At 41.7% G+C, this 72,089-nt stretch overlaps 1 protein-coding gene across 4 annotated transcripts; it reads left to right on the top strand.

Annotated features, from left to right (window-relative positions):
• The first annotated feature begins 12,281 nt into the window (after positions 1-12,281).
• hand2 (heart and neural crest derivatives expressed 2) lies at positions 12,282-50,782 on the top strand. Of its 4 annotated transcripts, XR_007956651.1 has the most exons (6): positions 12,282-13,364; positions 14,402-14,523; positions 14,634-14,711; positions 36,167-36,264; positions 44,833-44,976; positions 50,667-50,782. XR_007956651.1 is itself a non-coding variant. In XM_052020139.1 (2 exons), exons 1-2 carry the CDS (start codon positions 12,828-12,830, stop codon positions 14,498-14,500), a joined length of 636 nt encoding a protein of 211 aa, XP_051876099.1. In that variant the 5' UTR covers positions 12,282-12,827; the 3' UTR covers positions 14,501-15,117. The 4 variants fall into 4 exon arrangements, 1 of the variants encoding a protein (XP_051876099.1); XR_007956649.1 differs by having other exon boundaries at positions 14,402-14,711; XR_007956650.1 differs by lacking the exon at positions 50,667-50,782 and adding an exon at positions 47,714-47,844 and having other exon boundaries at positions 14,402-14,711.
• The last annotated feature ends 21,307 nt before the right edge of the window (positions 50,783-72,089 follow it).

The raw sequence follows: 72,089 nt of genomic DNA, 5'->3' as shown, positions 1-72,089 counted from the left end.
GAAGAAAAGTTGATCTGCTTTGTGAGGGGGTTCTTTACATTTTTTAACATGTATTTCTAATTTATGGAAGTAAAAGGAGTCAAACATTGTGATGTGCAGCTGATGGACTCAAGTTATACTGTCAGTTACGCCTCACAATCTGCATAGTCAAAACTCCACGCAGAGGATGTTCCAGTATATAAAGAGGCCTTTACGTTCAGTGTTTCAATCCAGGCATTTGAAAGAGCTCTATAATAATCCCATGCCACTGCTCTTTCATCAGTAACATTTCCATTTGAAGCATTCATTCAATTATCTTTTGAAAGATGCAATTAATTCTGCTTCTGCCACCCTTGTGTCTGTACAAAGCTTTGCTCCACAAATTTTTATGAGTGGGACCAGCTATTTTGTGCAAATCCATCAGTTTATCTTGCCCACTGCGTGGATTATTCTGTCAGTGCCTGGGTTTTACTTCAAGTGCGTCAGTTAAGTGTACCACAAAGTCAGGTCACTAACTGATGACCAGTTCTACTGTTACTTCCAAAATACACCTGAGCCTGCCTTTCAGTGATACAGACAGAGCAGTGTAATAGCACAACCAGAAAAGATTCTACTTCTGTTTTTTTTTCTAGTTGTTCGACATATTAATGCATAACTTTGCTTTATCAGGTTATATCAAAGTGTTTTGCCCTTTATGTACAAAGGAATTAAGTTTCTCTGTCAGGTAAATTTTAAAGAAGGTCAGTATTTACAAGAATATTCTGGCCAATCAGCATCAAGTTACACAGATTATCTGGTCTGACCTCTGTTGAAAGATCATTGACCTGAAACATTAACTCTGTTTCTCTCTCAACAGATGCTGCCTGACCTGCTGAGGATCTTGAGAATTTTCTGGGTTTTATTCAGATTTCCTGCATTTGCAGTTTTCTTTAGTTTTTGAACATGCAGTCGTTTATGTTTTTAGATTATCTGCCCTCATCTTGTGCTGCTGATTTGATAATTCCTCAGGGAGTTGAACCATGAGGAGGTTGAACAAAGAAGGCATGCCAGTAGCTCTATTTCATTTGAAGTTTGAGGAGATTTGGGATGTCACCAAAGACACTTGCAAATTTCTACAGATGTGCAGTGGAGCGCATTCTGACCCGTTGCACCATTGCCTGGTATGAAGGCTCCAGTGTGCTGGATAGCAAGAGACTGCAGAGAGTTGTAGACTCAGCCAGCTCTATCACGGGCACAACTCTCCCCACGATCGAGGACATCTTCAAGAGGCGGTGCTTCAAGAAGGACCGCATCATTAAGGACCCTCGCCACACGGGACATGCCCTTTTTTTCGTGTTACTACCATCAGGGAGGAGGTACAGGAGCCTGAAGACCCAAACTCAACGATTCAGGAACAGCTGCTTCCCCTCCGCCATCAGATTTCTGAACAGTCCATGAACCCATGAACACTACCTTGTTATTCCTCCTTTGCACTATTTATTTATTTTGTAATTTATAGTAGTTTTTATGTCTTGCACTGTACTGCTGCTGCAAAACAACAAATTTCATGACATATGTCAGTGATAATAAACCTGATTTTGATTTGGTTAGCATGAAAGTGGCTCCTCCTTCATCTTCTCCCAGTTAGCCCCAGTCACTCCTGTCTTCTCTGATCTTTCAGTCCATTCAGCCTCAGCATTTATCTTCCACTGCAAGCAAATAGTCTGAATTGCATTTATCCACCTTGTTCCCAGATTCCATTTTTCATAGAGCACAGAAGCAGGGTCTTGTTGACCATCAAGTACCCATCTATAAATCCCATTTCCCAGCACTTGGTCTGGAGCCTGCTATACCTTGATGATTCAAGTGCTCACCCAAACACTTCTTAAATGCCTCTGCCACCCCTCCAGGCAATGCATTGCAGATTCCAACCACCCTCTGGGTGAAAGAATTATTCCTCAGGTCCCCTCTAATCATCTTACCCCTTGCCCTAAATCTATGCCCTCCGGTTTCAGACACCTCTGCTGTGGCAAAAAAAATCCTGTCCCATCTATGCCCTCATAATTTTGTATACTTCCATCAGGACCCTGCTGAGCCTCCTCAGCTTCAAGGGCGACAAAGCAGCCCACTCAGCTTCTCATAACTGAAGCGTTGCAACTCAGACAGCATCCTGGTGAATTTCCTCTGCACCCTCTCCAGCGATATCACACCCTTGTCCCTTCCCTTCTTTTCCTTCATCTACCAGCATAATCTTAAATCAATTGCCTTCAACATTAGTTTATCATGTTTGTTAAAACATTCATAAAAAGTTCCCTATGAATATGTTGGTATCTTTACACATTATTACTTGCATGATACATTCTTTCAATCAGAGAAGTGTCCAGAGATTCTTTTATGTATAAAAGCGGCAACAACAACAAAGAGCTATTTATACAGCATCTTTACTGTAGAAAGGATTATGTAGTAAAATGTAATATATTGAGAGAATATAGAAGCCCTTTCGAATTGTGCGGCTATCAGCATTCATTACAGTATGTCGTCCCTTTAAGTTATTATCACCTAGAAGGTACTCTTCATGATGTCAATTGATCAGATCTTAGTGAATTTATCTGACATTTCTGTTCCCTATTTTAATTGATGCTTTAACCCATTTAACATTAATAATGCCTGAGTCACAAAAGTAGGCATAGAAATGTCATAACCACTACTTATCCAATAACAAATAGATATTTCTGGGCAAAGTTATAAATGAATGCACCTTATAAGGACATGCTCAATCATTGATGTTGGGTCAAAATCCTGGAACAACCTAGAGCACTGTGGAAGCTCTAAGCTCTGCACACTGCATCAACTCAAGGAGGCATACTACTACCGCCATTCATATTAACAGTGTCAGTATTTCAGGAGTACTCAACTGGCTGTAAAAGGATTTTGAGAAATCCTAATGATGTGAGTGGTGTTAAACTAATGCAAGCTTGTCTTTTCTTTACCCAAGGAAAACTAGGAATGGGAAATATATTCCACTGTTTCCAACACTGCTTCTGCATTTGACTGCCAAGACCATGGAGTCCAAATTAAGTAGCTCATTCTTAACTTCACTTTGAAATGGCCTGGAAAGACTTTCAGTTTGGGGAGGCAATTAGGGCAATTAGTGATGTTCAAGAACAAGGATCCTGGGGATATCCACTTTCTCCAGATGTTTTCTTAAAAACACTTCTTTGTCTTCTTTACAATATTGAGACAACATCAAAAGTACTTCATTGAGTATAAATCACTTTAATACATGTTGAGCTTATAAAGGTATATAAATGCGAGACTTTCATTCCATTACTCTTTAAATCTCCCACAATAATGACATCAAAGCAGAAAGGTTATAACTGATGGGATACATTGGACAGACTGTGGCTCTCTGATCCAGATAATCACTGCCTGAGGAAGTGGTTGAGGCAGGTACGTTAACAACATTCAAAAGGTACTTAGATAGGAAAGGTCTGGAGGGATATGGGCTGAGTGCAGGAACATGGGACTAGTTTAGATGGGAATCTTGGTCAGCATGGACCAGTTGGGCTGAAGGGCCTGTTTCCATGCTGTATGACTCTATAAGAGAAAGCCAAGGGGGAACCAAGTCAATGTCCTTAAAGACAGGTAATCATCCAGAAAATCTTCCCACATAAGAATAAGATAGTCACTAATAAATCTCAGTGGGAATTCAGGAGCAACCTCTTTGTTCAGGAAAGTGGTGCAAGTAGTTGTCACATAAAACAAACACCTCAAGAAGGAGGAAGATGAGAGAAGAGGCTAATACGGATTGGTGAATTGAAGTAAGCTTCAGTGAAGCCCGAACTGCACTGAATAACCTTTCTCTCTGCCCTGAATTCTTGGGTAATTCAGTTAAGTAATTGTCCTTGCAAACCGTACATCCCAACAGACTTTGATGTTCCCACTCCACTTCATTCACAGCAGAGCTACAGCCTGGAACTATCCCGGATCAGGAACTTTAAAGGGGGCCAACCAATCAATGATAAATGTAGGATAGAAGCAGGTAGGATTGCAGTATTGGATTGACAGAGTTACCCAAGGACCACAGTGCGGCCACTGCTACGTGGGACTTGGTCTGCGGGCCCTTCGCTATTGAGGCGCCGACTGAAACCATACAACTGTTGTCATGTTCACCAAGCTTAAGATCCATGAAGCACATCAGGGGATGTTTGCAATTACTTTCTCACCACTGATTTTTTTTAATTCTGCTGTCACCAAATAGTTCAAGCCTAGTGGATAATGAAAGAGGCAGGCACAGTAGTGTAGTGGTTAGCATAACACTTTACAGCGCCAGTGACCCAGGTTCAATTCCGGCCACTGTCTGTAAGGAGTTTGTATGTTCTCCCTGTGTCTGCGTGGGTTTCCTCTGGGTGCTCCGGCTTCCTCCCACATTCCAAAGACATATGGGTTAGGCAGTTGTGGGCATGCTATGTTGGCGCCAGAAGCGTAGTGACACTTGTGGGCTGCCCCCAGAACCCTCTATGCAAAAGATGCATTTCACTGTATGTTTCGATGGACATGTGACTAATAAAGAAATCTTAAAAGAACACAGGGGACCTGCAATGGGAGATTCTGGGCCCATCCAGGTAAAAAGAGGAGCTGAATAGTTCTCCTATGGACACTGTAGTCAGCTGCAAGAATTGTTGAATTAATTAACAACTTACTCCAAAAATTGTGCCTGTGGTTTGCATGAAATTATACCAATACTAACATTTAAAAACCAATGTTAAACGTATCCTACCAAAGCATCCATCATTAATTTAGGATGTTAGTTCTGCTCTATTTTCCAAAGGTGTTGCCTAAGCAAATGATTTTTTGTTTCCAGCATTTACTTTCGAATCCAACCGATATTTCAGAAACAAAGGACTTTAGATGCTGGAATTTAGATGAAAAACACTATGATACCGGAGGAACTCAGCAGGCCTGGACTGCCGAGTTCCTCACTATATTTACTTCAGTAACCAGTGCAGCAAGAGTTAGCAGTCCCTCTGACTCTGATGATATTAATAACGAACAATCATCACAATTCATACTGCGTCACTCCAGTCTCTGTCCAAGGTTTTATAAACAGTAAGATGAATAGATAACCTGCAAACCATGCAGCGTTTGATTTCTGCATTATCCGTGTGACATGGCATCCGCGTTTCGGAGTTTATTCATTGAATAGAATTGCACCCTACAATCACCCGACCACCATCGATTACAAACGACTGCTGAAGTTTTAATAACCATTACAAAATATACCACTGCAAAACTGCAAGAGATATTAGCAAACCAAAAAAAAAAGTATAGTTTACGATCGATGTACAAGAAATCCAAAACGGTTGCTGAAACGTTATATGGTTTTAACAGATTTAATTTTAAAATAGCTGCAGTCGGTTTTGTGTCAAATTCTTCCTGGAAGACATAAAATGAGTTTAGGGCGGAGCCTCCGCTAATATGGTTTGTGAAGGTTTCATTAGATCTGGACTAACTGCGGGAGAGAGGGAGAGAGATTAAACCCGGATTGCCGTGGGAACAAAGCTCTCCCTCTGAAAGCCAGCTTCAAACTTTTAAAATAAAATTCCAAAACACTTTAATGCCATTTTTTGATAGGCAACAGGACCAGACTTACTCTGACAAGTTCGCAGTTCTGTGCTCTTTAAATTTATATATAAGGTGCCTGTCTGTCCAACGCCTCCATGTGCGTGGCAGCAGTCATTAAAATTTCATTCTCCAACCTTTTATTGGAGGGATCTTAAAGTAGCAAGATTTTTTAAGCTTATTTCCCGAATTAAGTGTTCCCGTTTTCATACAAATGCGACTGCTAACCAGAAAACGATCAGCCTAAGTATTTTTTCTTTCTCTCTATTTCAATCCCTAAAGACAGCCATGAGCGTTTGCCAAAAAAGCTCTTTTGACGGGACAAGGGTGTTGATCAGTTAAAGCAATGAACAGAAGTTGCAAAATAATCGTTTCCATTTTGTGCCTGCAGTTTCTGATGGGTAACGATTGATGCGGCGATGTATTGCAGCAGCATTGCACTGCTCCCAAGTCGCCCTTACATTCACTCAGTGATCGCTGAATCTCAGCACTAATCTTAAAGCATAGACTTAGTCTTTAAAATGTTCCTCTTTGCTATTCAATGTGCAATAACAAATAAAATATATTTGTATTATTGTAGATTTTTGGTAACGGGCTATAAGCATTTTATACTTATTTGTGTGTTTGTAGCATTCCACATTTAACAAATTAAATATTTATATATACTTTAAATAAAGATAGAAACAGTTTTTTTTTCCAAAGATTATCAGATTCCTCGTTCCTCCAAAGATAAAAAAAAATTAAAGTTGTTTTTGTTTCAAAACTCTTTCAATTTCCTTCTTCAGCCACCTCATCTCGCGGTCCCCACCATATCTCTGTACATGATGTCCAGTTATCAAGTAGTTTTGGTATCGAACTATGTTGATGTATTTAAACCCGCCACAAAGTTAAGTGTGTTGGAATATTCTTTTAAAAATAGGGTTTTGTCAATATCACAGGACGGTAACTGACGAATCACGTCCACATGGAAACAAGGGTACCAAGAACTAAGTGAAATCTCAATCAGCCTATACTCACAGTCGGTTTCACTGAGATACTTATCTCCTTACAGATTATTTCTTCCGAATTAACCACGTTTCAGAAGCCCACATAAATATGTTTAGTTAAAAGAAATCGTCCTTGATTCCAGTGAGTCATTTCGGTTAGTACATTTCATTTCAAAACATCGCTAAAGTCATGTATGTTTCCGTGTCATATCTGAAGGCTAACTTGGTCATTTAGTGCATCTGATTGAAAAATGAGTATTGTTATCAAATCGATGGTTGAACTTTTATGTTGAAAAATAACAAGTTTTCATTTTTTTTCAACGAGCCAGCCATATCTTGGCTTTCTCTGTTTGTTTGTTTAAAATAAAGTTTGAAAGCACATCAGAGCGCGCTGGAAGAGTGTGTAACAAGAGAATGGCCGAGTGACCCTTGGAGCTGATTACACGTAATTACCTGGAGCCTCAGCCTGTCCGGAGACTCTGCGGGGGGGGGGGGGGGGGGGGCGGGAGTGCGGAGAGGTGAAGGGGGGTGAGACCAACCTCATTCAGGGTAACTGCATTAGCGGGAGGGGGGGGGGGGTGGGGGTGGGAAAGGAGGATAATAATTAATGGTATAAATATATTTTCAAATCAAAATAGTACCGAAACTACAATTGTGCGCCGAATGTAGCACTAGGTATACACATTCAGGAACAGATTGTTTACAGTTAAATTACAAACTATTATTTAAATTCCATGAAGCCAATCACCAGAGTTTTAAACCAGAATGCTTCAAGCATTTTCCGTTAGGATACAAGTTGTTTATCTCCAATGTGTATATTATTGCATGCAAAAGATCGCAGCAATGGTGCAGGCATCTGCTCCATTAACCAATTTCTCAGTTCTCAAGGAAAATTTTAAGTAATCGTGAACTAAATAGTATTTCACCAACATAATGATATGGAGGCTACTGCAATGAACGAAAGTACAACCGTATATTGTTCATTTCTCAGTTAGAATTGTTCATAGGATTATCCAGTAGAACTTGTACAATTTTGACACACACCGGGTCTACATCGCAGGCCTCCTTGTTGCTTACTTTATTGAACGCATTAGTTTTGATTCAACTGTGTACTCGCTGCAAGGTAGTATATGAACACAGTCAGGTAAAGCCAGTTGATGGGCTTTCGTGTATTTATACCGATAGCGTGCACACAGCATTATAGTTCGAGATAAATAAATCAGTTTAATGTGGTATTATTAATACTTTCTTGTATCCATTCACGAATTCAGATAACTCCAGTCGGATTATGTTGAGAGCTGTGTAAAAGCAATACACAATTGGTCAAGTTGTGCCATAAGTCAGTAAAATTCTATTGATATAAATATAGTTCCACTGAATACTCCTCGGCTCGCAATATTTGGCGAAAAGTCACAAATATAAATAAAAATATATCACGAGTCCATAGATACGCTCGTGCATTTATAACAGTAACAGTTCTGTTTTATTCTTAAACAGGCAAAGAGGAACACAGTCTGGAGTTCATTCAGAAGACAGCAAACGATAGCACAAATTGCAAAATGTTGCTTGTTTGTTCAAGGATAATGTATGTTATTAGCAAAATTGGGGTTTCTGAATATTTTTCACTGACATTTCACCAATTCACAGTTCAGTCTAACTCTATAAACGTGAGTTCCAAACTGCTCTGAATTGTTTTCACAGTTATTGAACCAACCTCGACAGTCTGGAACTGCATTGGAATTAAACCCCGCACGTCTTTCCTTCGTTTGAACCCCATCTTGATAGCCAACTCGTCAATAAAAACGAGTGTTTATATTTATCAGGGATAAATACGCTCTAGCATCTAGAGTTGCACGGAAAAGTTGCTTATCAAGTACTGAAGTTGAAACAGACACCAATATAAATATAAAGTCCCCACGCGTTATTAAGTCAAGTTTAAGTCTAATATGTCATTGATAAGTTAGGAAAAGAGAAGAGAAAAGAAGACGTTATGACTGCACAGTGATTAAGGTACCCTGTCTCCATTTTCCTCCTAATCTGCTGGCACTAAACTGCGCCACCCCACGAGAAAAGACGGCAGCGCAACCTCAATAATTCATTGCCTGACACACGCACATACCTGTTATCTCTTAAAGGGACCTTTACTTTTTGTGTGCGTTTGGGTGGGTTTAGAGGCGGGCCATCTCATCTCTGCTCGAGGTAAGTCAACATTCGTTCTCTGACCGTTCATGTACATTTTTGTTTAGAATCGATACAGCAATACAATGTGTCGTGTTTACTACAAGTACATTGTACCAAGAGCTTGATGGAGCAAGAAACAGAAGCGAGTTGAGTTTTCCTCCCTCCATCTGGGCTATTCTCACTTACTGAAGAGGTTTGGTACATTGGTCTCTGTCAGGCTGCGTTCCACACCTATATCTCTGTAAATGTGGGCGTGAAAGTGAAACATATGTCTGTATATATCCCCGAACAAAATCTGGTATTAGCTCAAGGGGGGTGGGGGGGGGGGATAATCGCAGCAGAAATTCCTTTCCCTCTAAGTTTCTGAACGGGACCACAATTCTGAAACTTAAATTTGGAAGTCACTGCATTCGTTTTATGACATTGACTCTTTGGGCCCACACTTTCGATTATCCAATCCTCTAAATAATAATCAAAAGGGATTTATTTATCCTTGCTAAGCACCTACAACTGCATACCTGTGTATAGAAATATGTACACGATTAGCAGGGTCAGTATAATATAAATAGATGAATAAATAGAAGGATAGATTTCAGACAGATACACTGATGAATAGATGGACGATGCATATACGGATATAACATCTAGCGGGAGAGGATATCTATAATATGTATGTGACTATGGTTACAATAGTTATACTGTATATAAAATTTGACCTTGAATAGCAACCATCCCAACTTGTTTATGGTGAATAGTTCTAAACTTTGATAGAAAATATACAGTATAAACCATGGGTGATACACACAGAAACCTCTCGTCTGAATCGCTTTTATGTATGTTATTGATTTAATCTGACCATGCCTGGAGAAAAGTAACTTGAACTGACTTTTTTTTAATTGCACATCCGCAGTTTTTATTTTAATTGATGAATTAAAGTCAGGTAAATATGACTCGTGTGTCGCCTTGTTTTGAGCAAGACTTCCACCTTTTCCTTGCACAAGTTTGTGGGATCGGGGTGGCTGCCGGAGAAAGGCGTGGGTTCACTGTCAGTTTCCACACATCCATAGACACCCCGATTTCTCTCTCAATGTGTAGTTTCTTTGAATTCGTTGTAGCCCGACTTTAGTTCTAATTATGTTCATATGCTGATACTGTTCGTGAACCATGCACATTGAAAAACAGTAAACACTTACATGGTGTTCCTTGGAAGGGCTCAGCAATACACGTGGACTCAGTTTATATCTTCGCTTGTATCCAACTGCAGAAGCTATATTCTATCAACAAGATTATTTCTTGTCTTTCATGCCTTAGAAACTACAGGTAATGTTGAATTTTCAGTCGCAGAAACAGCTCGCCTACTCATTCCCATTCATTTCTGGTGTATTTTTGATTACGGGTGAGAATTGCAACAAGGAGTGGCAGCATCTCTTTGTGCCTGCAAGAGCACAGCTCAGGGCGTGTGTTGTTTAGGCCATTAGCTAATGTTGCTGGTTGTGTTCTCTGCAATAGAATCAATGTTCTGTTGCACATTGTCGCGCCCGCCGATTAGCTGACCGTGTAAAACGCAACCAAAAAAAAATCCTGAATTCTGAGCAGCGCACTTAACAAAAAACTGAATTTACTCACGTTTATCTCAACTCCAAACATTCAATAATCAGGATTTTTTTGTGTACCTGAATGATACAATTGTTTCAAATCCCTTTACAATGTAATGCCCGCTTTAAATAGATCATATATGTTCTTTGCATTGCTGAAACTTACTTGTACAATTAGGCTCGTTCTTGCTCGGAATTTAGAAAAATATATATTTTCCCGTTTTCTATTTTGAATAGCAAAATGAAACAAATGCAAAATAACAAAAAAAATTGTCTTCATTGATTGAATCAGGGTTTTCATTAACATTGCGATATAAAGCAAATTGCAGCTTTAACAGCAGTGTTTGAGATTTTCTAATAGCATATATTCTGACAAACTAGTTTTCAAAGCTAGAAATCTAGAATTCAAAGCTAGAATTAAGGGCACTCAATTTGTTCACTCTTCAAGCGTATTTATGGATTGCACTAGCTTAGAAAAAACAGTCCATTCAGAAAGAGAAAACTGTTGAGTCGGTTGATGGTTATTGGGATAAGTATGGTTTTAGAAAGAATGATACCAGGAGATTAACTTTGACGGTGTAAATCTTCTATGCCCGGAGTAATATAATAAACTTTGTTACTTCAATTGACTGTTTCTCAGAGGTGAGACAAGCCATCAGTTAATGATTATTTCATGTCCATCTGTACTGCAATACTTTCATTTCAGATATAACCAATCTCACTGGTTGTTTTTCGTACCCAACCTGTTTGTTTTTAAATACAGCCATCCTGTTCCAAAGCGAAACCCCTATTGGGGCGTTTTATGTCCACGATGATACACAAATATGAAGTATAAAACAAAGATATAAAACAAAAAGCATCTCTCCCTGGTCCACTGAATCTTTTTCAGTATTTTTCTGCCTTGTTAGGTGTCTTAGGGACTTACCCGTTTGCAAACGTGGAAGAAAAATTAAAGACATCCTCTCTTAGGGTTTTACACACTCAATAGCAGTCGTTTTATATCCAAAATAAATCTACTTCAATTTAGTAATCTGATAATTCAAGATTCACGTGTTGGCCCAATTTAATTGGCTTTATTTCAAACTGTGAAAGAAAATGTTGATTACATAATCTTGTAACTATAGAGTTATACTTACTGATTTTATGCGTTACCTGTTCCTAATAAAATATTACATTTTAATACATATAAGGGGGAAATGTTCTCCTAATATTTATTGCTTACTTCCCTGGAGAAACTGAATATGATTTTGCCCTAACTTAATGTAAGTTTTGTGATAAGATAACTTGTCCTCTTTAAACACAGATCTTAAATCCGATCACTTACTGGTACCGTGCCGAATTTGATCAGACGTCGTAGCACTAAAACGATCAGCAAAAAAAAATCCATTTTGCAACACACGATATATCAAACTGTTAAGAGAGTGAAGGGAAAGACTGCAAGACTGTGGTTAGTTCCTTCAATCCCTGCTCGACCGACTGAGTTTTATTAAAGGGAAGGAGAGAACGACATCGAAAAATAAAGCTGTTTCGCCCAACGTCTCATCATAATCTATATTTTACGCATTAATATGCTTACAAGTTTTGTGTCAATCCTCATGCAATAGGTAGACTGTTGTCTCCAAACTCTTTAGTGGGGGGGAGGGGAGAGAAATTACAGTTATCTTTTAACGACCCTTCCAGAAACAATCTTTCAAGATGTGTGCGAAGAATACCTGTTTACGAGATTTTTTTTGCACATTGTTAATTTCATGATGCAAAAGAAATTGCAAGCCAATCCAAAAGTGAGCCTCGACAATTACAAAAGTAAACAGTCGGGAGAACTTTTAGTGCTGCTCTTGCAGACCCACCCCTCCTGCAATCTCATTGGCTCCTGTGAGCTCTGACGACATATATTAACCCAAGCTACCCTAAAGATGTAGCTTTACATGGAGATCAAATTCGGAAAATTCTGCTGCTGCCTTGCTTGGTCGGGACTGGATCAAAAATATTGGAGCACTGTTACTGATAAGTTTGTTTTTTTTTCCCCCACTGTGTGTTAGTGAGAGAGAGAGGAACAGAAACCAGTGCTGATCCCTTTCCCAACTCGTCTGAGGAAGATTATTGTATGCATGCATGCGTGTGTTGTGTATTTTTTTGATGCTGCTTGTAAGCACTGTGGAACCCAATACACTTTCTTCAAAGAAGCTTTTTTTTTGTTGCAAGTGACAGTTATTTAATGCAAAGAATCCAGTCCGCGGAGAGACTGCACAATGGAGGAAGTTGATTGTAAGTAAAGCACCGCGATATTTAAAACAAAACTAAAATATCCTTCATTAGAGCCTGTTTGTTCAACATCAAACAACGAAAAGGGGCGAATAAACAAAAACCGTGGTGATATTTGCAAAATATTGCACACCTTGATACTTTTAAACTGCCGTTTAATTTTCATTCAGAGTGGGAGAGGTAGGAAACTGAAGGGCAGTGAAGGGTGGCTTATAACCGAAAGATGAGTTTAGTTGGAGGGTTCCCTCATCACCCCGTGGTACACGATGGTTATCCTTTCGCCGCGGCGGCAGCTGCAGCGGCCGCTAGCCGCTGTCATGAAGAGAGCCCCTACTTCCACGGCTGGCTCATCAGTCACGCCGAGATGTCTCCCCCCGACTACACGATGGCGCCCAACTACAGCCCCGAGTACGCGAACGGCGGCGGGGGCCTCGATCACACGTCGTACGGGGGTGTTTCGTCGGCGGTGGCAGCGGCGGCGGCGGGGAGCCGGCCAACCAAGCGCAGGGGCACGGCCAACCGCAAAGAGAGACGCAGGACTCAGAGCATCAACAGCGCATTCGCCGAGCTCCGGGAGTGCATCCCCAACGTGCCCGCGGACACCAAGCTATCCAAGATCAAAACCTTGCGTCTAGCCACCAGTTACATCGCCTACCTCATGGATCTCCTGGCGAAAGATGATCAGAATGGGGAGACAGAGGCCTTCAAAGCGGAAATCAAAAAGGTGGATGTCAAGGAGGAAAAGAGGAAGCGAGAGTTGGTAAGAACAATTCTGATCGTTGTCTCTTTCTTTTCACTTTTGCATTTAAAAAGGGCTTTTTTTTCTAGCTTCGTGGCTGCATTGCAGGATTTTTTTTGGGAACTACTTTTGCCTATGTTTCATTTTTCAACCAGCAGAATCAACCCCCCCGACCTCTTTTCGTGAAACATTATTTTGTTAGTTTTACTCAAATAATTTCAGATAAAAAGGTCGGGGGTACAAGAGACTTGAGTCGTGCGGTTTGCTTGCACGTAGCGTCGAAGCGATAGAGCCGAGAGCTCTGCAGGAATTTGCTTTAAGAGAAGAAATAATTGCAAAGTACTGCTCCGAGTTCCATTTTGTTGGCCTGCAAAGCCTGGCTATTAGGTCGCTACCCTCTTTCCACACACACACACACACACACACCCCCAACCCCGCTTACAAAGGTGTAAAAGCACAAGATTCAGAGAGTGTGCAGCTTTTGAACATCAGCCCTCGAGTTCTGCACAACATCCGAATAAGTTTTAGGAAGTTTGTCCATTGACAGAATATTTGCAATTGGCACTCTCCTTGTACCTGAGAACTGTGAACAGTAACCTATCCAGTGCAAGTTTTCATTTAGCAGTCTTTTCGAATTACTAACAAACATAATAATTAAAGAGTAATGAACATTTTCCCTTCTGCTACTAACGAGGTTGCAGAAGGGAAAAAGCTTATTAACACTGGGAAAAAAAATCTGGTAAAACGACCGGGTCATAGGCTAAATGTGGTTGGTGTTTATTCAAAAAACACATATTATCTGAAAACCAGAAGTATATGGGGCTCAGTCATTGCACCAGACTCCATTTTCGAAAGTATGTTTCCTGGGAAGCAAATATAAAACATAATTGCTGAAAACGTCCAATTTCCACAACTCCAACCCCCATCCACCTCCCGTGATGAATATTTTGTGAGCGGCTAATAAGTGTGCGTTTCTTTTCTTTTAAAAAAAATACAACCGGGTCTAGAGTTGCATCATAAATAATCGTTTTGCGTTTTACTTTGCTGGGATTTGGCAGAATGAAGTTCTGAAGAATACAGTCAGCAACAGCGACAAGAAAACAAAAGGAAGGACTGGTTGGCCGCAGCACGTCTGGGCTTTGGAACTCAAACAGTGAAAGTTTGAACCTGACCTTAGAAGGTGGGGGTAGAAGAGACCCGAGTATTTGTCACGCAAACTTTCGCACGTCGACAGAAGCTATATATGTTCAGAATCAACTTTATTTATATGTGCAATTTACCCCACCCCAGAGCGAGAGAGAGAGAGAGAGAGAGAACGGAATGTTGGAAGAAAAAGCATTTCACAATTGGAAGAGAAAGGCCGAGTTGGTAAGGGGTTGTATTGTTTTATAGTAGATGTGAATGTTGTTCCTTCCCCCTTTTTTTAAACATGTTAAATGTTTATAGCACGCACACACATACACACACACACACACACACAAAATATTTCTCGGTAAAGAATTATGTATTGTGCAGTGTATCTTTCAAAGTACCTGGCAGGTCTTTTTTGGGGTATAAATATTCAAGGTTGTTTTTCTAATGTTGTATTGGAACGAAAAGTAGGTGTACCAAAGTGCAATTTGGTCATGTTAGTGTGCCGTATAATAGTATTATGTTGTTGTGTTGTGGTCTTGCAGTATTTCGTTCGGTTATTTTCCAATCATTGTTTGATATGTGCACTTCCGTCCAAAAAGTGGAGATTAATATTGGAGATGTAAACGTTGTAATTATTGTCAATAAAAAACCACTTTTTTAATAAAACCTATACACACACATATTGCATCATTTCAACCGTCCATTGACGCTATTAGATTAAATTCAGGCTGTGTTTAAGTACGATCTAATGACTAATTAAAGAAAGTGAACAGGGTAATAATAACTGTAATATTGGTCCCGGATGAAAACGCGGCTTGCCCTATTAATGAAGGAAATCAGGTCCAATATTTAAATGCTTATCTTCCACTAACCAGGATCGACTGGCTCTGGGTTGCGAAGTTTAAAGATGTAGCATTACAGAGGGAGAAGTTTTTTTTTCCCTCTGTACTTTAAATCGCAAATGGCAACCATCCAACACATTAATTATAACAGATTTGTAAAGATTTCCAAACATTCCCCGGCGCTGAGTAAGCGCTCTTGTCTCAGGAACGTGAACTGGTCCCCATAGGATTTTTAAATCCAGCAAAAAAAATTAATAATAATTTGTTTTGCTTTTAAATAATGAGCTCCCATAGGATTTTTAGTCGCCACAACAATTGCTTATTTTAAATAAATTTATGTTAATGAAGCTTTAGGTATATAATGGAGAGAAAATTGAGTAATTGGAAGCTGGTAAAATAAAAAAACAAGTGGTCGACCATCGGGTTGCTTAGTTAAGTACTAACCTTTCACGGAAGGCCCAACCAGACCATGACAGCTCGATAATAGTATTTTGACTTTAGTGTTTACGTAGGAGTGGGGGTGAGTGGAATACTTCAAAATGCAGAGTCAAAAAGACTTATGTTGTTGCATGGGCAATCTAAGGCTTGGAAAGATATTATACGTTTTCTAGTCTGTTAACATTACACTAAAACAAAGTTTGTTTTTTAAGTTTTGAGGGTCACCCATATCCTGATAGGCTGGAAATGCAACTGACGAAAGAACAATAGTAAGGAGCGGTGAAGAAAATCAGCGCTTATAAACCTGCAGAAACAGAGTTTTGCAGAGTTTCTGCAAAAGCACCGTTCAGATAGTGTGTTTGTGCGCGTGTGTGTCCTGTGTTAACGTTAGAGAACGTAGAAGTCTTGAGAAGCGGGTTTCAGGGCTAGGTCACTGGCATTTGCAGTTCCTAGGACAAAATAGAAAATGATCAATTGTGTGATGGACCATTTCAGAGATTTTTTTTGTGCTTAGTAAATTCTAGTATCCCAAGTTACTGTGTGTTGACCCGGAATGTCTCAGTACTTGCGCTGTGGGTGTGTAACAATCCCCCTCTATTTTTTATGACACGCACTGCCAGTTTGGATAGGTACATCTGCAATTGCCCATAAAAGATAAGAGAAGCTTTACACCCTCGTGCAAATAGGTTACAAAGGCAAAGGTTGCGGGGTTAACAAAACTGGTTGTGGATGAGCAAAAGTGATGTGCCCTAAAGGGTCATATTTTATGTTTGCAATGTTTACATAAAAGTGCATTTGTTGCTAATACGGTTGATGGTTGCAGTCTATCTCACACTTCCTAGGGACTTTGATGCACTTATCCATTCTCTGCTTGGCTAAATCATCCCTTTGTAGGCTCTCTGCTTTATCTAACAGTACTCGCCTAAAATGCCTGGCGATCTCGGTTGAAGACATATTTTCACCAGTAATAAATGTCCTATAATGTGGTGATCTAAAACTTGTTGGTTAGTTAACTTGATAGTTAAATATATTTTCACCAGTAATAAACATCCTATAATGTGGTGATCTAAAACGTGCTGGTTAGTTAACTTGATAGTTAAATATATTTTCACCAGTAATAAACATCCGATCATGTGGTGATCTAAAACTTGCTGGTTAGTTAGCTTAATAGTTAAATATATTTTCACCAGTAATAAACATCCTATCATGTGGTGATCTAAAACTTGTTGGTTAGTTAACATAAAAGTTAAATATAGCCAGCACCGGTTCGCTATCATTTTAATAAAACAAAGACGCTGTTCTTGCAACTTATTCGTCATAATCTCTTAGAACACATAAAACAACTTGCAAATACTGGCAGTATATTATTTTGAGCAGTGCACAACTGCGACACAACGCACTTGCATTTCTCCCCCATCCAAGAACATTTTAAAATGCAAGTGATTTAATTAATATCCCCCAATAATCACTGTACCCGTGACAAAATCCACTCCCTGCGTGTACCTCAACAACAAATGCTGCACACTTTCTTGGGTGTTGAGTGTTGCATCGAACAGTCTCAGAAAATATCAGGCTACGTTGCTTCAATTGTACAAAGTAGTGTAAATCATGATTTGCACTGTACTCGGTGTGTTTATTTGATTAATCCCTTTTTAAACAGCACGGTGTTCCTGGGTGCCACGGGGTTGACACATTATGATTAAGCCGCTGAACAAATAAACAGCAGTCATTTGCTGATGGCCCATAAAGCTACTATATTTTTATGAAAAAGATACAAACATATTACTTAATAGAAAGGGGGAAATGTGATTTTTAGATCGTTTCATTTATTGATTAATAATATGAATAATACCAACAGAAGATATGTGCGTAGCTATAAATGTAGAAATGATTCCCCGGTTCTTTGTTTAATGTGAATGCTGCCTTCTTTAAAACGGTCTTGTGCAGGGTTAAAGCATTTGTGCTCTAGACATGCCGGAGCCGAAGCACATGCCCGATTTGACGTTAAAAGCTAAATGGTGTAGTGCGATGGGTTGAGGTAAATTGATGGGCTATCGGGGATGTCAGTGACATGGCCTCGATACAACATGTGGGCTTGGTGTTATCGATAACACATTTATTCGAGTGGATGGCTCCCTGCGTCCCCCACTACACCGCTCCTCATCCCTTCAATCCCTCTCACACCGGCACACAATTTTCAAAGAATTAGTTGGGTGAACGACGAACGGGGGCTGTCAAAAGTCAGATGGATCTTTTGAGGCCCATCTCATCTCAGGCAGAAATCCTCTCACCCGCTTCGTCCTTTTCCACCATCACTTTAAACCACAAATGTCATGAATGAAAATACTTGCATTGCGGTCTAAAGCGTGCGGAACTTGCCTGTGTTGGATTAGACCGAAGGTCTAATTTTACAGCTTTATATAAAGTACTTCAATCCGATTTTAACTAACACTGTGAAGTATGTTATTGGGAACGCTATAATTGAATTTGTTGAAGGTGATAATTGAAGGTTATATTTTAAAATAAAGCACAAATTGCCCCCATTCTGTTTAATATTAATATCGCTCGCACCAACTCGTCAGATTATAGAGGTACAGCTGTTTTTCTCGCCATTGTTCAGAGCGGCGTTTCAAAACATCATCTCGCCCATTGTTCCCTTGCTGCTCTTTCAAAGGTGCTCTGAAATTCCGCCGGAATTAGCCCACATATGTCGTATGATCCCGGGACTTTGATTAGACTGACGTGGTGTTTGCAAATTCTTTGTGCGCTTGCCAGTATAATATTTAATCCGCCAGCCCACAAAATCGGCGCAATTACTGTGCCAAAAAGAATAGAGGTGAATAATCGTGCGCCTAAGAGTGTCTCGAGTTTTGCCACTGGCATTGTGCGACCAAAAGAAGTTGGGAAGGAATATTCACTGTGGCAAATGAATAGGCTTGTTATATGCAGAGAAGTTTAAGACAGTTTGATTAATTAGGGCTTTAAATCATAATTATCTCAACTAGTGGGGCCACGAACAACCATGTTCTCCATTTTTAAAATACTATCAAACAATTTTGGGGGGGGGGGGAGGCTCTTCTGTGGAAGCAAGTTTGCATTACCTACCTGTAAACAATAGTTGCTTCCCTCCAACGAGAACAGAAACAAGCCGGTTCACCTCTCTGTTACAATGTGCCCTTTGTAACATACACAGATGGATTTCTTTTTAATCTATCTGCCTATAGCATTCAAACAATGTTACTTATAGCACCCAAACGTATTAAAGAGATGTGGACAAATACCACCTTCCAAACGGCTGAAACTTCTTTAAAAAATCATATTTGACGTTTCTGTGAGGAATGTTTACAGAGATAGCCTGCGTGATTGATTATCTGATGATGTATTTGCAATTAGTCGCATGTGTCACATTTAATGGTGAATGTTACGCACGCATTTGATTAGGAATATTGCAATTCATATATTATACCGTTTGTTGGTTCATATTTGGCCTTAGATAATTGGCGGGCAACGTTGCAAAGGCAATTTGCCGCTTTCACAGGAAGATGCATTATCCTGAAGACAATTCAGCCTTCAATGGCCACCCATCTCCGTCTCTTGTCTCTTGTTTTTTTTGCGGGACATCCACAGACTTTCCCCCCTCGAAACGCATCTCCCTAAAGGCATACCAATTGATTAGCTTTAACATGATATTAGCAGGTTCCCAATGGCTCCAATAACCAGATAATTGCTGATAATTTGTTATCAGTGTCAAGATGGCGTCAAAGATAGACGCTAGGGCCATTCCCATCCGATTGAGGCGGCAGATAATCCTTGACCTTGGAATGACCTTTAGACTACATGCCAATGGAAAGACCAAAGAAATAAAATTGACCTTACAAGCAGGTGGTTAATTTTTTTTATCCTGTCTATGCAAAACGTTTAAAATAAAACATTTCACACTGTAATTTAACCCTTGATTTTGACTTGAAGGTCAAAACCGTACATTAACAAAAACTCGGTGTTTAACCCCCAAGTCGATTCGATCCGAAAGTTAACTTGTATCGAACCTGTTCGGAAATTTCTTGATCTCCAGTTCTTTTTTGTTGCTAAGTTGTTAGAAATCTGCATAGCAAATTATAAGATTCAAACAAATCTTGTACATACAAACATGTCTATTTAACTTAATAGAAAGCAAGGCCATTTTCGTGACGTTCTTCGTCGTATTTTATACGGTTGGCTTAAAGTGTGATCTTGCGACACCGCACAAGTCCTTATTTCTGGTATTACAAACATCTGGGAGTGATTACTGTGCGTGGCCCTTCCCCCGCGGCGCATTCTCTATCTTTCCAAAGTTGCCTATAGACATGTTGACGTCACATCAGACGGTCAGGAGCCATCCTGTTCTCGAATTGGGTGTAATCATCCCAACTCCTTCCAGTTGGAGGCATTGGGTTTCAAAATATGGAATGCGGATGTGTGTGTGTGTGTGTGTGTTGCAGAAATATACCAATGTGCCATACGGCAGCCTGTGCTAAAATTGTCCCTCCGCAGTAACTGGAAGTGCATTGCGTGCTTTGTCTACCTTAGCGATGTTTAAAGGCAACTGGATGGGATGCCGTTTATTTGCGAGAGTAGATGTGTGCATCAGCGAGAATGTAAATGTGTGTGTGTGTGTGTGTGTGTGTGTGTGTGTGTGTGTGTGTCTGTACATATCTGTGGTTTGCTTAAGTGTGGTATAAACGGGTCGGGCTGAGGTGAGATTTTAGCATGTGTAGATATAGGAATGCGTATGGAAAGAAAGAGATTGTCGGGCGTCAACAATCCCTTCAGATTTTTCTCTGAAACGATTCTTCTGTAGGCATCGAGAACTGCTTGAAAGCTAGGCTTGTTGTGGTGTCATTCATACGTTTCCGACTCTAGCTCAGCAGTGGGTCTGAGAAACAACGATGACTTTATGGAGCTGTTGAGGGTACGCGAGGAGGCCTTTGTGCACAATTTTGCTATTGATGTTGTTGATTCCGTGCGAATATAGATGGGCTCAGCTTTTACTCATATAATAACGGAGGCATTCAATGAGGTGTGGTGACTATTATATACTTAAAAGCAAAATAATAACCGACTCTAGCCGCATGTCAAAATCAAAAGTTTGCTTCTGGTTCTTCAAGGTGGAAAGTAATGGCACAGAGCAATATACAAATCTCAAAGAAAGCAAAATATGCCCCGTCCACCCCGGCCTACGTTCTCTTATGGATTAATCAGAAGCCTGTACTTAGAATAAAAACAGAACATGCTGTAAATATTCAGCAGGTCAGGCAGCAACTGTACCCGGGAAGTCCCTGTGTTCAGATCCCCAGTTTCATTGCTGGATTTAAACTTCTGACTTCTTGGTCTTACTTCCATTCTGAATTGGCTTCCTAAAATTATGGGCTACAGGGACTGGATAATTGTGACGAATGAGGAACTCTCCTTAAAATAGATTTTTGGACCCTCCAGCAATTTGCATTCCAATTATATAAAAAGGGAGGCAGCAATCAGGGTCTTAGAATAAATACGTTTTAAAACACCAATTTCATTGAGGCAGCTGCGTGGCCCCTCACAAATAAAACAATGTTGATCTGATTGTTAGTCTGACGATTTTTTAAAATGACCTTTTTAAGTTTTAAAAATGGCCAAGGTTTCTCGACATTGATTTCCTTAATTATCTAAATGTCCAGTTTATTGACCACGTATTATTCGGCCCCTTTGTAAAATATTAAAAGTTATGGTGATACATAGTGATCAGCCCAGTAATATAGAAGTCCAAACTAATCATACTTACTTCGACATTCGAGTTATTAATTATATCCTGAATAATCTATTTTAAACTCCCTGTAATTTGTTCAGGGTAGTTAGCGAAATGAAGTGTAACAGCGAGGAATAAATCCTAATTGTACATTATCCAAAATTACAGCTTTATTTATCTCGATTTCGTTCACTGCTACGCACGCTTGCCTTCAATGAGGTGGGAGTTGACGAAACAATTGCTCATAACCGGGCTGGAATATAAACAAGGTTGGCTGCGCTGGCTTTAAGTTTGCGAGGAGCAAATCTGGTGGTTAGATAATGATTTCCGTATATTAGGATATTCCCGGGCATGCATTGGTCGTGGACTGCGGAATATATAGAGTTGAGTATATGAGGGTATGAATGTAAGGACCCACTGATCTCGAGCTTAAATGAATTCCCATCATTAACATTAAATGTCTTTTCAACTGTCCACTTCAGACGCCAACATTCTAGACGTTTGATGGGAGTCTAGAATTATTTGGAGACAGATTCACAAAAAGAGACTGAAACACATAAATAAATGAGAAGACAAAACCATGGACACTTATTGAATTAACAATGGGAAATAATAATAGAAGTTAGGAGTCCAAAAACACATCGGTCTGTGCGTTGTATCATCCACATTGAGTCATGTGGACAAAAATATAGGCCAAACGTCAGATTTCTATAAAGGGTATATTTACTATATGTTAAGTAAAAGTGTGGTCAATAGCGAATGTGAATGAAAAGCCGGCAGTCTTAAATCCATATGGAAAATGCTGACGATTTGTTTCATGTTGGTTTCTGATAAGCCGGTGGATATTAATCGACGGGAGAGTTAGGTTGGACGGTGTCTCGCAATGCCGGAGATGCTATGTTGTGTTTTTGGAGAGTCTGTCTTTGACCTATAGCGCTGTCAATGTGACACATCCCAGATGGAGCAGAGACTTTACCGCTACTGTATGTGAGATTGGGTTTCCGCACTGTCCTGTGTGTCTCCACATCCCTTCTCCCGTACACTCCCATCGAAAACATATCGTCGTGACAAATCAGGGTGGCCTGAAATCATCAGAGGTGGAATTTTATATCCAAACATCCTTACCGCTCCTAGAGCCCCTCGTTTGTCCACTCGCAGCACTTAGTTTCCGGGGACCTGCAAAGTTGTGTGCATCTCATCAACTAAACGAATTCAGAATTTTGTTTTGTTTTGTAGTGAGGTTCTAACATTAATTTGGCCTAAAGATCTTTATTTGGTTTGAGGTAAGTCAGCCATTGTCAACAAATTGTACTTCTACACACACAGATACCTCGCACACACGTGTGTGTGTGTCTGCTTGCCTCAACTCGAGTGTTAATTTACATTTATTTCGGCACCATTCTGTCGCCTGACCAGCTCGTGGTTATAAACCTTTGATCGGGAACAAGATTAGGATTGGATTCGACCCTAACGTTTCCCAGTCCACGAATTAGTGGCCTGGCCTCACTAAATCGGGAAAATAACAAGGAATGCAACGCCTTAACTTCCTTACTATTAAGCAGAACTTTCCGGGGATATAAACTACTGTTATATACATGTGGAAACTTTAAATGTGTTTATAGAATATATATGTGGCATACGTTTGTGTGCGTATATGTATTTATAGACATGCAGGAAGACAAAGATAAATGTAAGAGAACAAGTTCTGTATTTTTAGAATGGTCTTTGTATGAATCGAAAGCAGCGGCTTGTTGAGACTGAAAGTAAAATGATTGCTGGCCAATGCAAGTCTCGGAGGACCAGCGGTTGAAGGTCCATTAGACACCACGTACATAACAGGGACACACTCCTGCCAACTTCATTCTTTTAACCAAAAAAAAACAAGAGGCTTCCTGCGACTGTGATAACTGATTCAAGGCAGAGCCAGCTGGATGGGACTTTTTAATTTTTCTTTAATATATAATCGTGCGTTGGGTAAAAAGTGTTTAATCCTTAAAATCTAGACGCGGCTTTGGTTGCATTCTGAACCGGTTGTAATGCAACGACGAAGTGAACCATAAAAAAAAGACAAGACGATTTCCATCAAAATGTTGTGGAAGGAAATGGAGAGATTGGTCTTGGTAACAGAAGCGAAGAGAGGATTTTTGATTTCCTCGCGAGTCGAGATTTAATTTACATTCTGCGTTAGAACAGTCGGCGCGCCTGTCCCTCGTTAGAACAGCGGCAGGTCAGAGCGTGAAGATTCTAAACTAAAGCATCAAATTAAAATACTTACCTCCGAAGGGGCCGTCGAAAATCTGAACACGAAGGGAGAGAATATCCCCTCAAACTTCGCCGTCCCTTTTCTCTCTGCGCGGTTAAACAGCTTCGCGGTAAATTCATCTACGAAGCATCCGAGACCATGGTTTTACAAATTTCTTCCCCTCTCCGTCTCTCCATAACATAATGGACCAGATCTCTGATATTTAATATAACATGTATTTAATGTGTGTGTGTGTGTGTGTGTGTGTGTGTATTTGCGTGCGTATAAATGCCCTTTCAGTTTTGAGGTACTCTGAAGACCTCCCAAGTGGCCGGGGTCTGAATGTCACTGACTGTGATTCTGCATTTTGTCTGTATTCAGTCATCGGAGTCAGATTCAGTGTTTGTCAATGGATTTTTTTTTGGTAATAACTAAATAGTAAATATTTTGACAAGAAAAGTGTAACATCGCATCGAACACCACTTGAAACCCCTTGAAAGCAAGGAAACGGGAACCATATTTCATCGCGAGAGAAATATATAGGAGTTTTTAACTGTGTCACCAATGTTTTAACTTGCAAGGGAAGAGATTCGTTCACTAATAATTTTGATAACAAGTGCAGTTTGAAGTGCTCGAAAGTTTTTTTTGCAGGCATTGGTTCCCGAGTAGAATTTATTTCGCCCTATTAGGTCTGGCAGTTGTATTTCAAGCATTTCACTGTACTACTACGGTCTCAGGATACTGGTTTGAAAAAAATCATTAATACTTTATATGATGTCATAAATATTTAAGGACCGGAGTATGATATTTTAAATAATGTTTGAAGTAATTTAAATGCAGATTAAACAATGATATGGGCTAATAACAGGTGAAACTTTCGACGCAATAAAAGTCCTTCATATTTTATGGTTCACTTGTTTGCACGCCTTTTTCGACTGTAATTTCAGCGCATACTTTACATTTATTTGATTTTTATCTTATATGATTTACAAACTCTCTTCAAACGAACTGCATTGCGCTTTATGTCTGCATTCTGCAAGGCGTTTTGCTTCATTCCAATGCATCTGTTCTCATTTGAATTTTCCTAAATGTAATGTAATCCTGCAAAAGTAATATTGCAAAAGACATAACGATATTGTTTATTTCAAATTAAAATCAATGTTCATTACGGCAGCAATGTTCATCAATAATAATTCCCTTTATTTGCCGCTGAGACATTTCAGGTGTTGTTGGCACGTTTGACCTGTGTAGGTTGGTTGGGTTAAAATAAATTGTACATATTTGCATTGGATTTATTGTGGGAGACGGATTAGACGGGGAATACGGAACATCACGGACTGGCATTCCAAACCAGGAAGGTGTGTAGCCACTTCTGTAAAAGAATCAGAATGTTTCATGGCTGAAACTCGGTCAGATTCGAGCCTCGATGACTTTAAAGGGGTTAATATTTAGCCCTCGTTTGCTGGTCGCGATGGTCAGTTCTATTAGTTCCCTAATAGTTCTGTTGGTTTTGCTAAACGTTCAGTTCTGACACCCAATGACCCCTCGGTCTGTTAAGTCCATTTTCTCCCATTCCTTTCGGAAAAAAGCTAGACACCAATAATTGTTAGCATGCCTAATGATATATTGAATACTTTATCTTTATTTGTTCGACATTGGGACGTGAGATCACGGTGGTTTCAATCGACTATAATAATTATCAAACTTCAGACAGCTTATTCTTCATGAAAGTTAGACAGATGGTGAAATCAATCAGAATTAGAGCCAAGCCCTTTATTCTTTTTTTTAAAAAAAGTCGCCCCGGCTACCTGGGCAGTCTGGAAACTGCTCGGAAAAATTAAGCCTTGTTGGGGACAAAGGAAAATCCCTCGGCTTGTTGTAACTGTAAACGCAGTTTAACACATGGACACTCGCCGTTTGGTTTTACATATCGAAAAGCGTTGTCCGTTTGCCAAGTTGGACGAAAAGTTGTTCCGAGAGGGAATGGTCATGAAACTTAGTCAGATGTTAGTTATGGGTGTTCCATTACTAATGGGTGGATATAGGAATTTCAAAAATAGGAAGTGAAGCCAGAACAAAAAGTGTACGTTGCAAGGAAATACACAGAAGAATAAAAGACTTCCCGGTGTAAGTTTCTACGCAAACTATTTCTATCTAGAAGAGTAACAGTACCTTTGAATTTTTTATTGAAATGTTATCCCGTGTGCCGCATGTCTGATGTTTACTGATGTGGCTTAAGGACTGATTTTAAGCAATACAAATGGGACACCATAACGCTGAAATAAAGTTGAAAGAAATTAACGAAAATTAAGCCGAATTCAGAATCTTTTCTAACCGTGCTGTATATTTCAACGCCTTGGTGTAGATTACTGTATTTTGATGGTTTGGTAATGTACCGGGATATTTTTAGTGTTAGCTGTGCAATATTTCATAACAATATTTTGTAACAAAAATCAAACTGAACAGGGTAGGCAAAGGCTCCAAATAATGTATTCCTCCACCAAATATTAAAACAAAACAGTTTTATTACTGCTTAAGATATTGTTGTATTTTTGTAGATATCATTTCTAGGCATTAGTAGCCTTTATTCAAGAAGCAGTCTAATTAATAGCAATATTGGAAACAAGTAACCTGGCTCAACTAGCGTTAGATATCTCACATGCTGAAACACTCTGCTAGAGAACTTATTATTTATAACAGCAACTAGTGACATCTAGTGGCAAACATGCGTTATGTATCGCCTTTAACGTGGCTATTTTGGCTTTGTTTATTAAATAGACAACCAAACCATAATCTGGTCACGAAATTTAAACGAACGTTGTTGGGTTACAGACGACACGAACACAGAGTACATAAAGCAACAATAAATACCAACACGCACATCCTATTCTGTGTTAAATGTCCCTGCATTTTCGAGTATCGTGGCATATACATTGTGTTAACCTTTGTAAGGTCATTGGTAGAGTTGTATGAATTCACTTGCTATTTCGTATTAAAATATTCTTTTGATATGTTTGGCAAATAAGATGCTCAAAATTGACATCAGGGCAGTGATATTGGTGATCCCTGATAAACTTCGTAACTAACTGGGAACTTAGTTATCCCTCTATTTAGTGTCTCTCTATATTCGTTTATCTGTCAATAGGTTAATACACATGTAGGCCCATAAACGGATCCAGACAATTACAAATGCACTCTAAAATGGATAGATGCATACGCAATAGAAGGCAGACATCAATACATCACACCCAGTTACAAACGCACACATATAAATATACTTAAAAATAAAAACTAAATTTATGACCTAAATACGGTACTTATGCAAACAGCTGATCCAAGGTGAAACTCTCCCAATTATCACGTGCATCCAACATATCATAATTAGAGACTGGAACCTGATTGTAAAAAAGACAGAACGTCTGTATCGTTTTCTTCAACATATTTGTGTTTAGTTTAGCGTTTTCAGTTGAGTGCAGAATGGACAATACTCGTGTTTCATGCAAAACTACGTAGATTCAGACATTGTAGTACTGACAGTCAGACATCCCATAAACATGCCCAAGCTGAGGTCTGGACATAAACACGTACACACAAACGTGAATGTCATTTCAGTTACCGCCAACACGGTCACATCCTGCAATGCCTGCAGTCGCTATGAACAATAATATATCTTTCCACATGTAGATATAGAGATTGATTTTGCAAAAAGGGTAGTCTGAGAACATTTTTTTCAAAGAAAGTGGCAGGTCGAATGCAGTTTTAAGCTCCTGAGAATATCTTTTTGGGGTAAATATGATTCTGAGGTTCCCCGCATTCTTAAAAGCTGCAATCTCTGTACCGGCTGCACCCGTTCTCGTGTGTATACTGAGGTGCTCTGCATCGCTTCGGGTTAGTGAGGTGAATGTAAAGAGATTGTGCGAGGATTAAGATTTAGGAGTAAATGGTGTAAAGTCTAAAGGAAATGTTGGGAGGGTTAAGCAAGGTTAAAGTTACAAAGCGATAACATTTCATGGGAGCGCCAATGTCATATATAACATAGGCACGGCGGTCGTCCTCCGGGTTTCCCGTCTGAATTCTGCGTTGGAAATCGAACTCGACAATCAGATTTCCAGAATTTAAAGCAGTTAAGATCAGCACCAAGTTTACTTCTGTTCGCTCACATCAGTCGCCGTGTTGCTTGTTGAGACGTATCCGAGAGGTATGTATAATAAAACACTGCCGAGTGCGCTCTCCCAGTTCGCAACTGGATTCGCCCATTTCCCAACACTCCCTTAAGTAAGGCAGCTAATTCAAACCTAATCCTTGACAAAAGGGCTTTCGCTTCATGTTTGGCTTATGAAGTCGAAACAAAGGAGGTGAAGAGGATCTTTCAGGTCAGGCAGCATCCGCGGAAAGGGAAATAAAGTTAAGCTTTCAAGTCGTTAGAAGGGTCTTTGACCTGAGACGTTAACTCGGTTTTTCCTTCCACACTTGCTGCCTGACCTGCTGAGTAGTTCCAGTGTTTTCTGGTTTTATTTCAGATTTCTACCAGCTGAAGTTTTTGTTTTATTTGTGCTTTCTGGAAACGCCATTCAGAGTGGAATGTCCTTACAAATAGTTGTCCGCGCCTTCTCAGATAGAGATAAAACATTCATCAACCAGTATAATTGTCCTTTAATTGAAGCCTCCGATTTCAGAGGAGAATTCGGTAAATTTTAAGGGTTTTCTTTTAACAGCAAGTACAAAAGGTAGATAATATTGAATATAAAGAGCAAAATCCTGTTGGCAACTATCCGTACACATGACGTTGGATCCTGCTGAATAATATTTTTTTAGAGCTATAATGCTGTGATTGGGATTATACTGGGATCAGGATTACTATAAACTGCAGTTATAATCGACCAGTTCAAAGCTTGACCGAGCAAATTTGTGCCCTTGTACATTCCGTGATTCAAACTAAAACCAAAAAAGAGAGACCAAATACTAATGCAAAGCTTATTTTACATAGAAGAAAGTACTCTTAAAAAGCAAACTGTTCTTGATTAGATAGCGTCGGGGGTGGAGGGGGCAAGTTTTAATTATAGTCGGTGAGCATGCGATTAGGGGCACATTTATTCTTGGACATTGAGCCTGCCTTTATGAGCTATGTTCGGATTGGATTCCATGAATCAAGAATGAAAGGGAATTGGATCTTACAGGTTGGGGTTACACACCTGAATCAGAAACAGGCTTATTATGAGATTTGCCTTGTCTCCCCAGTTGGACTGTGCATAGAAAGGGGAGAGCTGCAGATCGTCACAGAATTCGTACGAAGAGATTCTTATATAGCCAACCTCTATAAAATAAATAGATGTGGTCATAAGGTAAATGTCACTGCACTGTTTACACGCTATCTCACGTGCCTGTTACGGTAAGCATCAGAGACGGACAAATCCCGAGAGTCAGATCGTTCAGATTGGAAATTAATCTTCTGATATAATATACATTTTACACAAAACCTGTTAAGAACACCACATAATCACCGTGGCTCCAGTAATTACAAATATGCCTGTTATTACTACAAAAAAATGAATATGTGCGTGACCCTTATAAATCCCAGACTTCCTACTAAGCAATTAATCTAAAGCCAGCGATATACACCCGCTGGATATACTCGATGTAAGGCAGCGTTTCAGATCTATATCTGCGACTTTGCTCAGTTGACGTAATTGTTGTTAAGACTCACTCTCAAATAAACGCGATTTTACAGGCACTGATCTCACTTTAAAGTCCAGGAATTTCTGCAATTTTCCGACCAGTTCTTTTTTTCAGAAATAGTGATCATGTTCGTGCAGAGAAATGAAATACTGACAGGCGCCGCAACCGCGCCTCAGACTTAATTTACTGCGGAGAGCACATTCTCTGAATAAAAGCGAGCCCGGGTTATATCTTCTCTTTAGATTGTCATTATTATAAGCGGGGATGGCCCCCCGGGCGTCCTTGGAGAGGGAGCACCGGGTATCCGCGGGCACCCTAGAGAATTCCGGGATCGGTGGGCCCCACCAGGGCATCGCGTATGTTGTAGACGGTGTTAACGGTATTTTAATTTGAAATAGTGTGTTGTGCTGTAGTTTAATTTGCATCTGATGTGGTTATGCATATGTATGTCTTTAATGCTTTTAGTTGAATAAACTTTTGTATTGTTTGTGAAAAAAGAGCGGGGATGGCCCACATCACTTCCATATTTTAATATGATACTTATTTTCACTGAGTTTCCCAATGTCTCTCATGTATAATAAAGAATTAGGCTTATGGTCTCATTGCATTGCCTAAGATACCAGTTGTTACTCTTGCTTTAAGAAGCTCGATGTTCCCATTCCTAACTTATCACATTGGAATGCCTTCTTCACCGTGCCAATATGTCTGAGTTAATGGAAGTCAACGTTCGTGTAGCTAATTTCCAAATCAGAATCATGATCCGGAGTCTTGTGACGCCGGCCTTTAAGGCTACTTTAAGGTGGCGGGCGGAGTGGTGTGGGGGGACCCTGTACACAGCAGAAGGGAGCCACAGCTTTGCACAGGTATTGGTATTGGTTTATTATTGTCACTTGTACCGAGGTACAGTGAAAAACTTGTCTTGCATACCGTTCATACAGATCAATTCATTACACAGTACAGTTACATTGAGTTAGTACAGAGTGCATTGAGGTGACATAGAATTTAAATTTAAAAGTGTAGAACGATTATAGTAGGGGTAATGAGTAGATCTGTAGAGACGGAGCAGAAGACGTGATCCGAACCTTTTCCCCTCCTCTGTCAAGCTCCCAAGCCAGCGCGCAGACTTGCCATCCCATCCAACTGAACACCTTCACCCAACCAAAATGTCCTTCAGTCTGGCAGCATTCACACATTAACAGCCACTCAGGGGCACGTTTAGGGAGTTGGACAATTATTTGAAGAGGAAAAATGTTCAGGGCCAAGGGGAGGGAGCAGGGGAACTAGCCCCTGGAAAAAACCGTTTGGCCCTTCGCCTGTGCTATGATTTCAATGCACTCTGTACTAATTCAATATAACTGCGCTGTGTAATGAATTGACCTGTACAATCGGTATGCAAGACAAGTTTTTCACTGTACCTCGGTACAAGTGACAATAATAAACCAATACCAAATGAAGGGGGTTCAAAATTAAGGTGCAGGGGGAAACTGAGCCTGGATATTAAAACGCCCCTTCATATATCCGGTTTTAAAATCAAGGTGTATAGTGGTATTTGAATTGGTTTATTATTGTCACATGTACCGAGGTACAGTGAAAAACGTATCTTGAATACCGTTCGTACAGATCAATTAATTGCACAGTGCATTGAGGTAGCACCAGGTAAAACAACAACAGAATGCAGAATAAAGTGTAACAGCTACAGAGAAAGTGCAGTGCAGGTAGTGAGCCTAATCCTTTGAACTGTCAGTGCGGTTGCAATGCAAAACAGCGGGCCTGTTGATTTTCACGCAGGTGTAAATTGTATGAAAGTGTGAGGTCCAAGCCTGTTTAAGAATTTATACATTACTGCACACCAACTTTACCTTTAATGAATGAGTGCCTTACAGTTGCACCTGTAAGCACCGGTGCTTTGGAATTCGTGATTTCAGTAAAACCCCTTTAAACTGCGAACCATGTGTCGGCAAATCCAATTTTCTCATAAACGATTTTTTTTTGTTGGTTTTGTTTTCCCCCTTTCACCTCCAGTGCAGATGCGTGGGACCAGAGGAACGAGTAGGCCGGTTTTTGTTTTAGTTTTTAATCTGTTTTGTCAGGTTGCAAAGGGAATTCCAATATTCCTTTCAGGAGTGTCACTCACGTTCTCCCCAAACATTTGGATTAAAGGAAAAAGGGGGTAAGGGGAGAGGGGGGTGGGGGAAGCAGGATATCGGAGGCTGGCGTTGTCTGAAATTCCAGGCGTTAATTACCAGGGCACGGGCGGCGTCTGTCTCCGCTCCGAGACCGTAAATTCCTGTAAAATGTAAACAGTTTTTTTCCACACACTGACACATCAGACAACATTTCTGCAGCGGTGGATCTGCTGCTTTTAAATTGCACCTTCTCATTGTCAAAGGGCTCCATTAAAAATGCAAGTTAGACAAAATGGAAACAGGATCTCAGCCATAGATATAAACGTGTCTGATTTGAAAAGGTGTTATCTTTTACTATAGATTACTGGTGTCTATTTAACTTCATGTTAAACACTCAATACGTTGGGGAAAATAATATTCGTGGTTTGATTAGATGTATCCCAAACGCTCAGTTATGTCTCAGAGGAACTACCCGTGTGAATGAAACGCACTAACAGTTATACAGGCAATATGATTGGAAAATATTTCAGGTAGTGCGTCAAGTTATAAAGTTCCCCTTTATTTTAATTTACAACATCCCTCATATGTATACCGTTGAATTTTGAGCAGTTTGCTGCCATCATCTACATCAGCCGTCAGAAAGTAGTGAAAGACAACACTGAATAATTCAAAATACACACAGAAACAAGCCTCTGGCACTTTGAGCGAAAACTCCCATTAATTGTGTGAACGGAGCCTGAGACGTCTGTGCATTTGATAGGGACCTGGGTAAACAGGAGTGTCATATCCCCTATTTTGTGTTTAATATTTACCTTTGCTTATTTAATTCTATTAAAAAAAATCAGGAAACTGGCGTGAAATACTGTACGCTCATACAAGCTCCATGTCGACTGTAAAACTGATCTAAGTTTGTTCGTAAGTACCTTTAAACATCCCGCTATTGGCCAGGCAAATTAAACGAGAGACATTTTTTAAAAAATGGTAAACTGGGTGTTGTTAAAATTCTGCTAATGAATAAATATCCCACAGGGAAATATGATGGTTCTTAAAGGGATATAAGTGGAAGTTTGTTGCAATTGAACTAAAAAAGGGGGCATAAAAGATGCGGAATGAACTTGGCTGAGTTTTAGAAAATCGACACAAGGCAACAGTTTTCAAAGTAGCCAATGAATTGGATGAAAGAATCAGATGCAGATCTTGAGTGAAGACCGAGTGTGGAAGGGGAGAGACTGGAGGGCGCACAACACCGCCACCTATTGGACAGCGGTAGCCTTTATTACCCAAAGCTGCAATAAAATACCACCGGCAGCGTAAGTGGGGTCAACTGCCTGGGATTCCGCGTAATATAAAGTTAAAAAGAAAATTAACTACGCGACTATTTAATGTTTATTAAGGGTCCATTCTCCTTATCACTGACTTAACTGGTCCCACTCCTGAACATGACGAATTGAGTGGTTGGCTGACGAAGTCATTGAACAGTATTGGTCTTCAATTCAGTTGCAAACTTAAATTAATCTGCATGAGCCAAACAATGAGTGAATTTTCCGACGGGGCCTGCTAGAATTACGGTTCACTTTTCAACACAATCTTTGGTTGTCAGAACGGGGAATGCTTGCAACAAATAAAATGGAGACCTGGAGCCTTGCTTACAACATTAATCAAATTTCAGGTAGTTGAAACGCGTTTAACATTTCATCTTAAGGGAATGCCTTAATGTTAGATCATTAACCATGTTCCTTTTGTCCTGCCCTTAAATTTGTTACTTATTTCCCAATTATGCACTGCAACTGTATAACCCCCACCCCCCGTCGCTGTACTTATAAGATAAAATAGATCAGAATAACTAGTATACCTAATGAGCTGAATTGGATGGCCCATGTGAGACGTTCATTCGTAACTGGTTTACTGCTTTTTCGTTTCTTTGAGAATTCTGAATGAAATGTGCTACAAAAGAACTGTCTTCAAGATTTCCAAGATCTATAGTATGTCCTTGAATATGGACACATTAATGGACAGTCGTATTTGGTATCTTTCTCTCAGTTTTGCTTTTGCATTCATGTAAATTCTCGCATTTGCAAAAAAAATAGATTTTATGCAAAAAGTGTAGAATTTACTTATTATGAGAGACGTATGAACTCACGCACAAATAATACTAAGTATCGAAATTACTCCAAATCTGTCGACAGTATTTTATATTTGGTGTAATTGCATCCGACGCCAGGTCTGGATCTCACAATTTCCATTTCTTAAAAAGCGACGTATATTGGATTCGCAAATCAAAAAACAAACAGTAAAATCGACTTCTATAAGCGGGCTGGACCATTGGTTTTCTCTCTCTCTCTGCCGCTAAACGCTTCTCTGCCGCAGTCACAATGTTGGTGTGCCGGCGGCCAACATTTCCCTGCCTGCTTCTAATGCAGTGATTCTGTGTAATGAGTGGGTGTATTAATTTAATTAGTGGACGCATTAAGCAGTTCACTGCAAGGTGATTTGGAATCTCTGCACACCGTTTTATTAGTAGAGCTGTGAGATTTAAACTCAACGAATCTTTTGCATCTTTCAAATGTGAAGCTAACATGTTTCATCTTTATTAGGCAAGATCTATATTATTTTATTGATGCGAAATCGAGCTCACTAAGCTATATTTTGTTTGTATATGTCTCTTAATTATGGCTCATTTGGCGTTCCGGATATTAGAATATATAAAAACAACCAATTTCTGATTTAATCAGCGCATCGCACCGACGATATATTTCTATCTAGTAGCCCATTGGAGAATTAAAGATTATGGGGAAAAACATAAGAAAGTTTAGGAATTTTAAAATTTCATTTGCATTTCTTAAACGACTCCTGTTCTGCATTTACTTCAGTACGTGTGACGGTTAGTCAGTGTTGCAATGTAGGGAATTTTGTTAGAAGGTTGTTGCTATAAAAATCAGTTCTATCACTGTAAACTAGTATGTCATAAAATGTAATGTTTTAAGGAAATTTTGCAGTCAATTCACAATTTTAATACAATTGTTCAGAAGTCTCAATTCGTTCATTTTTTTTAAAAAAATGCATATCCCATAGTCTGGGTCTATCCGATTTTAGTGCTTTGTGAAGGCGAGGATTATTGTCCACAGAAAGTCCTACTGACGTTTCGGCAAAAGTTTTCCGTTAACAACTGAGATGCGACTCTTCTTTAACCAGCTTCGTTGTAAAAAAAATCCAACTAATATATCATTAGGAAACTGCAATGCGACAAAACACAGCGAAAATTATCAGGCAGTTAATTATATGGGGAAAATATGTTATTAGCAAACTCAGCGCGGTTAGAATCATGCCTTGTGATTCGAACAACATGGCAAAGGTTTCAGGGAACAGAAACCAGTCTATTTGCGCCCCCCCCCCCCAAGATTACACCAATGATCAATCGTTCCCCAATAAATTGTCATTGACTGTATTTTTGTCATGGACCACAGCTTCTACCACATTCCTCGAGAGAAAATTTCCGTGGTTCACCCTCATGCTCCTACTCTAACTTTGGTTGACGGGTGCCCAGAAAAATGGTGACATTGGAAAGGCTATTGTGAAGAATTGGCCCAACTGGTCTGGTGGAAACCCCGTCAGACTTGTGGGGATTGTTCACTCAAGGATGGAATCCAGTTACGGCGCCCTCCAACCCTCTTGATCTGAAAGAAACGACCACAAAGTGAATTTCTGCAATATCTCAACATAGATTTGGCAGGAAATGTCCATCAACTCGCACAGTCTATACTCAGCATTGATGTAAATTACTGTAAATATCCGTGTAAAATTCCGCGAAGTCTCCACAGCAAAAAAAAAGTTATAGATCTGATTGGAATGTGAGAAATCGGTGTGCAGCTGGTCTTTGTAAAGTGTCTCTAGTGTGCAGGTGAGTGGCAGAACCTGGGAACAGTTCATGGGAAAAGTGGGGAGAAGGCAGAGACTCGGTGGGCCGAAGGGTCTGGTTCTGTGCTGTCGGACTCAATGATTCAGACTGGTGAAATGCAATGATTGATCTCTAGGGTGTGAGGCCGCCCGACTCCGGATCCCAACCTCAACTGGTTCAAGGGCTCACATCTCATTCTTTCCACTGCACCTTTCCTCCCGTTGAAAGATTTCCACTGCAATTTGCGCAAATCAAAATACCCCGAAGGCGACGTTAAGAGAACACAATACGTCTGAAGAGACGATTGCATTTCTCGGCGAACTTAGCCCCAGCACAAGCACTGAACGGCAAAAGTACCGACGTCACCACAGTCTTTAAGGCAGCGCGGAGTTTTCTGCATCAGGACAACGTAAATCTCGCAGGATATCTCCATCAAGTCTATCCAAGGCTCGCTCTTTCTATACCAACGATTCTTGTAAATTGCCGTAAATATCCGTGTGAAACACCCCACTCTCACCAAGGAACTAAATTAAGTCTTCGAAGCAGGAAAGAAATCTTACAAATCTTTTTGGAGTGTGGAGAATTGTTAGGTGTGAATTGTAGTGCAAACGGTCCAAGAATTGCCTATACACTCGGCGAAGTTGGTTCATTTTGGTTTCTGTGGCTCACTGATAGAGGGGTGGTTACTTTGCACATTTTCTCTCGGCAGCGGACACAGAGGAGAGAACAAAGCCGGAAGTTGAACCCCTGCAGTGATACTGGGTCCAGGTGTAGGTGCTGGATAAGGTGAAGCGATGCTCCTATCAGGTGGGCCTCACACAGATATAGTCAAGGACAAACTGATTTTTCTGCATATGTTTTTTTCTATCCAGTTCCCCTTTCTCTTAGAACAGGCCCTTCGGCCCACAATGTTGTGCAGACATTTTATCCTGCTCTAAGATCTATCTAACCCTTCCCTCCCACATAGCCCCCTATTTTTCTATCATTCATATGTTTATCCCTGACATCCCCCTTCCTCCATTCACCTTAAAATTATGTCCCCTCATGTTAACCATTGTCACCCTGGGAAAAAGTCTCTGACTGTCCACTCGATCTATGCCTCATCATCTTGTACACCTCTATCAAGTCCCCTCTCATCCTCCTTCTCTCCAAAGAGAAAAGCCCGAGCTCACTCAACCTGTCCTCATAAGACATGCTCTCCAATCCAGGCAGCATCCTGGTAAATCTCCTCCTCTTTGCCCTTCCTGAAAGAACTGACTTCCTTCCTGGACTCCAGTCCCTTGGGTAGTTGGACTCCCTCAGTTGGTTCAGACAGAAGACCATCGTGGGGCAATGAACAATCCACTGGAGGAACTCAGTGGGTCGAGGGTCGAGAGGCATCTGTGGGGGGTGGGGGAGCAAGGAATTGTCGACATTTCCGGTCCCAATGCAGGGTTTCAACCCGAAACATTAACAATTCCTTTCCCCCTCACAGATGTTGCTCGACTCACTGAGACCCTCCAGCAGATTGTTTGTTGCTCCAGATTCCAGCATCTGCAGTCTCTTGTGTCTCCATTGTAAACCTTTTTAGAGCTTTCTAATTCCCGAATATTGACAGTGGTATCACAGTAGGGAGAATATCGTGGACATGCACATTCTGACTCTGTGTGCACACACACAGGTGCACCTGCCCACATATATACATGCATACACAAACACACATGCATACTCACATTTGCATACCAATTCACATGCAAACATGCAAACCTACCCACATCCGAGTCAAATCTATACAGATGTGTATTTGACTATACAGTACATATGTATGTGTCAAATACACATACACACAATGCATTTATTCCACAGATCGAAAACATATGCACAGTGCATATACAGTGCAGCAGTACTGGATTAGTGTGAGATCTATGATGAGGTAGTTGAATTGAGGTTGGTTGGCACCTCAATTCAACTACCTCAATTGAGCAAGTATGCAATGTTAGACTGTCCTGTTCTGTATAGGTCAGCTGGATAAACTGACTGAGATTTGACCACTGGGATAAAAACACAAAAACTGATGATTAAATAAAATATTTTTCCCCTAACAGGAGAACACTCACATCAACAAGAGGGCTTAGCTAATCAATGACAGCAGCTGCTATAGTTACTGTGTGTGGTGCTTCCAGAGTCTTCACAGGAGCGTTACCAGACAAAAAAAATGTCAGATATTCTCACATACTGATGACATAGGAGGCTGTTTCAAGTCGCTGAGTTTATTGTCATGTGTACAAGTACGGTGCAGTACAGGTACAATGAAAAACTTGCTTGCAGCAGCATCACAGACACGTAGGTACAGACACACATAGAATGTAAATTATACATAAACTATACATAAAATTATACCAGACAGTCAAAAAAATGTGCAAAAGATATGCATCTTTTGCGTAGAGTGTTCTGGGGACAGCCCAGAAGTGTCGCCACGCTTCTGGCGCCAACACAGCACGCCCACAACTTCCTAACCCGTACGTCTTTGGAATGTGGGAGGAAACCAGAGCACCCAGAGGAAACCCACACAGACATGGGGAGGACATACAAACTCCTTACAGACAGTAGCCAGAATTGAACCCGGGTCACTGACACTGTAATAGCGTTACGCTAACCGCTACACTACCGTACCTGACCTTAGTGCAAAAAAAAACAAGGACACAATCAGCCACAGGTCCATGGTAATGCAAGATGTGGTCTGTAGTGTTCCATTCCTGAGGTAGGGTTAGGGTTGTACAGGTCAGTTAAAGAACCTGATGTTTATAGCTGTTCCTGAATCTGGTGGCGTGGCCCATCAAGTCCATGTAGCTCCCATCAGTCCCATTCCCTGTAACCTCTTTTCTCTGACATGTCTATCCTCTCCCCCCGATACTCCTACCACTCACTGACACCAATTAAACTACCAACCAACCAGTGAGTCTTTGAAATATGGGAGGGAAATGGAGTGCCAAGGGGAAACCCATGAGGTAGAAGGGAGAATGTGTAAACTCCACACAGAATGACCCAGAGGTCAGGATCGAACCCAGAATGCAGGAGCAGTTTGGCAGCAGCACCAATTGTTAAGCCACTGTGCTGCCCATCAGGACCGAAAACGTTCTCAGAGGTAGGTTTTAAGGAGGAGGAAGAGATAGATGAAAAGCCCAGTTGAAGCTATGGGTGCCTATAGTGGAGCTGAGAGAGCATAATAGGTGCCAAATCTGGACATGTTCTGTTCACCAAGTTATAAGTATCTGGAACTATCTTCCCACATTCCCAATAGGCCACGTCTGGAGTATTGCATTCAGTTCTGGTCACCCTATTACATGAAGGGTGTGGAGGCTTTGGAGAGGCTGCAGAAGAGGTTCACCAGGATGCTGCCTAGATTAGAGGGCATGAGCTATAAGGAGAGGTTGGACAAACTAGAGTTGTTTTCTCTGGAGTGGCACAGGCTGAGGGGAAATCTGATAGAGGTTTATAGGATTATGAGAGCCATAGACAGAGTAGACAGCCAGTATCTTTTTCCCAGAGTCGAAATATCTAATACTGGAGGACAGGGTAAGTTTTTTTACTCAGAGTGGTGGGTGCCTGGAACGGGCTGGCAGGGATGGTAGTGGAGCCAAATAGAATAGAGGTGTTCAAGAGTCTCTTAGATAGGGACATGAATGTGCAGAGAATGGAGGGATGTGGACATTGTGTAGGCAGAATGAATTAGTTTAGTTAGTCACTTAATTACTAGTTTAATTAGTCCGGCACATCGTGAGCCAAAGGGCCTGTTCCTGTGCTGTACTGTACTGTTCTAAATTCTATGTTCCCTTCATCTTCACAGGCAAGTGAAACAATGGAAACAAAACAGTAGGATCTCAGGGCAACTCTTCAGATGCTCTAATGAATCCTCCTCTGTGAGCTCATGGCCCTATTTCCTATGAACCTCCAGGATTGTTTTGCTTTTGTTTAAGATAATAAAATAACTGAGAAGTTTTAGCTGTGACAGGGAGACAGAGACACATTTCACTGGGACAAAGAAGAGATCTCAGAATGGAGGTCTACTATATTTTGGAGGTCTTGGTAAGGAACCAAAAGAGAAAACACCTCAGTTGACAGATCAGTCCACAAATAGAAGGCATAAACTCAAAATTTTCTCCAGAGGGAGAAGGTATGGGGTTTTCTTTGCACAGAGGATCTTTGGGATAAAAAATGCCCTGTCAGAAATGAGGTAAAATACAAAATATTTACAAATATAATAATTTACAAATTTACAAATAAAAATATGAATACTAACTAATGTGGCTATAAACATTGGAAAAGAAATGTAGGTAGAAGGGAATGAAGAATGAAAATAAGAACAGAATTTAGGAGGCAGCCCAACCAAACTGCAACATGTACAGCTTCTTGTCAGATTACTTCCAGAATTACAAATGTGTTTATAATGGAAATATAGATTATCACAAATGATAGCAGCCCCACAAAAAGCTTGTACATTTATACATATTAATATTCCTAAAGCAGCAAAAGAATAAAAAGGTATACCTTACCTGCATCAGTCAGTTTAACAGCTTTATCAGAATGAGTATTCTATCAATCCAACACCCCACCACTGCTATAGGAACATCTAACGGAGCTCAACATAGATAAATTGACTATACATTTAATCCAATCAAAATCCTACTTCCAGTCACATATAATCAAACCATACAAATTTACTAACATAAGAACAGAAGTAGGCCATTCAGCCCTACTACCTATTCGACCATTCAATTAAATCATGGCCGAGCTGCACCTTGAGGCCAAGATCTGCCACTGTTACAGAAATGAATACAGGACAATACAAACATGGCAGACTGCACAGTTAAATAACAAGCTTTCTCTTGGATAAACGTGCTCTGATGCACTTTTGTAAGAAAAATACATACTAGATTTTTTTTTAAATGACTAAGTAGGTGAGCAAAGCAAACTAGGAATGCAGGTGAAACAATCATTTAAACCATTGTGGGCGAGCACAGCAATTAAAATGTTAACAACTCAACAGAACCTTGGTTACATTGCACTCAGAGTACAGACTAGATTCTAAACCCTCTGCTATCTGAAGGACACAACAGCACTAGGGAAAAGTAATTTACAAGGATAGTACCAAAATGGAGGGGTTACATTTCTTGCTAAAGATTATAAACCTTATGGTTTTTCTCTTAATAGCAGAGAATGATGATGCATCCATAAAATTATGAATAACTTAGATTGAATCATTAATTAACATAACTATCAAAGCCTTTAAGATAAGATCAGATATATTTATTAGTCACATGTGAAACACACAGTGAACTGCATCTTTTGCGTAGGGTGTTCTGGGGACAGCCCATAAGTGTCGCCACGCTTCCGGCGCCAACATAGCATGCCCACAACTTCCTAACCCGTACGTCTTTGGAATGTGGAAGGAAACCGGAGCACCCGGAGGAGACGCACGCAGACACAGGGAGAACATACAAACTCCTTACCTACAGTAGCCGGAATTGAACCCGGGTCGCTGGCGCTGTAGTAGCGATATGCTAACTGCTACACTATTGTGCCTGCCCTATTTAATTTACATAAGATTTTCCCTTAATCCCTTTATCTTCTATGTTCAAGAGTACAAAGTATAAACTGGGAGTCTGTAAGTCCAAGTCCATTGCTACCATTGAGTCTTTTGTGAACCCAATTTGATGGAAAGTCAGAACTTTCTCTTGAAGTTATGCTGTTAATTACAATGTTTCTGTTTGTTACTTATTGCTATAAAGCTGTAAACCTTAATGGCATTGAATCCTAAAGTATGCAATGGTCTTAATATAAATATATTTGTATAATTTTTTTATTCATTCATTTTCCAGGAACTTGGCGAAACAGGCAAGGTCAGCATTTATTTTCCATCCCTATTTCAAGTCATGGTGTCACAGAGTGAGACAGCAGAGAAACAGGCCCTTCAGCCCACATCTCTAGACTGGCCATCAAGTACCGATCGATGCTAATCCCATTTTTCTGCATTCGGCCTGTAGCCTTCATTTCAAGTGTTCCTCTAATACTTATTAAGTGTTGAAAGAGTGCCTGCTTCCACCATCCCCTTGGGCAGTATGTTCCAGATTTCAACCATTCTCTGGATGCAAGAATTCTCCCTCAAATCCTCTCTAACTCTCCTAACCCTTTCCTTACTCTCTGGTTATCAACTCCTCTGCTGAAATGAAAACTTTCTCAGTATTTACTCAACTATTCCCCTCATAATTTTGTATATCTTAATTAGATCTCCCCTCAGCCCCCTCTGCTCTGAGGAAATTAACCCCAACCTATCTAATATCTCCTCATAACCAAAATAATCCATCTCCCTCGACCTTCTCCAGTGGTCACATCCTTCCCATCACATAACAACCAGAACTGCACACAGTACTTCAGCTGTAGCCTAACATATGTTTTAAATAGTCATATCATAATTTCCTTATGTTCTATGCCCTGGCTAATGAAGGCAAATATCCAGTATGCCTTCTTAACCAGCCATGCTACTACTTTCAGGGCTCCTTGGACAGTCACACCAAGGTCCTTCGTACTTCCTAGGGTCTTACTATAATTGTGTACGTCCTAGCCTTATTAATTATCCTAAAATGCATCACCTCATATTTTTCAGGATTAAATTTCATCTACCATTGTTCTGACCATCTTACCAACTCATCAATATCATTTTGTAGCCAAAAAGGACCCTTCTCACCATCAAAAAGCATGACCATAGTGTCATCTCTGAACTTAATGTCATACCTCCTACATTCACATCCAGATCATTAACATACATAACAAAGAGGAAGGATCCCAGCACCATTCCCTGTGTACACCATTGATCACAAGCTTCCGGTTTTCCTGACCTATCACAAAGCCAACTTCAGATCCAATTTGCCAAATTGCCCTGGATCCCTTGGACTCTAACCTTTTGACCAGTCTTTCATGTGGGTCCTCGTCAAAGGCTGTACTGAAGTCCGTGTAGACTACATCAACCACCTCACGCTCATCAATACGTTTAATCGTTTGGGCATTTAATCGTTTTTACGCTTGGGTGGCACAGTAGCGTAGCAGTTAGCGTGACGCTATCACAGCACCAGCGATTGGGGGTCAATTCCAGCCGCTGTCTGTAAGGAGTTTGTACGTTCTCCCCGTGTCTGCGTGCATTTCCTCCAGGTGCTCTGGTTTCCTCCCACATTCCAAAGACGTACGGGTAGGTTAACATGGGTTTAAATGGGCGGCACAGAATTGTTGGGCAGGAAGGGCCTTATTCGTGCTTTATTTATATATAAAGTAAAGTTTTAATCACCTCCTTGAAAAACTCAATCAAATTAGTCACATAGGATCTTCCTTAACAAAGCCATGTTGGCTATCCTTGATTAGTCACTGCTCTTCCAAACTCTGTCCCTCAGAATTTCCCTACCACAGAGTTTAGACTCACTGATCTGTTATTACCTGGCTATCTCTGCTGTCTTTGAACAAAGATAGCACATTTGTTGTCCTCCAGTCATAAGAATATAAAAGGAGCAGGAGTACCCACTCGGCCTCTCAAACCTGCCCCGCTTTTCAATATAATCATCGCGGATCCGCCGCAGGTCTCATCTCCTCTCTGTGCCAGCTCCCCATGGACCTGATCTGGCACCAGCTTGCCTTTCGTGAGATGGTAGTTACAACAGGGTGACTTGCTAGGCCTTTTCAGAGGGAATTTAAAGAGCCAACCACCAGGGGTAGTTTCCTCCGGGTGCTTCGGTTTCCTCCTACATTACAAAGACGTACGAGTTAGAAAGTTGTGGGCATGCTATGTTGGTGCTGGAAGTGTGGCGACACTTGCGGGCTGCCCCCAGCACATTCTACGCAAAGATGCATTTCACTGTGTGTTTCGATGTACACGTGACTAGGGTGAGCCTGGAGTCACATACAAGCCATACTGGCTAAGGACAGCAGATTTCTTCTCCTGAAAGATCAATGAAAGAGACGTGTTTTTACAGCACATGTGTTTTAGTGGTCATTACCAAGATTAGTTATTAAGTCTGATTATTTTAGTAGTCATCATTACCAAGACTAGTGATTCCAAAATTCCATACTGTTCGCTAAATTTAAATTCCATAGCAGGATTTGAATTTGGATCTCCAAATTACTAATCAAGTACTTCTGGATTACTAGCCGAGTAATTTATTACTGGCCTCCAGCTGCAGTAAATGGGACACCCTTGCTTGTTGTTGTGCTCAGAGAACAAGCGAGAATGGTCATTACGAGAGCATAAGAACCACCACAAACGCATAGGACTGGAGTCACATATAAGCCAAACTGAGCAGAAGATTTCTAACCACAAAGAACATTAGTGGACTGGCTGGCTTTCTTTACAACAATCCAATGCTGATACCATGTTTTTTATCTCCTTTATCATTTCTCAAACCATCATTTGAACATGTTTGTTCTGTGTTATAAGCCCAATAACACCTTGACTGCAGCAGCAAACAATTTGCTGGAGGAACTCCAGATTCCAGCATCTGCAGTCTCTTCTGACTGCACTACTCCACCTTGTGAGGGCAGTTTTTGGTGTTCATTCTTGGTGAAGTTCTTCCCATTTTTATTTCAGGTTTGCCCTGGTTTTTGTCCTAATGGAGGTGAGAGGTAAATTCTGATAGATCCGTTTCCTCGCAGTAGGTACAGGGATCTATTTTCAGGAAGCAGAATACATTTTCCCCAGTCCTGGATGAAACCTGAAACAAAGTTTCACTAACATGAAAGTGATGAAAGGTCATTGACCTGAAGTATTGGTCTGGATCTCACTCAGAGGTTCCATGAAAAACTGCTACCATCCACCCGCTGATGTGCAGTGGTCTGTAACATGGAAGTTGGAAATGTGCTGATGGTTAAATGCTGGTGTGTCTTATCACCTGCTAGAGTCACCAGCAAGCTGGTGTTGGATTCGACTGTTTTAAGTAGTTTTTTAATATGTATAGTGTTTAATACACCTCAAGTGGCTGTACAAGGAATGGTTGCTTCTTAGCTTATTGGTTCGTCCATCAGGTCAATACGTGTTATCTCATTGGTTGGTTTTGCCACAGGTATCTAATAGGTTTCTTGATTGGACTATTGTTAGCTAAGGAGTACCTCTTATCTCAGGTATAAAAGGTGTCACTTTTTATGTTAATCTCTCTCTTGCCTCTATCTCTCTCTTGCTTAACTCACTCTCTTGCCTCTATCTCTCTCTTGCTTATCTCGCGCTCTTGCCTCTACCTCAATCTTGCTCTCTTCCCCTTTCCCCTAGCTCATTTTAGTTCCTTTGTCTCGGCTCATCTCCTAGTAGTAAAGCTAGTGCCGTGTGCTCTGTGACTGTTTCTTTGTTTGAAACTTTTCCAGTAAAACTTTGTGAAGCACCAAGTTGTTTTCAGCTCATTCTTGGACTCCTGAAAGAACCTATGGATTCAAAAATAACCAGATCTGACACTGGTCTACAAGAGGAGACCCCAGTCATTTCAATGGTTTGCATACCTTCATTAAAAGGTAAATACAGACTGTTCTTTTGTTTATTTTTCTCTATCTATGTTTTAATTAATTTAGTGTACTTTACATATCATTTATTATTTTTTCACTCATTTAAACTGTAAATGCCTCTGAATATCAGCTGGAAAAGGCTGTCAGGGTGGGCAGGGAGGGTTGGGGTGGGATTGGGCATCATGTTCTGCCACCCAAGTCAGAGTCACCGTTTGGATCAAGTCCAGTTGAGTTTATTGTCATGTGCACATGTATGGTGAGGTACAGGTGCAATGAAAAACTTGCTTGTAGCAGCATCACAGGCACACAGATTCAGTCAACACACAGAACGTAAATTATACATAAACTATACAAGACAGTGAAGGAAAAGTGCAAAACGTTAGTGCAAAACGTTAGTGCAAAAAAAACACAATGAGAAACAAATCCCTGGTAGTGCAAGAGGTGGTCCATTGTGTTCTGTTGCTGAGGTAGGGTTAGGGTTGTGCAGGTCGGTTCAAGACCTGATGGTTGCAGGAAAGTAGCTGTTCCTGAACCTGGTGGTGTGGGACTTCAGGCTTCTGTACCTCCTGCCTGATGGTAGCAGTGAGAAGAGGGCATGACCCAGATGGTGGGGATCTTTGATGATAGATGCCGCCCTCTCGAGGCAGTGCCTCATGTACATGCTTTCAATGGTGGGGGAGTGCTATGCCTGTGATGGACCGGGCTGTGTCCACTATACTCTGCAGCCTCACACAAAGGCTGTGGAAAACAGGGGCCACAGCAGGTTAGAGGCTGGCATTTTCAGCATGGTACTGGGTTGTGGCCTGAATACAGGTGGTGAGTTGGGTCAGGAACAATCTGGCCCTTTAATGCTGTTTCATTCTCCACAGGCACTGCCTGAAATGCTGAGTGTTTCCATTATTTTCTGCTTCTATTCCAAATTCCCAGCTTTTCTATTATCCACCCTAAATATAATGAGTAAGTTTTCGGAAGTACATAATCCAATGTAATCTAGGAGAGTATTGGCAACATGTACACTGGGGAGAGTATTTCTAAATTTATCCAACACCTGTAAATAAATCTTGCACATCCATTGATAATGCAGTCAAACCTGCTGGTGTAGAATTATAGTAAGTTATAAGCATCTCCCACTTGATTGGAACCACATTCACTGCCTTTGGTCGTACCCCATTGTCCACTTGTGGCTGAAGTGTGCAACATCTACAAAACCCACTGCAGTTATTCACCTAGGCTCCTCCAATAGAGGTATCTTTATTAGTCATGTGTATATTGAAACACACAGTGAAATGCATCTTTTGCGTAGAGTGTTGTGGGGGCAGCCCACAAGTGTCACCACGCTTCCAGCACCCACAACTTCCCTAACCCGTACACCTTTGGAATGTGGGAGGAAACCGGAGCACCCGGAGGAAACCCACGCACACACAGGGAGAACGTACAAACTCCTTACAGATATCGGCCAGAATTGAACCCGGGTCGCTGGCGCTGTAGTAGTGTTACTCTAACCGCTACACTACCGTGCCTGGCCAATAGGACCTCCCACCAAGAATGACAAGGGCAGTGGGCACATGAGAACACCACCACCTGTGGGTTCCCCTCCAAGTCACACACTATACTGACTTGGAAATATTAGTTCCTACCCAAAGATATGGTGTGATAACCTGCACCAGCCAGATTGCAGTGGTGGGAAAAGCGATTTATCATCAGCTTCCCATGGGCACCCACACAGGATGGTGGTAATCTGGTGACACCCACATCGCATATATAAATAAAGTCTGCTATCAATTCTGAATGAACCTATTACATGTAAAAAATATTGCTGCATTTTGAACAGGGTGTCACCATTTTTAAAGTTATTTTAACTAATGAAATTGTATTGCTCACTCCCCTGAGTGAATTAATTAACATACTCATTAAAGGCCTCAAGAAAATTTCAACATGTTTGTCTTTAAAGTGAGCACATATGTTTTGATTCGTAGTTAATTCTATTAAAATTATTCTGAAAAGCAATGGAACTGTTTTTAATTTTTAACAGCCATTGAAAACTTGCAACACAGAAAGAGGCCATTTGACCCATTATGGTCATGCTTGTTAAATTGGAGCTGCCCATCTTCCAGCACTAGGTCTGCAACCCTGCGGGTATTATCTCTTCAAGTACACAGTCAAGTAGTCAAGTTCTGAGGGTTTCTGCTTCTACCTTCCTTCCAGTGAGCTCCTGTCATGGTTCCGAGTGCCGGTCCTCGATTCGGCCCCATTGATGGTGCCTTGTGGCGCAGCACATGATTTCCATGCACCACTAATTGCATAATAATACACACCTGAGTTCCATCAGGAGACTAGTATTAGAACCATGGTTCCACTAGCACTGGTTGCCAGAGTATTGGTCAATCTGTGGGTATACTTCATCTCCTGGCTGCTTAGAGCTGTCCACTCTAGAGCAGTCCCAGTTTTGCTGTTTCCCCTAGAATATCCTGTTTCCGTGTTGGGACTCTGCCTCAGAGCCTGAGGCAAGATTCCTCCTGGTCGCTGCCTGCGTTTGGTTCAGAGGAAGCATCCTGACTCCAGCCTTGTACCCCATTTGGGTTCTCCGTAATCTCGCTCTTTGTTTGACGCTGTGACAGCTCCAGACCCCTACCACCCTCTGGGCAAAATGTTTTTCCTTACTTTGATCTTTCTATCAGTTACTTTAAAGTCTGTGCTCTCTGGTTTTTGATCCCTCTGCTAAGTCCTTTCTGTTTATTCTGTCTAGGCCCCTCATAATTTTAAACACCTCAGCTAGCTTGCAACTCAGCCAAGGTTGTTCCAAAGGAAACAAATCCAGCTCATCCAATATTTCCTCATCCAATTCTCCAGTCATTGCAACACCCTCATGAATATCCTTGCATCCTCTCCAGTGCAATCTCATTTCCTGGGTAATGTGGTGACCAGGACTGCCTCACAACTGTCTCTGCTAAAAGAAGAGGGCAGCCGGGGTGCCTTTTTAACTACTACAATGCAGATTGAATGGTGAATCACATTTAAGGACCTGAGTGACCTACTCCCCCTGTTCCAATGTGCTATTGGGTCACCTTTGATGAGAACAGCTAATGGGCAATGCAAAGATGTTGGCAACTTGTAAAAATTATGTGTAATTTATGTTTTTCTTGTGAATGCTGCTTATCTGATGCGATACACCTGTGATGCTGCTGCAAGTTATTCATTGCACCTCTGCATACATGTACTTGTGTATATAACAATAAACTCCACTTGACTTGGCTTCAGAGTCCAGAATGACTGTCCTCCCAATACCATCTCGGGTGGTGCTGGTAAACAATAGCAAAAAGATAAGCTATAGTAGAGCATCTACTTCTCATTCTTAGGTAGTCCCTTGGGGTTGAGATTGAAGGGGCGGGTCATTTAAAACAGCAGTGCAAAGAAATTTCTTTTCTCTGATTGTGGTGAAGATCTGGAATTATGTATCGCAGAGGGTTGTGGAGGGTAGATCATTAGAAGTATTTAAGATGGAGGTACAAACATTTTTAAAAGATTAGGGAATCGAAGGTCTTGGGGATCTGGCGCAGAAGAGAAGTTGAGGCCAGTGGAATGGAAGCTGCCAGTGCAAACATTTTTTTGTAAGATAGGATGGTCAATGCACACCAACTACCAACCGGGTGTGTCAGGGTGAAGTCTTCGTCCAGTGGCAAGAGGGACCTAGACAACACGAGACCAGGTTCTGCAGCAAATGTTTAGTACATACACGTGCAGGGATCCGGACACATACATGCACACACACTCACATGCACACACACAACAGGAACACACACTCTCAAAACACACATGTACGCACACATGCACACACACACTCAGACACACATCAAATGCAATCTGATTACACATATCCATGAACATAAACACATAACCTTGCCCATACCCTGTCGCACACCCCCTGACCCCATCCTGATACACTCCCTCTTTAGTTCCCCCCCCCTCGGTCTCCCTGCCCTCAATCCCCTTCTCCTAACTGCTTCCCTAGTCCCCCAACTCCTGTGGTCCCTCCTTCTCAGCTCCCTCCTCCTCCACCCCCCACCTTCCATTCCTCCTCAATTCCCAACGCACACTGGCCTCCTGCCAACTCCCTCCTCCCTGACCTAACACAACTTTCCCCTGCCAGCTTCTGCCATTCTCTCCCCTCCCCCCCCCCCCCACAGTATTCTGTCACCCCGGTATTCCTGCTCAGCTTGCCCCCAGCTCAGCTTGCCCCCAGCTTTGGAACCCCCCCCCCAACACGCACACACACACGCACACACACAAACAGACACACACACACACACACACACACACTCTGATTCCCAATCCCAGTGTCTCCCTACACTCAGCAACCCCAATTGGAGTTGGTTTATTATTGTCACTTGTACCAAGGTACAGTGAAAAACTTGTCTTGCATACCGTTTGTACAGATCAATTCATTACACAGTGCATTGAAGTAGTACAGGGTAAAACGATACTGAATGCAGAGTAATGTGTCACAGCTACAGAGGAAGTGCGGTTCAGGTAGACAATAAGGTGCAAGGTCATACCAAGATGGATTGTGAGGTCAAGAGCCCATCTTATCATACTGGGGAATTGTTCAATAGTTTTATAACAGTGGGATAGAAGTCCTTGAGCCTGGTGGTACACGTTCTCCAGCTTTTGTATCTTCTGCCTGATGGGAGAGGAGAGAACGTCCAGGGTGGGTGGGGTCTTTGATTATGTTGGCTGCTTTACCTAGGCAGGGAGAAGTGTACACAGTCCATGGAGGGGAGGCTGGTTTCCGACATGTGCTGAGTTGTGTCCAATCTTTGGCACCCCTCATTTCCTCCCAGACCAGCCTCCCTAAACCTGCCCCCCTCCACTCTCCCCCAACCCTTCCCCCATTTCCCACCCCCAGCATCCCTCTACTTTCTCCACCCAACCATCTCCCACCACCCCAGTCTAACCCCTTCTCCCCCCTCCCCAACTCTCCCACTTCCTCCTGATATCTATGGAAAAATATTGAAAGCATTTTGCAATTAAACCATCATTGAGGCATTTTTTAAAAAATGGTTCATTGTTGCAGCACTTTTGAATACCTCCCAAAATTGTTGCCTCTTCTGTTTTATTCCGCATTTTGTTAAAAATTTAAATATTGTTTACATCACGCATTTCCACGCTAAATGCTCCATTATGTATTGTTTCAGGGAACAGATTCATTAAGAGGCCATTGTCAGTAAACTTCTAATGTTCCTGTTATGATCGCTCGGATTTTAGTGAAATTACTGTGGTCATTAATCAGAACTAGCAATATAATTAACACTTGTGGAGTGTGCCTGGGATGGATGTAACCGCAAATTAAATTCATATTTACTCCGTGGCTTACAAGTAAAACACAGGGGTGAAGACTTAAATTGTAAACACATGATTATGAATTGAAATTTTACTTATTTCGTGTGGTAATTTAAAACATATTCACTGCGGCCATTAGTCCCACGGTCTTTCTTCAACTGATATTCCCCTGTCAAGGACAAAACTCGGTCCTGCGGTCAAATTGTAAAGGTTTGTAGCGACGGCGTCATTTGGAGTTTCAGAATACTTAATCGAGTCCTGAAATTACGCGCGCGTAGCAAGTACTGGGAAAAATACTGCTAAACGTTTAAACCGGATTGAAGATACGCCACAAGAGTGGAATGGTTGTGTTTCTCTTAAAGATACAATTCTCAAGTCTTTCAGCTCCGGAGGCTAGGATTCAGATCCAGAACACGCCTAAATTGCACTGTCCCTTCACAACGTGGTAACTGACACAAGGCAGCACTTGGTGTTAACCACAGTACCAGAACTGGACACGTTCAGAGAACGGATAATCGCGCCCTTTACAACATAAAACGCTGATCGGTATGAGGTCAATGGAACAAGATGGTGTAAATGGTCGGTGGAATAAGTTGATGTAAATGGCTTTACTTTCAAGGTTAAAATAAAAGTAAGTCAGGGTCTGAGTGAGCCACGTCCTCCTTGCATAAGGATACCATTGAACAGGCGAATGGAAGGAATTAAAAAGGAAAGCTCCATTGAGACAGATTGCCTTTCTGTTTGCAACACGCAGACTTGTGCATTTGTAAAGAAAAAATGAAAGAAAAACAGTTCTAATCCGGACTCTTGCTGGGTTACGGTTCCGCGGGCGCTGCAGAGTGTTCCGGCACCTTGTCCAATTGTTCACTTTCCCGAGTGCGCGAACGCAGAGAGTTTCCATTTCGTTCTGTTCTTAATTGAAGGCGTATTTTGACAGCGGGGGGCACCGAGTAGTAATTGGAGGATGGCGAATTCAGTGGAGAAAATGAGTTGGAAGGCAAAATAAAAACAGCGTGAAGGCTTCTCCTTATGGAAACCTGTGTCACTCTTTGTCAACAGGAGTGGGGGCCCTCCCTCAATCAGGAGTTTAGGGAGCACTGCCTGAACGGAGATTCTCTCCCCACCCCTTCCAATACTTCTCCCTCCTTCGACACTCAATTGTTACTTACTCGTCTGAAATGTATAGAAAGCATCGTCAACGAAATGCATTTCTTTGTGTGTGCAAGGGAGAGAATAATTAGAGGATTACAAACTTGTTATTTTGTCCTCTTGCTGTCAAAACTCTTTAGAAGAGGACAGAAACTGAGAAAGAAATGCAGGCTATAATTTCAGGCGTGACTTCTCATCACAATGTGACGGGGAAACTCAAACCATTTTGAATTGAATTTAATTGGTTTATTATTGTCACTTGGACTGAGGTACAGTGAAAAACTTGTCTTGCATGCCGTTCGTGCAGATAATTTCATTACACAGTGCATTGAGGTAGTACAAGGTAAAACAATACAGAATGCAGAAATAAGTGTTACAGCTACAAAGAAAGTGCAGTGCAGGTAGAGAATAAGGTGCAAGGTCATAACAAGGTAGATTGTGAGGTCAAGAGTCCATCTTATCCTATTAGGGAACCGTTCAATTTAAGACAAGCGGGATAAAAGCTGTCCTTGAGCCTGGTGGCACGTGCTTTTGGGCTTTTGTATCTTCTGCCAGATGGAAGGGGAGAGAAGAGAGAATGTCCGGGGCGAGTGGGGTCTTTGATTATGCTGGCTGCTTTACCAAGGCAGAGAGAAGTATAGACAGAGAAGTGTAGACATTCAGATGTTACAACTTTTATTCCAAGTTATTCACATTTATGGCTTATCTTTATACCTATAGTATGAACAAGTGGTTTCAACACCAGGAGAATTAACATTTGTAAAAACAGCAGGTGACTAAATTCATGCAAAAGTAGCAACAAAGAATACTTGAGATGGGATAACCTTTTTTTCATCTAAGATTAATTCACGGTCTCCGCCTCGTGTTTGGTAACCCTTCAGAGTCAATACTCCTGCTAGATTTGTCAACGTCCCCTGTAAAACAACCCCCAAAATTATAGTTAAAAATCAACAAAATTAGGCAGAAGAAAACTCAGATTCATCCCAAACTTTCAAGAGCAGGTGCTTGCTCTTTATAAAATGCGCACATACGCACACATGCATGCACACATACACACACACATACGCGCACATTATAAAATGCACACATGCACACACACACACACACACACACACACACACACACACACGCAGATTTACATATTATTTAGAGTCATAGAGCAATACAGCACGGAAACCTGTCCAAGTGTCTGTTAAATGCTGTTCTTGTACCCGCCTCCACCACTTTCTCTGGCAGCTCATTCCGTTCACGCACCACCCTCTGGTGAAGCCGTGGCCCCTCAGATCCCTTTTAAATCTTTCCTCTCTCACCCTTAAATCTAGCCCTCTATTTTTTGATTCTCTTTTCCCTGGGAAAGCCTGTGTGCATTCACCTTATCTGTGCCCCTCATGAGTTTATATACCTCTATAAAGTCACCCCTCAGTCCCCTGCGCTACAAGGAATAAAGTCCTCACCTACCCAGCCTCTCCCTCTAACTCAGGTAATATTCTTGTAAATCTTTGCCCCCTTTCCAGCTTAACAATATCTTTCCTATAGCAGGGCAACCAAAACTGTTCACAGTACTCCAAGTGTGGCATCACCAACATCCTGTACAAATGGAACATAATGTCCCAACTCCTATACTCAATGCCCTGAGTGATGAAAGCCAACATGCCAATTTATTGTATTATATATTAGATATTTATATTAGATTGCTTAATTCCATGACCATTATAAGACTATGTAACTCACAGCATCTTCCAGGACCTTAAAAGTAGCCCAGCTTTACTGAGTGGGTTATTTTCCATTAGTATGAAGTATGAATTAATGGTGGCTATTTCACCTCTAAATTCAAGACCCACACAGGCAATGTGAACACAAAATCTCAGCTGACACTCAGGTGCTGCAGTATCTGATTTACTAATTTGCAAAGTGCTATGTTTTTTATGTAAGGGGCTGGAGTGCATCCTTGATAAGGAGAGCAATATTTTAATTTAAGTACAAAACAAACTGCTGGAGGAACTCAACGGGTCAGGCAGCATCTGTGGAGGGAAGTGGACAGTCGACATTTTGTGTGGAGACCATACACCTGGATTTCTCCCCATAACTGGAGTCCTCCAATCCAAGCAACATCCTTGTGAATCTCCTCTGAACTCTCTCCAGCGAATCCTTCCTAGATGTGATGTCCAGAAATGCACACAACATTCCAAGTGCTGCATAACCAGTGTTTTGTAAAGTTGCAACGTAACATCCCAACTTTTATATTCTATGCCCTGACCTATGAAGGCAAGCATGTAATGTGCCTTCTGTTGTGACTGTAAATGAGCCACATGGAGACTGGAGCTGTAGATGTAAAAGGTCTTTATTCAGCACAACCAAGCATTCTGGAGAATCTATCTCTCTTGAAGACACTCTAGAGAAAAACTGTCTTAACTCAAAAGAAGAGTGCTGTTATTGGTCCAGAAGTCTGATAGCACTGGGGAAGAAGCTGTTTTTAAGCCTGGATGTCTGGGCTTTCGGTGTCTGCCACCCTGACCATTCCCTTTTCCCTCTTCTACCTTCTGGGAGAAGATGCAGGAGCTTCTCCCAAAAGGTAGAAGAGGGAAAAGGGAATGGCCGGGGTAGCAAGCACCAAGGACTTCCAGGAGCCATGGCTTTGCATATGAGCCATTAACCATGGAGAGATTGTGGATGTTGTCATATTTTCCACATACAGCAAAGCTTTAAGTTTCAACAGCTGGTGCACAGGAGAAGTGGGGGATGGTAAAACCATTTTTAAGAGGGACCTGTGTTTTACCAGTTCTAAAGATGATCTGAAAGTGATTCAGCAATGATGTATTGATTTTGATGTTTCACCATTGTCTTCACTTTTATATATAACTGTTTGCAGATGGTTAAGGTCAAGACTGGTATTATTTTCCAAAAAATGGTTAAAGCAGTCCTTCTAAGGTCTTGTCTCTGCTGTTAGACCTCTTATTGGAAATGCATGTCTTCTGGAGGTGCACGTGAACAGGGGAGTTCGAACTTGCTCCCCACTCCCCCCCCCCCACCGCCCCCCCCCCCCCGCCCCGCTGGAGCTGGCAGTCTGTGGGTTCTCAGGGTCAGCTCAATGCCAAAGTTTCCAGGTGTATGGACGTGCCGTGCTGTGAACAGTGGAATATCGTGTAAATCACCTCTGGGAACTGGTGCATTTTGCTGATCCTGAGACCTTCAAGCCACAGGGTTCCAGCTACAACATCAACAGATTCCATTTACTTAGCATGTTGAACAAATCAATGTCCCTGGTTAGGATTGCACCTTTTGTCACCCAATACAGTTCAGACACTGAAAATATTGGAAGCGTTTTTACGCCTGAAGCAACGCTCTCTCTTCCAACACTTGTCTTTATTCCCTCATAATATAGTCTGCCAAGCACTGAAGACATCACCAAGAGATAATGGAGGTGAAATTCAATATTAAACACCTGTGAAGTTATCAGCCACTACGTCTACCTTTCTCTTTATTTTAGCATCACAGAACCCGATGCATTTTCTATTATAAGTAGCTTTAACTAGTCCTAAAACTATACTTTTCTTACTGTTAAATATGGGGCTTCTAACACTGTTTTATTTGAAGTCTAATGTTGCTTAAGTTTAATTCACATATGGAGAGAAAATGAATTAACTATTATACAAAATATGCATTTTTTCCAAAAGTGTAGTCATAAAATTTGCAAATATGCAAAACAGCAGATTCATCTGTCACCATACATTGCGCCTAAACATTTGTTTACAATATTTACAATATATCAAAACTTTGTCAATTGTTCATTCCCAAACATTCCATCAGCAATAAGTTCGATAGGTTAGTCCACAGAGATGAGACCCTCAGTGTCCAGTGGCAGCAGGATCCTAGGTGTGGTCTTTCCCCAGACAGCCTTTGCAATGGCTGCCCTGAGCTTCAGTGTGTCCCATTGCATGTACTCCTGAACCTTGGAATGTATCAGTCAGTAGCATTCGGTTGTGGACAGCTCCCTGCACAGGAAGCCTCACAGGTTTCAGGTAGACCAAAGTGCATCCTTCACCAAGTTGATAACCTTACAGCAGCATCAAATCATAAAGTAATACGGCATGCAAACAGGCCCTTCAGCCCAAGTCGTCCATGCCGACCAAGATACCCATCTAAGCTTGTCCCATTTGCCCAGGTTTAGCCCATATCTCTCTAAATCTTTCCTACCATGGACGTGTCCAAGTGCTTTTTAAATGTTGTTATTGTACCTGCCTCAACCTCTTCCTCTGGCAGCATGTTCCATATATGCACCACCCTCTGTGTGAAGAAGTTGCCCCTCAGGTCCCTTTTAAATCATCCCCACTCACCTTAAACCTGTGCCCTATAGTTTTTGATTCTGTTTCCCTGGGAAAAAGACTGTGTGCATTCACCCTATCTATACCCCTCATGATTTTATACACCTCTATAAATCTGCTACGCTCCAAGGAATAAAGTCCTAGCCTATCCAATCTCTCCCTATGACTCAGACCCTGGAGTCCTGGCAGCAGTTGATGTTTGTCTCAGTATACATTTCTGGAGACAGCCCCTAGAAAACAAAGTCCTGTGTGATGGAGCTGCTCGGGATGTACCTCAACAAAAACCATTGCATCCCTTTCCAGACCTTTTGGCAAATACGACTCCAGAAGATGTCGGACGATGGACAGCAGCCAACTCAAGGGCAGTGCATGGTGGGATTGAGACTCTGAGAGTGGATGAAGCACCTGATGGGGAGGGCCCTTCTCAGGGTCAGCCAAGCAAGGTCTTGAAGCTTGTGTGAAAGTTCAGAGTGACTTTGATAGTTTGCTCAAAGCAAGATGCCGAAGTTTCCAGGTGTACAGATGTGCTATGCTGCACACAGTAGAATACCTGTAAATCACACTTGGGAACTTGGGTATTTTGCTGATCCTGAGACCTTCAATCCACAAGGTTCCAGCTACAACATCAACATTCTAGCTGTGTGACAGGATACATTATCTCCTTTTCCTATAGGGTCTTAAGGACATTCCATGCAATCACTGCCTGCATTGCCGAATTGACTTGTGGTCAAATATGCTTTTCTGCACAAACTTTTCTACAAGGTTCAGTTGGTACAGCGCAGTCCCACTGTATAGAACGTTCTGCAGAAATAAGGCCAGGACCATCCCTTGCAAGACCAGGGGCAGGGGGAATCTCAGCAGGAGGTGACACTTGGTGTTTGCATACCCAGTGTCTGTACACAGCTTGATGCATCCACTTCCAAAAGTAGCCATCAGGATGAGGGCCTTGTAAGGCTACCCTCTTTCTCCAGAGGCCTGTACTGATGCAGACATTTTGGATCTCCAGATGAAAAGGAAGGGGGGGGGGGGGGGGGGGGGGTCAGGTGATTGCTGCAGAACAGCAACTGGGTATTGGCCACACCCGTGCCGTGGACATCAACACCGGGATCACCTTGCATCCGATGGCCAAGTTCTTCCTGCAATCAAGAGCAAGTTTCCCAAATTTCCCAAATTCTCAGCTTTTGTTTCACCTTTGCTGTGTACTCCACCTATTTCCTGCTCCATGTCCTAGTTAATCTGAACCAGAATCCCAGCAGTTTCAGGTAATTAGACCTCATGGATCAGTTGGACCATTCGGTAATCGGTAATTGATTTATTATTGGCACATGTACCATGGTACAGTGAATGGCTTTGTTTTGCATGCCATCCATACAGATCATTTCATCACATCAGTACATTGAGGTAGTACAAGGGAAAGGCAATAACAGAATGCAGAAGAAAGTGTAACAGCTACAGAGAAAGTGCAGTGCAGGCAGACAATAAGGTGCAAGGCCACGGCAAGGTAGATTGTGAGCTCAAGAGTCCATCTTATCATACAAGAGGTCCATTCAATAGTTTTATATCGGCAGGATAGAAGCTGTCCTTAAGCCTGGTGGTACGTGTTTTCAGGCTTTTGTATCTTCTGCCCGATGGGAGAGGGAGAAGAGAGAATGTCTGGGGTAGGTGGGGTCTTTGATTACGTTGGCTGCTTTTCCAAGGCAGAGAGGTGTAGACAGAGTCCCTGGAGGGTTTGGTGGGGGTGGGGAGGGCACAGTTTTTGTGATGTGTTGAGCTGCATCCACAACTCTCTGTATTTGCCAAAGAGCATGGCCTCACTTTTGCTACGATTTACTCTGGCCTCTGAGTCCTGTTCAGACCTGTCCCAGGTACACGTCCTCCTGCATACCAACAGTAGACCCGAGCAGAAGACAGCAATGTTGTCCATGTACAGGGAGCCTTTGACATGATTGCTTCTGTTGCCTGAGATCATCACACCTCTTATACTGTGTTCTTTCTGATGGTGGATTCAGCAAACAGCTCAATGAAACACCCAAACAGAACAGAGGAAAGACTGATTCAAGAGTGGATCAGGAAATATTCCATTTCCCAGCTATTACTTTGGATCGTACTGCTGATGTCTGTGTAGAGTAGTTGCATCCAACTTTGGATATCCTTCCCAAGCCCCATTTTGGAGTGGACACACAAAGGTAATGTTTTGTCTAAGGCCTTCTCCTGGTCTAAGCTGACTAATCTGTCCCACAGGAACACAATCCTACGCCTGAGTGCACAAAAGCACAGTGGTACAACTCACAGAGCTGCTACCTTTCAGGTTCATTAGTCCAACAGAACATCATGGGCCAAAGGACCTGATCCTGTGCTATACCGTTCCATCTTCTTTCAGTCCTGACCTCCAATGTGCATGTTATCCCTGTGAATGCATGGGTTTCCTCTGGGTGCTCTGGCTTCCTCCCAAAGACATGGGAGTTGGTAGGTTAATTGGCCGCTGTAAATTGCCCCCAGTGTCTAGGTAAGTGGTAGGATCTGGGGGGAGTTGTTGGGAAGATGGGGAGAAAAAATGGGATTAATGTAGGATTAATATAAAGGGCTGTTTGATGGTCAGCACAGACTCAAAGGGCTGAAGGGCCTTTTTCCATGCTGTATGACTGTATAACAAAAGCACATAAGGCCTTTTATACCAGCCACCTTCCCTCCTGTTCCTCTTCCCTCCCTCCACTTGGGGTCCTCTGTGAGTAGTGGCTGGTACATTACTTCTGATACACCAGATATCAAGAGCCTCTTCCATCTGTGAGGGATGGGTTAAAGACGACTGACCCTGGACCTTGAGTTTACCTGGAAGACCCATACCCTAATAACTTACCAGAACATCCAGGTCAAATATGTTTAGGTTCCAGGTATGATCTTTTTGTAAGGTTTCTTCTAAAGGCTACAGAAGGCTAATCCACCATTATTTGAATCTCATTCATCCTGGGTCATTCATTGCTTCTTTAGGGAACTGAACTGACATTTGGATTGACGATTACTAAGCACATTACTAGCTAGAAGATCCAATGTGTCATTGCTTAATAGTCTGAGGCTTTCTAGTGATTAGACATCTCAAAGGTTCTTTCATTTGCAGAAGTGACTCAGGAAAGAAATCCAGAATTAAAGCACACTGCAATAATCCCATCATCCAAAATCAAGATTGCCTTTAAATTTCCACACTTACGTGGGAATTTTCTGGCAGTCGTACATTGAGAGGTAGCACGGTCTTGCTTAATGTCAAGAAATGCCATTTGTGTTAGGAACATAAGCTCCTCACTCCTTCTCCAACATTCACTTAGATCGTAGTTGATATGTATCTCAACTACATCTATGAGCTATTCCTCCATATTCCTTAATAAACTGCTGAAAATCTATCAGTCCATGATCTGAAGAATTCTACTGACAAAAGTTCATGATTACTGCAACAGTAAAAAAATTGTTTCCTGATTTTGCTCTGGGGTGCCTCCTCACTCTTCACTTCTGCCCACATTGGACTCAGCCCAATACATCATTGGCACATCCCTCCCCGCCATCGGTAGTATCTACATGAGGCGCTGCCTCAAGAGGGCAACATCTATCATCAAAGATCCCCACCGTCCAGGCCATGCCATCTTCTCACAGCTACCGTTGGGCAGGAGGTACAGAAGCCTGTAGTCCTGCACCACCAGGTTCAAGAACATCTACTTCCCTTCAACCATTTGGTTCTTGAACCAACCTGCACAACCCTAATCACTACCTCAGTAGAGCAACACTATGATCACTTTGCACTGCAATGGACAATTCTTTTGTTCTAATTGTGTTTTCTCTTGTACAGTTTTTGTATATGTGTAATTTATGTTTTTCTTGTGAATGTTGTGTATCAGATGCTATGAGCCTGTGACGCTGCTGCAAGTAAGTTTTTCATTGCACCTGTGCACACATGTACTTGTGCATATAACAATAAACTTGACTTTGACTTTGTCGTCCTACCCACCTCCCACTCTCTCTTCCCATACCTCCTCCCCCCCCCCCGCCACTAGCAGAAATAGACCTCACACATCTTCCCAATTGAATCTTCTTAACTTTTTAAGCACTTTAATAAGTTGAATCCTTAATCTTCCATACAAAGGAAGCTAGGAATGTGAATGACCATGCTGTAATTCAAAAAGAACTATATAAGGAATCTCAATAGCAGAAAATACTTAAAATCTCGAACATTTCTGAAAAAGATTTTCAAAGCATAATTAAACAATGATGGCTTTTCTCAATGAATACTTGTAGATTACATTTCAATGTTGGTGAGATGTGCATACTAGCATCTAATTTTAAATAAGTGTTATGATCTCTTCTCCAGTATTGTCATTGTACATGGATAGATAAACAGGGAACAGTTTTGAGCGTAAATATAAATAATACTTGTATGCTGTACAATTGCAAGGCTGACTGGTGAAATGTCTTGGTAACTGGTAATTGGTTTATCAGTATCACATGTGCAGCAAAAAGCTTTTGTTTGCATACATAAGTACATCGAGGGTTGTTTGTCTTTGTTGGGTATAATCTGGGTATATTGGATTTAACTCTCACGCAGTGAGTGAAGTCATAAATTTATCATCCCATTGTGTGAACAACATTCTCCTTGAGATCATTCACCCTGCAGGTGGGACGGTTTGAGGAAGCCATAATGTTTATTGCATTCCAGGCAGTTCAAACTCAAATGGATTTCCTGGATATCTGTGGGATGGATGAAAGTCGAGAAAGAATGGTTGATCCAAAAAACAGGGCTGTCTGGATGAACGTCCAAAAGAACTGCTGGAAATATAAGTTGTTGGTATTCACTGCTGGTGGAGAAGGCTGTAACTTTAACAGAAACGGGCACTACTGCTCTTAGCATTCTCCAGAGTCCTGTAAACAGCTGTATTGTGTGAGCAAATGTTTTTGCTAAATGTCTCTCTTCTTCAAAGTCAAAGTCGAGTTTATTGTCATGCACACAAGTACATGTGTGCACAGGTACAACAAAAAACTAACGCAGCAGCATCACAGGCACGGAGCATCATATAAGCAGCATTCACAAGAAAGCACAAATTATACACAATTTTTACAAGAGACACAACTAGAACAAAAAAAAGTCAATTTTAATGCAAAGTGATCATAGTGTTGCTATACTAAAGCAATTAGCGTTGTCTCAGTTGGTTTAAGAACCAAATGGTTGAAGGGAAGTCATTGTTCCTGAACCTGGTGGTGTGGGACTTCAGGCTTCTGTACCTCCTGCCCAATGGTAGCTGTGAGAAGATGGTATGGCCTGGATGGTGGGGATCTTTGATGACGGATGATGGATCCTTCTTGAGGGAATTCCAAGGTTTTGGGTTCGGGCATCTTAAGGCACAGTCACCAGTGGCAAGTTACTAGCAATGGAGATGTAGAAGAGGCCTCGGAGGGTTATAGAGTCACAAAGTAATAGAGCACGGAAACAGGCCCTTCAGCTCAACTGGTCCATTGCTGGTTGTTGGACTCAAGGACATAAAAGAAGCATGGAGGTGTGAAGCCCAGGCCAGTGCAGGTCAGCAAGTGTAGGGTTGCTGGCTGAATTAATTTATTGCATGTTAGGCTGCTGCAAGTAAGTTTTTCATTGTGCCTGTGCATACATGAGTGCATATACACATACACTCAACTTTGACTTTAGAAAACTGAAAGCTGCTTTCGATCTGACTCGGCTAAGCTGTGCTGTATCAAGAATGCAGCTGATGTTTTCAGTATTCTGACTAGCACTGGTGTAAGAGATACACATTAGTGCAAAATTTATACAAAAGGTAAGGCAATAGGAACTAAACAGTTCGTATAGGAACTGATAGCAGGAAATAATGATATGGGTGGCACTGTGGCAGAGCAGTTAATGCAGCTGCTCTATAACTCTAAAGTCCTGACCTCAGGTGCTGACTGTGCAGAGTTTGCGCATTGTCTCCTTGACCACATAGGATTCCCCCAGGTGCTCCAGCTTCCTCCCACATCTCAAAGGTGCGCTGGTAGATCGATTGACCACTGTACATTACCCCTCAGCATTTGTTAACGGTGTAAAGAATCAAAGGGGAGTTGATGGGCATATGTGAGAGAGAGTGAGTTACAGGGGTACAAAGAACTGAGAGGGGAATGGGACTGAAGGGATTGATCTTGTGGGAGCTGGGGAGAAAAATTGCCTTCTTCTCTGCTGTTATAAGGACTCTTTGAATAGTTCAAAGACCACATGAAACCCAAATAATAATCGTCCAGGACTTTGTGTGCCTTTATGGTGCAATGATTCTGTGGGGAATGTCCACATCTCCTAGTTCATTGTAAAGGCTGTTTATGAAGTGTTTTGAGAATATTATGAATGGAACAGTTCATTCTAATTCCCTTAAATTAGAACACGGTGATCTATGAAAGATTCATCATGAAACCTGATCTAAATTGGTGACAGAAACTTCCATAGCGATTGTCTCGATGTCCCAGGGAAGGTGGATGGAGATTCTGGGGACAACTGGATGGACCCTTTCTCTAATCTTCCCCAGGATTTAGGACACAGAAGCATGTTTTTCTGGTATGGGACTGTAGTAGGTAAGTCACTGGACTAGAAGCTAATGGTCTGGAATTGAGACAGGGGTTTGAATCCCTTCACAGCAGCTAAAAAGCCAGTCCCGGCGATGGTGACTGTGAAAGTTTGTTGTAATAACCCGCCTAGTTCATTGGTGACCTCTAGGAAAGGAAATTGCCATCTTTTCCTCAGTCTAACCATTATCTGATTCCAGGTTCACTGATATTGTTAACTCTTTAACTGCCTCCTCAATGCAAAAAAGGAATTTCCAATAAATGTTGCACTGTCAGCGACACCCACATCATTCCAGAGTTTATACTTCTCCAATCTTCCTTCATCTAAATCTATCAGTGTTATTCTATTCTATTCTCTTCTCCCTCACATACTTGTCTGGCCTCCCCTTAAATACTACTCATCTCAACAAATCCCTATGGTAGAAATTTACACACTCATTCAGTCTTGGAGTAAAAAACATTCCTCTGAATTCCACAATGGATCTCCACTAAACTTCCAGCAAACTTACATCTAATAAATCCCAAATCTGTCGAAGAGTAGAATTGTTCTTAAAAATGAGACAACCCGACTTCTGTGCAAGACCATGGAAACCACCACAGCAGACCATCCATTTTGCTGTGCCAAAGAGATATTCACAAAGATGTTCATTGAAAGGGTTTAAACTCTTAAATAAAAGCCAAAAATGCAAGAGATACACAGCAGGTCAGGCAGCACCTACAGAGAGACAAACAGAGTTAACCTCATTGTCCTGAAATGCTTAGTCCTAGAGTCATACAGCACAGAAGTGGGCCCTTTGTCCCACTACATCCATGCCAAACTTTTTGCCCAAACACTAATCCCATTTGCTCACGTTAGGACTGTATCCTTCTATGAGCTGCCTATTTCAGTGTCTGTCTAAATGCCTCTTAAAGGTAACAATTGTATCTGATTCTACCACCTCCTCTGGCAGCATGTTCCAGATACCAACCATTCTCTGTGTACTCTGTTTACTTGGTTTTTCTCTCCACAGATGCTGCCTGACCTGCTGAGTATCTCCAGCACTTCTTGTTTTTGTTCCATAGAAGTGCTACTCTTCAACTAGTAGTGAGGGAGGTATAACATGTGACAACATTTCATCCAGTAAGAAGTCAACCACAAAGAAAGCTGAGTATTAATCTTAAACTCATGCAGTCCTTCAAGAGCAGAGAAGCACAATGCTACACTTCCACAGGTAAACTATAGTTTGCGAAAAGTAATCTTGAATTGTTGAGAAAAAATTATTTTGTAATATAAAACAAGTCTTATAGCACCTTTAACAACTTCTAGCTTCACAGCCCATGAAGAATCTTTGGTAGGTATTGATGAAATAGTCATAGAGTCATACAGCACAGAAACTGTCTCAACTGGCCCATCCAAGCTAGTCCCATTTGCAATGTAAATGTAGGAAAACAATGTGCACACAGCAAACTCCTGCAGATAATCTGTGTTTGGTAGATTGGTTGAGATAGAAAAATTGGCCAAAACATTGGACGAACTCTCTTCTTCAACACAGTGCCATGAAATTCCTTGTAGCCACCTGAAGAAACAAACTTGGTCTCAAGCTCACATCACATCTAAAAGAAGACACCTAAACACTTCACACTGAATGAATTTTTGAAGTGTGTTAATTGTTCTTCGAAACTAACATTTGTAGCCAACTTACGGAAACCTATACCGTGACCAGATGCAGCTTACTCATATTTCCTGCAGTACATTTCAACCATTTATATGTTTCAGTGTTTAGCATACAAATGCACCTTGACATAACTATGACATAACTGCTCCTCATCGATCTCTCTGTCTAGTCAAATGATTTTCAGTCAGATAATTTCAAATTCAATTCAGAACCATGCCTTACAACACTGTCTAACTTTGCTGCTTCCCTTTGTAGTCAATTTAACCAACGTTACTGACAACAATAATGTACATTATAATATACCAAAAGAATGGAGCAAAGACCTTGAACCAAAATCTTGTCAGTTATATCACGGCTTCAAGGGAAAATTAACAGAGTAGCATTCAGCTCTAAGAACCAAGGTACTTAAAAGAAAGACCTCTTATTCCTGGACACCCCAGAATACTTAAAGACAATGGATTAGATTTGGTAATGTCACTGTAATAATAGTTATATTACTACATGGAATCTGTATTGTGACTCTGGGAGGAGTCCTTCAGCCTCTGGAGGACTCATTTGAGGGGGATACTTGCAATGACCTTCTCTGTGTCAAACAGCACAGGTTATTTTGACCCAGGTTCGATTCCAGCCACTATCTGTATAAGGAGTTTGTACGTTCTCCCCACGTCTGCGTGTGTTTCCTCCGGGTGCTCTGGTTTCCCCTCCACATTCCAAAGATGTACGGGTTAGGAAGTTGTGGGCACGCTATGTTGGCGCCAGAAGCGTGGCGACACTTGCGGGCTGCCCCCAGAACACTCTGCGCAAAGAGATGCATTTCACTGTGTGTTTCAACGTACATGTGACCAATAAAGTTATCTTACCCTATTTATAACACAGACCCATTTATAATCACCACCATCAGGTCAGTCTCCTTTCTTGAATATGGTCACAATTACATTGTCTCTGAGATCTCCCTGACTTTCCTTCCTTTTCCCAGGTGAGGGAGATGAGGCCATGAGTTCACCACCTGCTCTGACTCATAGGAATTCCTGACCCACGACTAACCAACATGGAGAAGAACATCCTGGCAAGAACTGAGCACCTGGAGTCGCTACAGCCAGAGCATCTGGGAGCTAAGTGCTAACATCTGAAGGAGCACTCAAATCCCCAAGCAACCTGCTCCATCGTCCCCTTTGACACTCACCAACTTTTATCGATGCATCATAGAAAGCATCCTATCTGGATGCATCACGGCTTGGTATGGCAACTGCTCTGCCCAGGACCGCAAGAAACTACAGAGAGCTGTGGACACAGCCCAGCACGTCACAGAAACCAGCCTCCCCTCCATGGACTCTGTCTATACCTCTCGCTGCCTTGGCGAAGCAGCCAACATAATCAAAGACCCTCCCCATCTAAGTCATCCTCTCTTCTCTTCTCTCCTATCAGGCAGAAGATACAGGAGCCTGAAGGCACATACCACCAGGCTCAAGGACAACTTCTATCCCAGTGTAATAAGACTATTGAATGGTTCCCTTATACATTGAGATGGACTCTTGACCTCACAATCTACCTTGTTGTGACCTTGCACCTTATTGTCTACCTGCAATGCACTTCCCTGTAGCTGTGACACTTTACTCTGTACTCTCTTATTGATTTTTACCTGTACTACCTCAATGCACTCTGTACTAACTCAATGTATCTGCACTGTGTAATGAATTGATCTGTACGAATGGCATGCAAGACAAGTTTTTCACTGCATCTCAGTACAAGTGACAATAATAAACCAACATCATCAACAGCTGATCCATCAAGTGCCACTTGTGACAAAGTCTGAGGATCCTGCATAGGAATCTTCAGCCGTCTCAGAACCCACTGAACGAAGGAGGCAGAAGTCTTCTTTGACCCTGAGGGGCTGCCTGAGAGAAAGTTCCTGGGCTATTATCCTGGATCATTGAACTAGACACGAGTTCAAATCCCACCACAGCAGCTGGGGAACTTGAATTCAACTAATTAAATAAATCTGGAATGAAAAACTATTTTCAGTCATGGTGACCATAAAACATTTGGATTGTCTTAAAAACTCATTTAGTTCACCATTGTCGTTCAGGGAAGGAAATCTGTTGTCCTTCCCTGGTATGGACAACATGAGACACTTGGAAAGCAGTAAATGTCATTAACTCTTAACTGCCCTTTGAAATGAGCAAGAAAAACACTTGGTTCAAGGGGAGTTGGAGATGGTTAATAAATACTGGCCTCGCCAGCAATATCTGTGTCCTGCAAATGAGGAAACATGGCAACCAATTGTTACACAGCAAGATTCCACAAACACCAAGAGTGTAACTAAAATTTAATTACAAAAATGTAATTAAAATCAAAATCATTTATTATCATTTGCACAGTACATGTATGCACAAGTCCAATGAAAAACTTCCTTGCAGCAGCATCACAGACACACAGCATCAGACAAACAGCATTCACAAGAAAAACATAAACGAGACATAACTGATACACAAGTTTGACAAAAAGGAACACAATTTAAAAAAAACAAAGTCCATTTTAGTGCAACGTGATCAAAGTGGTCATGGTGTTGCTATACTGAGGTAGTGATTAGGGTTGTGCAGGTTGGTTCAAGAACCGAATGGTTGAAGGGAAGTAGCTGTTCTTGAACCCGGTGGTGTGGGACTTCAGGCTTCTGTACTTCCTGCCCGATAGTAGCTATGAAAAGATGGAATGGCCCAGATGGTGGGGACCTTTGATGATGGATGTTGCCTTCTTGAGGCAGCGCCTCCTGTAGATACTATCAATGGTGGGGAGGGATGTGCCCATGGTGTATTGGGCTGACTCCATGACGCTCTGCAGCTTCTTATGTTCCTGCACATTTGAATTGCCATCCCAGACCATGATGCAACCAGTCAAGGTTTCAACAGTACATCTGCAGAAGTTTGTTAGAGTGTTCAGTGACAAATTGAACCACCTTAAACTCCTAAGTAAAGACGCTGGCGCGCCTTCCTTGTGATTCCATCTATGTGCTGGGCCCAGGACAGGTCATCCGATATGTTAACGCCCAGGAATTTAAAGCCTCTCTCCATGGCTGATTCCCCAATGTAGACCGACGCATGTTCGCCCTCCTTCCCCTTCCTGGTCAACAATCAGCTCTTTATTCTTACTGACATTGAGCGAGAGGTTGTTGTTGCAACACCACAACAATATAATAATTTATCGTAACCAGATAAACTATTTTATTGATGTTGGCTGATGGATATTGGCAAGAGGTCAGGAGAACTCTTCTTCAAAATGAAAATAGTATCTCAATTTAACAGCTCACCAGAAAGTCAACACCCACCAACAATGTGTGGCACTGTCTCAGTTCTGCACTGGAAATGTCAGCCTTGGAGTGGGATTTGAAACCAAATCTGACTGAGCTGTTTCTTGCACAGAGCTCAGCACTGATAGAGCTACATACACAAGGAGCTGGCCAAATACTCAGCTCTCCACAGCACACACAAATAATTTTTAACAGATCGCAGATGCTGTGAAAGATAAAAACAAACACAAAAGGCTGGAAATATTCAGCAGCCCCTGGAGAAACTGTGGAGGAAAACAGGAAAGTTAATGTTTCAGACGAGAACCCATTCTCAAAAAGTTAGGAAACCAGAGACCTGGATCCATTCACATGAAGAGGGCTCTAACATTCCCAGGAAGGGGCTGGAGAGTTTAAAAGTGTTGTTTGGCATCTGGTGTACCTCTAGCTGGTGGATTGGCAGGCATGGTTTAACTGGCAGAACTTTCACCTCTGAGTCAGAATGTCACGGGTTCAAATCCTGCCCCAGCAACTTGAACACAAAAATCCAGTGTGGGACTGAAGGAGTGCTGTCGTGTTAGAGGGTCGTGTCTCAGACGCAACATTAAACCAAGACTCTGCCCACCTTCACAGGTAGAATTAAAATATCTCATGAACATTATTTGAAACAGGAACAAATAAGTTATCCCAAGCTCATGTAATTTCTTAATAAACATTGGTAAAGTAGATTGTCTGGTCATTGTATATGCTGCTTATGGAGTGTATAAATTGGCAGGTGCATTTCCTATAGCAGAAGTGCTTCATTGAGTGTAAAGCACTTTGGGACAATCTGAACCTAAGAGAGCTACATAACTATTAGGGTGTCTTAATGTGGCCTCACATTTTATTGAGGCTTTGGCTCCTGAGTACACAGATGAAGGGACAGATGGAGCAATGTGAACTCCCGATACCTCATTGCTGCCTCCTCACTTCTCTCTGTCTGACTCGCTCATCTGTCTACACTTCTCGCTGCCTCGGTAAAGCAGCCAGCATAATCAAAGGCCCCACCCACCCTGGGTATTCTCTCTTCTCCCACCTCCCATTAGGCAGAAGATACAAAAGCCTGAAAGCGTGTATCAAGGACAGCTTCTACCTCGCTGTAGAAGACTATTGAACAGACCTCTGGTATGATAAGATGGACTCTTGACCTCACAATCTACCTCGTTATGGCCTTGCACCTTATTGTCTGCCTGAACTGCACTTTCTCTGTGACTGTAACACTTTATTCTGCATTCTGTTATTGTTTTCCCTTGTACTACCTCAATGCACTGATTTGATGAAATGATCTGTATGGACAGCATGCAAATCAGAGTTTTTCACTGTACCTCGGCACATGTGACAATAATAAACTAATTTACCAGTTTGTCACTTTCTGGTTGCTGACTGTCCATCATTTGCTGCATTAATCTCCTGTCCCAGCTTACATATCAGGCAAATAGAATCACATCGTAGAAAGTTTATGGCATAGAGGGAGGCTATTCAGCCCATTATCTCTGCAATGGTTGAAAAAGGAGTGCAGAACCTTGTCCCACCTTCCCTAATTGCCCTTGAGAAGGTAGTGGTGAGCTGCCCTCTTGAACCGCTGCAGTTCTTGAGGAGTGGATGTACCCACAATGCCGTTAGAACACAGAACAGTACAGCACAGGAACAGGCCCTTCGGCCCACGATGTTGTGCCGAACTAATTAAAGTAGTAATTTAAAGCCTAACTAAACTAATCCCTTCTGCCTACACAATGTCCCGTATTTACAATATTTAGGGGCTTCCTCGGCTGACCCCACCCTTCCCTCTCCAGTGGCAGAAGAACCCTAAACGTAGTCTTTCCCCACCGAGCCCTTGCGTTGGCTGCACCCAGCTTCAGTGCGTCCCTCAGCACGTACTCCTGCTGCCTGGAAAGTGCCAGTCGGCAGCATTCCCCTACGGACATCTCGCAGAGCTGGAAGATGAACAAGTTTTGGGAGGCTAGAAATGCTGTGGTAAGTAACTCACCTCCCAACTCCCCAAAGCCAGTCTACCGTATACAGGCACGGTAGCGTAATGGTTAGCGTAACGCCTTTCAGCACCAGCGACCCGGGTTCGATTCCGGCCACTCTCTGTAAGGAGTTTGTACGTTCTCCCCGTGACTGCGTGGGTTTCCTCCAGGTGCTCCGGTTTCCTCCCACGTTCCAAAGGTGTACGGGTTAGGAAGCTGTGGGCATGCTATGTTGGCGCTGGAAGTGTGGTGACACTTGCAGGCTGCCCCCAGAACGTCCTACGCAAAAGATGCCTTTCACTGTGTGTTTCGATGTACATGTGTCTTAAGATCTTAAATGCAAAAGGTCAGAATGAGTGCAGTTTCAATAATACTCAAGAAGCTCGACACCATAAGGAACATAGCAGCCCCCTTGATAGGCACCCCATCTACCACCATTCACTCACTCTACCGCCGATGCACAGTAGCAGCAGTTTGTACCATCTACAGGATGCAATGCAGCAACTCACCGAGACTCCTCAGACAGCACCTTCCAAACCATTGACCTCTACCAGCTAGAAGAACAGGGGCAGCAAAAACATGGGGAACACCACTGCCCGGAAGTTGCCCTCCAAGCCACACACCATCCTGACTTGTAAATATATCACTGTTCCTTCACCGTCACTGGGGAAAAATCCTGGAACTCCCTCCCTAACAGGGTACCTGGAATGTGGTTCTAGGGTTTCTGGTGGAGGCAAATATGATAGAGGCGTTTAAGCAGCTCTTAGATAGACACATGAATGTGCAGGGAATGGAGGGATACACATGTGGCATCGGTGCTGTTTTTTTATATAAAAAGGTAACACTAATGAATGATCTGTACAAGAATGTAAAGGCTTGCACTGTTTTATAATTGTATATAGTTTGTCTTTTGTTACGAATAAAGTTTATTTTGATTAAAAAAAATTCCTAGCCTCTGACCTGTTCTTACAGCCACATTGTGTATATGGCTGCTCCAGTTCAGTTTCTGGTTAATGGTAATCCCAGGATATGTGGATAGTGGGGAATTCGGTGATAGTGATGCCATTGAATGTCAGAGTGACAGCTTGTTTCTCTTGTTTGATATCGTCATTCCCTGGCACTTGTGTATTATGGATGTTATTTTTCACATATCAGCCTAGGCCTAGATATTGTCCAGGTCTTGCTGCACTTGGATGACGACTGCTTCATTGTGTGAGCCGTCGTGAATGATATCTCTCCTTCCCATCACTTGTGATCACTCTTCACTTACTTATACCCTCACCAGTCTTGGTTCTTCAGGCACTTTCACACATCTCCTCTGCATCCACCCCAGGATCTGCTCTCTGTCACGTCACTTACAATGTTGTGTTCAACTCTAAACAGCTTTGCCTTGGGTGCCATTCACAGCAATTCCTTTACCCCTGTTGATTCACCCAACTGTTCCTTCTCTTCCACCCACCTTGTTATTATCGAAACATCTTCTCCACCAACCTCAGCCCAGATCTGGATCATTGGAAAATGGAAAGTAAAAAATCTAGACTCCTAGAATCACAGAAGATGGCACCAGAGCGTGGTGACTCGTTGCAAGCTGCGCTCTGCAGATCTAGTCATTACTTTTACTATAATTGTTCTACACTTTTAAATTTAAATTTGGCATGTCCCCTTTGACATTCACCAACTTTTATCAATGCACCATAGAAAGCATCCTATCCGGATGCATCACGGCTTGGTATGACAACTGCTCTGCCCAGGACCACAAGAAACTGCAGAGAGCTGTGGACACAGCCCAGCACATCATGGAAACCGGCTTCCCCTCGACGGACTCTGTTTATACCTCTCGCTGCCTTGGTGAAGCAGCCAACATAATCAAAAACCCCACCCACACGGTTCATTCTCTCTTCTCCCCTCTCCTATCAGGCAGAAGACACAGGAGCCTGAGGGCACATACCACCAGGCTCAAGGACAGCTTCTATCCCACTGTGATAAGACTATCGAACGGTTCCCTTATACAACGAGATGGACTCTTGACCTCACAATCTACCTTGTTATGACCTTGCACCTTATTGTCTACCTGCAATGCACTTCCCTGTAGCTGTGACACTTTACTCTGTATTCTGTTATTGTTTTTACCCTGTACGCTACCTCAATGCACTGTGTAAGGAACTGATCTGTACGAACGGTATGCAAGACAAGTTTTTCACTGTACCTCGGTACAAGTGACAATAATAAACCAATGCCAATACAGAAATTTATAGCACAGAAGGAGGCCACTTAATCCCACTTCACCGCTCTTGGTCAGTACCCTGCAGGCAATAACTCTTCACTTGCCCATCCAAGTACATTTTAAAGGTGATCAGGTTTTCTATCTCTGCCAACTTTCAGTCAGCGAAAACCAGATTCCCACCCCTTCTCAACTGCTCCCTCCCCGCCAATCCTTCTGCCAATTAACTTAAGCACCTGTCTGGTTAATTCTTTCTGTTTATCCTGTCTGGGCCTCTCATAATTTTATACACCTCAATTAAATCTCTGCAATTAAATCTATTGCAATTCAACTCTATAACTCATTAAAATATATACATATTTTGATATTAATATATAAATAAATATATCGATATTTTATGTGCTTCTTTAGCTCTATACATTGCCATCATGTCCTTCTCTTTCCAACCTAACTGAGTGAAAGAAACTCTATTCATTGGCTTCCTTGACCCTTCAACACATTCTAAAGTGCTTCTCAGCTTAAGAGAATTCATTTGAAATGCAGGTAATGCAATGGAGACACAAGCAGCCA

Source organism: Pristis pectinata, chromosome 7 (genome assembly GCF_009764475.1).
Source record: "Pristis pectinata isolate sPriPec2 chromosome 7, sPriPec2.1.pri, whole genome shotgun sequence".
In the NCBI taxonomy this organism is placed as follows: domain Eukaryota; kingdom Metazoa; phylum Chordata; class Chondrichthyes; order Rhinopristiformes; family Pristidae; genus Pristis; species Pristis pectinata.
The sequence above is the reverse complement of the archived record's forward strand: the minus strand, read 5'-3'. Positions and strand labels throughout refer to the sequence as shown.

Excerpts from the sequence above, each read along its gene's own strand:
- hand2 (XM_052020139.1), top strand. The coding sequence starts at position 12,828 with ATGAGTTTAGTTGGAGGGTTCCCTCATCACCCCGTGGTACACGATGGT. Across the intron at positions 13,365-14,401 it reads AAAAGAGGAAGCGAGAGTTG|AATGAAGTTCTGAAGAATAC; the intron begins GTAAGAACAATT and ends GGGATTTGGCAG.